This window comes from Gymnoscopelus braueri, assembly GCF_963280865.1.
Source record: "Gymnoscopelus braueri genome assembly, chromosome: 19".
NCBI lineage: Eukaryota > Metazoa > Chordata > Actinopteri > Myctophiformes > Myctophidae > Gymnoscopelus > Gymnoscopelus braueri.
Genome location: NC_137621.1, coordinates 28,212,608 through 28,284,696, shown reverse-complemented (window position 1 = coordinate 28,284,696; position 72,089 = coordinate 28,212,608). Strand labels below are relative to the sequence as shown.

The 72,089-nt window shown below is 41.2% G+C and overlaps 2 protein-coding genes and 3 gene segments (V, D, J or C); 1 reads left to right on the top strand and 4 right to left on the bottom strand.

Annotated features, from left to right (window-relative positions):
• Positions 1–23,542: 23,542 nt before the first annotated feature.
• Positions 23,543–27,129, bottom strand: LOC308075013 (Ig kappa-b4 chain C region-like). The segment is given in 2 exons: positions 27,100–27,129; positions 23,543–24,134 (listed from the first exon to the last, which is right to left on the bottom strand).
• A 3,819-nt stretch (positions 27,130–30,948) lies between these two features.
• Positions 30,949–33,028, bottom strand: LOC308074744 (Ig kappa-b4 chain C region-like). The segment is given in 3 exons: positions 33,018–33,028; positions 32,317–32,429; positions 30,949–31,549 (listed from the first exon to the last, which is right to left on the bottom strand).
• A 5,859-nt stretch (positions 33,029–38,887) lies between these two features.
• On the bottom strand, positions 38,888–40,191 carry LOC308075344 (Ig kappa-b4 chain C region-like). The segment is given in 2 exons: positions 40,133–40,191; positions 38,888–39,379 (listed from the first exon to the last, which is right to left on the bottom strand).
• A 7,604-nt stretch (positions 40,192–47,795) lies between these two features.
• On the top strand, positions 47,796–60,036 carry LOC308075340 (excitatory amino acid transporter 5-like; the record flags this gene model as incomplete). Its single annotated transcript, XM_080415169.1, has 12 exons — positions 47,796–47,960; positions 49,967–50,046; positions 50,657–50,872; positions 54,957–54,999; positions 55,692–55,905; positions 56,389–56,488; positions 57,770–58,003; positions 58,526–58,720; positions 58,868–59,002; positions 59,140–59,278; positions 59,632–59,712; positions 59,843–60,036. 12 exons carry the CDS (start codon positions 47,796–47,798, stop codon positions 59,987–59,989), a joined length of 1,749 nt encoding a protein of 582 aa, XP_080271295.1. The 3' UTR covers positions 59,990–60,036.
• A 3,600-nt stretch (positions 60,037–63,636) lies between these two features.
• Positions 63,637–72,056, bottom strand: elavl1a (ELAV like RNA binding protein 1a). 2 transcript variants are annotated; one of them, XM_080415172.1, is made up of 7 exons: positions 71,934–72,056; positions 70,151–70,210; positions 67,504–67,684; positions 66,753–66,856; positions 65,929–66,082; positions 65,280–65,505; positions 63,637–65,107 (listed from the first exon to the last, which is right to left on the bottom strand). In XM_080415172.1, the coding sequence occupies exons 2-7, from the start codon at positions 70,184–70,186 to the stop codon at positions 64,783–64,785; spliced, it is 1,026 nt and encodes a 341-aa protein (XP_080271298.1). In that variant the 5' UTR covers positions 70,187–70,210; positions 71,934–72,056; the 3' UTR covers positions 63,637–64,782. The 2 variants fall into 2 exon arrangements, with proteins under 2 accessions (XP_080271298.1, XP_080271297.1); XM_080415171.1 differs by having other exon boundaries at positions 65,899–66,082; positions 71,934–72,052.
• Positions 72,057–72,089: the final 33 nt, after the last annotated feature.

Below are 72,089 nucleotides of genomic sequence, written 5' to 3'. Positions count from 1 at the left end.
TAGGTGGAGAGTATGTTTTCGCTTCGTCCCGCCGTGTGTGAGCATGGCCCCTAGCCAAGCTAACACTGGTCAAGCTCCACGTGACACGTGTCAATATGTTGACACCAATGCCTTTGATTGGCTAGAGGGACGCATGACGAAATAAAATTCTATAAATAGGTGTGTCACTTCAAAAAGCCGTTTACATTTTTGAAGTGAGGTAAGACAGGATCAATCAGTCTTGATTGGAACAGTACCTTCCAGTCCAAATCACCCGTCCGTGCGTGTGTGTGTCCCTCTGAGAACACCTAACATTGGTCAAGCAAAGGCGCAGAAGGCCAAAGCTAAGAAAGCATACTCATCTACAACAGGGACATCAGGCAGTCTCCTCCACAGTTGCCCCTGTCAGCCTCACAGCTGAAGAGCTGGAGGAGGAACAGCAGAAGGTTCAAGAGCTGCAGAATCGTATCCAGAAGGCTTCCCGTCGTACGTCGCTCGTTCCTCTGGGCAGAGACAGAATCTACAAACAATACTGGCTTTTCCCTTCCACCTGTGCTCTGTTTGTGGAGGATGATTACTTTGGGCTGACGGAGGACATGCTGGAACCCCACCCTGCATCTCTACAGGATGAACAGATGGAGGATGAAGGACAGCAGGACACACAGATGGACACCATACATAGCCCCACCTGTATCCCTGCCAGTTGCCTGCCAGTCATACGCCCCAACCAATGGGCCTTCTACAGCTCGTGGAGGAGGTGGAGCAGCTGATGGAGGCATTGAACCCGCGAGGTCACAGAGAGAGCAGCCTCAAGGAGACGCTACACCAGGAGAAAGACAGAATCACACAGATACTGAACAACACTGCTGCTGTCAAATATAATTATAAAACCAAGGCCCCAGAATCCCTTGCTACAGCTGAGAGTTTCGTGGAGAGCCGACTCAGAGATATGCTGTTGGACATTGAGGAAAGAATCTACGAAGGAAATCTGGGAACGCTGAAGATAACGGAGAGAGAGACATGGAGATCAGCATTGGAGAGAGGACAATATGAACTGCTGGCTGCTGATGGCAGAAAGAACGGAGAGATGAATGGTGGAGAGGAGATGGAGGTGGATGACTCTCAGCCAGTGAACAGTACCGTCCACTGCCTTGCTCATGCCCTGTTTCAGATATAACAGGAAATCGAACGCAGGTTCCTCCAAGTTCCTCTGGGCGGCGAGGAGTCCAAGAAAGACAAGAAGAGCGGTAAAAACAGGAAGAAAAAATGACGACCGTCCAGTGACAGTGACAATGGCAGTGCCAGTGGTAAGATGGTTTTGGAACGTTGGAGAGAATCTCTGCAGTCCTGCTCCAGTCTTTCCCAAGTGTTTGTCCACCTGTCCACTTTGGAAAAGAGCATCATTTGGGCAAAGTCTCTCTTCAACGCTCGCTGCAAACTGTGCAGACGGAAAGGAGACGCAGAGACTATGTTACTGTGTGACGGATGTGACCGAGGACATCATTTGCAGTGTTTGAGACCCAGACTGAAGTCTGTCCCGGAAGGAGACTGGTTCTGTCCAAGCTGTCGTCCCAAGCAGCGCTCTGTCCGTCCCGTGTCTGTTTTCGCTTCGTCCCGCCGTGTGTGAGCATGGCCCCTAGCCAAGCTAACACTGGTCAAGCTCCACGTGACACGTGTCAATATGTTGACACCAATGCCTTTGATTGGCTAGAGGGACGCATGACGAAATAAAATTCTATAAATAGGTGTGTCACTTCAAAAAGCCGTTTACGTTTCTTGAAGTGAGGTAAGACAGGATCAATCAGTCTTGATTGGAACAGTACCTTCCAGTCCAAATCACCCGTCCGTGCGTGTGTGTGTCCCTCTGAGAACACCTAACATTGGTCAAGCAAAGGCGCAGAAGGCCAAAGCTAAGAAAGCATACTCATCTACAACAGGGACATCAGGCAGTCTCCTCCACAGTTGCCCCTGTCAGCCTCACAGCTGAAGAGCTGGAGGAGGAACAGCAGAAGGTTCAAGAGCTGCAGAATCGTATCCAGAAGGCTTCCCGTCGTACGTCGCTCGTTCCTCTGGGCAGAGACAGAATCTACAAACAATACTGGCTTTTCCCTTCCACCTGTGCTCTGTTTGTGGAGGATGATTACTTTGGGCTGACGGAGGACATGCTGGAACCCCACCCTGCATCTCTACAGGATGAACAGATGGAGGATGAAGGACAGCAGGACACACAGATGGACACCATACATAGCCCCACCTGTATCCCTGCCAGTTGCCTGCCAGTCATACGCCCCAACCAATGGGCCTTCTACAGCTCGTGGAGGAGGTGGAGCAGCTGATGGAGGCATTGAACCCGCGAGGTCACAGAGAGAGCAGCCTCAAGGAGACGCTACACCAGGAGAAAGACAGAATCACACAGATACTGAACAACACTGCTGCTGTCAAATATAATTATAAAACCAAGGCCCCAGAATCCCTTGCTACAGCTGAGAGTTTCGTGGAGAGCCGACTCAGAGATATGCTGTTGGACATTGAGGAAAGAATCTACGAAGGAAATCTGGGAACGCTGAAGATAACGGAGAGAGAGACATGGAGATCAGCATTGGAGAGAGGACAATATGAACTGCTGGCTGCTGATGGCAGAAAGAACGGAGAGATGAATGGTGGAGAGGAGATGGAGGTGGATGACTCTCAGCCAGTGAACAGTACCGTCCACTGCCTTGCTCATGCCCTGTTTCAGATATAACAGGAAATCGAACGCAGGTTCCTCCAAGTTCCTCTGGGCGGCGAGGAGTCCAAGAAAGACAAGAAGAGCGGTAAAAACAGGAAGAAAAAATGACGACCCGTCCAGTGACAGTGACAATGGCAGTGCCAGTGGTAAGATGGTTTTGGAACGTTGGAGAGAATCTCTGCAGTCCTGCTCCAGTCTTTCCCAAGTGTTTGTCCACCTGTCCACTTTGGAAAAGAGCATCATTTGGGCAAAGTCTCTCTTCAACGCTCGCTGCAAACTGTGCAGACGGAAAGGAGACGCAGAGACTATGTTACTGTGTGACGGATGTGACCGAGGACATCATTTGCAGTGTTTGAGACCCAGACTGAAGTCTGTCCCGGAAGGAGACTGGTTCTGTCCAAGCTGTCGTCCCAAGCAGCGCTCTGTCCGTCCCGTGTCTGTTTTCGCTTCGTCCCGCCGTGTGTGAGCATGGCCCCTAGCCAAGCTAACACTGGTCAAGCTCCACGTGACACGTGTCAATATGTTGACACCAATGCCTTTGATTGGCTAGAGGGACGCATGACGAAATAAAATTCTATAAATAGGTGTGTCACTTCAAAAAGCCGTTTACGTTTCTTGAAGTGAGGTAAGACAGGATCAATCAGTCTTGATTGGAACAGTACCTTCCAGTCCAAATCACCCGTCCGTGCGTGTGTGTGTCCCTCTGAGAACACCTAACATTGGTCAAGCAAAGGCGCAGAAGGCCAAAGCTAAGAAAGCATACTCATCTACAACAGGGACATCAGGCAGTCTCCTCCACAGTTGCCCCTGTCAGCCTCACAGCTGAAGAGCTGGAGGAGGAACAGCAGAAGGTTCAAGAGCTGCAGAATCGTATCCAGAAGGCTTCCCGTCGTACGTCGCTCGTTCCTCTGGGCAGAGACAGAATCTACAAACAATACTGGCTTTTCCCTTCCACCTGTGCTCTGTTTGTGGAGGATGATTACTTTGGGCTGACGGAGGACATGCTGGAACCCCACCCTGCATCTCTACAGGATGAACAGATGGAGGATGAAGGACAGCAGGACACACAGATGGACACCATACATAGCCCCACCTGTATCCCTGCCAGTTGCCTGCCAGTCATACGCCCCAACCAATGGGCCTTCTACAGCTCGGTGGAGGAGGTGGAGCAGCTGATGGAGGCATTGAACCCGCGAGGTCACAGAGAGAGCAGCCTCAAGGAGACGCTACACCAGGAGAAAGACAGAATCACACAGATACTGAACAACACTGCTGCTGTCAAATATAATTATAAAACCAAGGCCCCAGAATCCCTTGCTACAGCTGAGAGTTTCGTGGAGAGCCGACTCAGAGATATGCTGTTGGACATTGAGGAAAGAATCTACGAAGGAAATCTGGGAACGCTGAAGATAAGGGAGAGATAGACATGGAGATCAGCATTGGAGAGAGGACAATATGAACTGCTGGCTGCTGATGGCAGAAAGAACGGAGAGATGAATGGTGGAGAGGAGATGGAGGTGGATGACTCTCAGCCAGTGAACAGTACCGTCCACTGCCTTGCTCATGCCCTGTTTCAGATAGAACAGGAAATCGAACGCAGGTTCCTCCAAGTTCCTCTGGGCGGCGAGGAGTCCAAGAAAGACAAGAAGAACGGTAAAAACAGGAAGAAAAAATGACGATCCGTCCAGTGACAGTGACAATGGCAGTGCCAGTGGTAAGATGGTTTTGGAACGTTGGAGAGAATCTCTGCAGTCCTGCTCCAGTCTTTCCCAAGTGTTTGTCCACCTGTCCACTTTGGAAAAGAGCATCATTTGGGCAAAGTCTCTCCTCAACGCTCGCTGTAAACTGTGCAGACGGAAAGGAGACGCAGAGACTATGTTACTGTGTGACGGATGTCACACAGTAACATAGTCACTCCTCCTCTTCCTCCGATTCGTCCTCCTCCTCAGAGGAAGAATCGTCAGCTGAGGAAGAGGAGCCAGTGAGCAGCAGTGAGAGGTCTGTAGCAGCGAAGTTGCCCCCGTCCTCCAAGTTGGTCAAACGGGGACCTAAAGATCAACAGGTGCCATCCAGAAACAGCAGCTCTGCTGGAAAGAACTCTTCATTGGTCAGTTTTACGTGACATCACAATATGTAATATAAATATATAAATAGGAGGCTGAGATCACACAATGTAACTAACTCCCATTATGCAAACTAAAGAATCAGCAAATGAGCATCTGAAACCTGATGAAGACGCAAAGGCGCAGAAAGCCAAAGCTAAGAAACAGAGATAAGGAATGAAATTAAACAGAGCTAAGAAACATAGAGAAAGAATGAAATTAATCAGAGACAAAGAATCGCTAAATGATAAAAGACGAAGACTAGCCATGAATGCTGACAATATGACACAGCAAAGATTGCTACAATCTCTGGAAGAAAAAGTAGAAGAGTCTGTAGAGAACATCGAAAGGAAAAAAGGGAAGTGGTCAAAGTATTCAAGTAATGAAAGACAACATCAACAAGAACATAACACCAGTAAGAAGAGACGGTACAGATCACAAGAACTAGAAGTTGATGAAGCTGCTCTCGCATTCTTAAAGAAGATGTCAGAAAGTGGACCCAATTATGTCTGTGGTTCCTGTGAACGAATGCTCTACAGAGAATCAGTGGCAGAGTTTAAACCTGGAAAGTATACAGGAACGATAGATATTGTAAGTCTCCTAGACAAAGACCCAACTGCAATCAAGCAAAATAACACTTGGATGTGCCACACGTGTCATCGGTCCATTAAACTTGGGAAACTCCCTACACAGGCTTGGGCTAACAACTTATTACTCGACCCAATACCCCGAGAACTGCAGGACTTGCACCCGTTAGAAGAAAGGTTGATAAGTCAACGTATTGCCTTCATGAAACTTGTTGGCTTGCCAAGACAAAAGGCAATCCATGGTAATGCAGTCAATGGGCCATATAACCTAGACACTATTATCAAATTATTGCCACGACTTCCTGAAACTGCTGAGGTTGTTCCCTTGAAACTAAAACGAAAACTTGCCTACAAGGGACACTACATACATCAATATGTGCGGCCAAAAAAGGTGCTTGACGCCCTACGTTGGCTAAAGAAAAACAATCCTCTATACAACGACATTGACATCTGCAATGACTGGGAGGACCGCTGGATCCAAGAAAATAGTGAATTGTGGGAAGCCATGACGACCATACCACAACAACCTTACCCAAACAAGAATGAAACCACCTCTGCAACTTCATCTATAACCAATATAGAACATTTATACAAGAAATTAAAAGATTATGTTAAGTGCAATGAACTGACCATCTTTGATGTACCTAAAGATGGGAACTGTTTTTATCATGCTGTAGCAACCACCCTTGAGATAGCAGGTATACAAACTATCACAGGTGCTGACATGCGCACACAATTGGTTACCTTTCTAGAAAACCCAGTGATCCAGAAAGACTATATGCAATTTCTCACATTGCCCAATGCTGAAGAACATCCAATTGATTCACCTGAGTTCATATTCCAACAGCAGCAAGAAATGAAATTGATCATTGAAAAGATACGCAAAAACGATTGGGCCGACAACATTGCAATAAATGCTGTGGTAAACATGCTGAATATCAACATACTCATCTACAATAGTAACACAGAAAAGGACTATAGAGTTGAATTGACCCCAAAATAAGGCCGAAGTCCTAATACTGTAACAATTGGCCACCTTGATCAAATACATTATGTACTGTAGCACTAGAGAAAATTGACATAGATCAAACACACCAATCAACTGCTGAAACTATTCAAGACAATGAAGATGAAGAATACAGACAAGCATTTGAACAAACCAGTCAATTACGAGGACTCCCATATGACACATTGCTTCAAGAAGAACATTTTTTAGATGCAGACACTACATATTCAGTCGCCCCTGCAGAACACCAAAAACCACGCGCATTCTATCTAGACGACAAGTTTGAAGAATTGGCAAATCCATCAAAGTACCCTTATGGCCGTGGTGGTTTAAAAACAGAAAGAGAAAAAGACATCACACAGAGAAAATATTTTAACCAACGCCTTTTGCATTATGATGGCCGTTTTGCTAAAGACATAGACTATCTTCTGGCAGCTCAGTACATGGTGGAAGCACAACAAGTCAAAGATCAAATTCAGATATCCCTACGACAAAGCCGCGGTCAGACATTCCAAAATCAAAGGGTTAATGCTGGCATATTCAAATCACAACAAAATGTACAAACAATGTTGTTCACAGACATAGCCTTCAAATTCCTAAAAAACACAAGAGGTTCACCAGCCTATTGGCAAAATGTGCTTTTAGACTTACTAGCAATAGTCAGACAATTAGGAATACCAACCTTCTTCGTAACGCTGAGTGCCGCAGACATGGGATGGCCAGAAGTTATTCAAAATATTGCACGTCAGTATGGGAAGATCTTAACAGTAGATGATGTCAAAAGCATGGGCTATGAAGAAAAATGCAAATGGCTGCGCAACAACCCAGTAACGGCTGCACGTCAATTTCACTATCGTCTACAAGCATATTTCAAAGACTTCATTGGTGGCACGTCCAATCCACTTGGTGAGCTTGTAGATTTCTTCTTACGTATTGAATTTCAACAGAGGGGTTCGCCACATGCGCACGTATTATTGTGGATAAAGAATGCCCCAAAAGTTGGTGTGAGCACAAATGCTGAAGTTGTTGCCTTTATTGACAGACATATAACATGTGCAAACCCAGAAGACGATGGTGTACTCAAAGAATTAGTCCTATCAGTACAAAAACACAAACATTCTACAACATGCAGAAAAAAAGGCTTCTGCAGATTCAACTTTCCACACCTTCCAAGTACTGAAACCTTAATAGCCACAGAACCTGACGAAGAAGACCAAAACACTACAGAAAAACTCCTTGAAGCAAGCCACACGTTTCTGAACAAAGTGGTTAGCTCCATGTCTAACAAGGACAATCCTGATGATATCTCATTGAAAGATTTGCTGCAAGATGCATGTGTCAATGAACAGGATTACCAATGGGCCCTATCAGTCATGAAGTCTGGCAAAAAGATCATACTAAAACGTCAACCAGCAGAACGTTGGATAAATTATTACAATACAAGAATCCTGGAAACCTGGCAAGCAAACATGGACATTCAATTTGTACTGGACGCATACTCCTGTGTCATGTACATAACCAGCTACATGTTAAAATCTGAAAGAGCTATGAGTGAACTCTTGAAGAAAGTTGCTGATGAGAACAGAGGAGAGGATGTCACCACGCAACTAAAGAAGGTTGGCTCTGCATTCCTCAACAACAGAGAAGTAAGTGCACAAGAAGCAGCGTACAGATTGCTATCCCTACCATTGAAAAGGACAAGCAGAAAAGTGGTCTTTGTCAACACAGCACCCAGACACAAAAGAGTTTCGCTTGTTAAACCAGTGAGTATGTTGCAAGATATGGCTGACGATGACTGCACCTCACTTCTCGACAGATATGAAGCACGCCCAAACTCCCTAGAAAGTATGTGTCTGGCAGAGTTTGCTGCCACCTACGTCGCATTATACAAAGAAAAAACGTCTGATTCCATTGACCACATACCAAACACCTTTGACGAGGATGACGATCTGGAAAACAGAAACAATGACATCACCCTGAATAATCACCTTGGACAAATGCGAGCCCGCAAGCGTCACTGTGTCATTCGCTTCCACAAGGAAAGATCTGAGGGAGAAGAAAAATATAGAAACATTCTAATGTTGTACTTACCTTGGCGCATAGAGGACACAGACCTGCTAGCAAATCACCCAACTTTCAAAGAGCACTATCATCGTGTTCTGCAAACAATCCACCACAACGAAAAAAAGTTCAGTATAAATACAAACGAGTTTGACCAAGCAATAGAAGACCTTGAAGAAATGAGACCACCACAGCATGCATGGGATTTGCTTGCAGCCAACACTGAACATGAAATAGCCATACAGGAAAATGAAGGCAATATCATAGAGAGAGACATACAAGAGGATGCAGACAGATCGAATCTTGATATCCAGCCCAATCAGCCACATGTCCGATCAGAACTTCATGCACGTTTCACTGCGGAGCAAGACAAAGGTATGATGACGCGAGAAGATTACTTAAGCATGATGAGATCACTGACTCAGAAACAGAGGGAAATGGTGACCTTTCATAGAAAATGGTGCAAAAAAACAATCATTGCACTTAAAAATCATCAATCACATCCAAGCTACCAAATCTTTCTGAGCGGACCAGGAGGAGTTGATAAAAGTCACATCATTAAACTGATTCACTATGAAACCATGAACCTACTCCACCGACTGTCTCATTATTTTCAGCCAAACGAGCTTGTTGTACTTTTGACAGCATTCACCGGAACAGCGGCGTTTGCGATCGACGGCATTACACTTCATTCTGCCCTCAACTTAGCACCTATGAATAAATCAAAAGGATACCAACCTCCAAAACAGGACGCATTAAATACATTGCGCTCACGGCTGGGGAAGCTAAAACTGCTAATCATTGACGAAGTTTCCATGGTGGGTGCAGATCTTCTACATCACATTCACAAACGCCTTCAAGACATCACGGGCATACACAGCTCAGAGTCCCGTTTTGGCAATGTCAGTATCCTTGCAGTCGGTGACCTATACCAACTACCACCAGTCATGGCAAAACAAGTATTCGATACCCCTTCTGATGCCTATGTCAGACTACATGGTTCATTGTGGAAAGAAAACTTCCAACTATTTGAACTAACAGAAACGATGCGCCAGAAAGATGACCAACCCTTTGCAGAACTGCTTATGAGAGTTCGTACAAACACATGCTGTGCAGAAGACATTACACTGCTACACACTAGAATCATCTCTAAAACAGATCCCTCATACCCAAGTGACGCATTGCATGTCTTCAAAACAAATGCAGCCACAGATTCACACAATGGCGAAAAGCTAATAAAGTTGCCAACAACAATATCCAACATCACCGCAATTGATTCACAAAAAGATTGTAAGACAGAAATAGTTAATGTTACACTATCAAGCAACCCATCACATACAGGAGGATTACGGAAGGTCGTGTCTGTAGCAGTTGGGGCCAGAGTCATGTTGACAACCAACATCAGTGTATCTGACGGACTGTCCAATGGAGTATGCGGGACAGTTGTTCACATCCATCAAATAAACACAACAGTCGAAACCATCCTGGTCAACTTTGATAGTGATCGTGTAGGAAAAGCAGCCAAAACAGCCAGTCAGTACAAAGAACACTTTCCTGAAGCAGTACCCATACAAAGGCACACTGCACAATTCTACACAGGTACCAAAAACACTGTAGAAGCAATACGAGTACAATTCCCACTTACTCTGGCATGGGCATGCACAATTCATAAAGTCCAAGGAAGAACATTGGACAAGATCGTAGTCACCGTAGAGGAAAAGGGCATCTTTAACCCGGGTCAGGTCTATGTTGCACTCAGCAGAGTAACATCACTACAAGGCCTGTACCTCCTCAACTTTCATGACAAACAAATCAAAACTCACCCTGCTGTACTCGAAGAAATGACTTGACTACGCAAGACACAACTACAAGTATCCCAACAGATCCCACTTGCTCCAAATGACTCCACCCTAACTATCGCCATGCTGAATATCAGATCATACTTGCAACATTTACCTGACCTCAAAAATTACCCAACACTGACAGAATTTCATGTGTTATGTTTCGTGGAAACATTTCTGAAATCACAGCACAGCTTAGATCCAGATGACCTCATCCTACCAAACTCCACGTGCTTCAGAACTGACAGAGAAACAGAAAAAGGAGGCGGGATCGTGACAATAGTATCAAATCACCTTTTTCCAACACGATTAAATAAGTCACTTAACAACGTGGAACACATAGCACTAACACTCTCCAAATGTGCAACTAGAATCAACCTGATTACACTATATAAACCACCGAAATTCAAGTCCTCAAGATTCATTGAGAATATTTGTGCATTCCTAGAATCACTGGAAAATAACACCTTGACAGTAATTGTAGGTGACTTCAACTACAACCTCATCACTGACCCACAACACGAAATTCTACACATCATGCTAAAGTATGGCTTTTTGTCACTACAGCAACTACAGATGATGGCTCACTCCTAGACCATGTTTATGTTAACAGACGCCAGAAGGTCTCCACACATGTTCTAGACACCTATTATTCAGACCATGATTTAATAAATATAACATTGGATTTATCCTAACTAGATTTAGTCCACCACAACTCACTGCTACACCATGTGTGTGTGAACAAATACGATATACATAGTCGATACAGTTTTAAGAAAAATGGATTCGAATTGTTCCGCTGCACATACTGCACATACTGCACACACGCTGGACACACTGCACACACGCTGCACATACGTCAAGAGAAGTTCAACCATTCAGATTACGCTCGGACACTGGCATGAATAAATAGGCATAGGAGACTATTCATGACATCACCATTATGTCATGAATACAAAGACGAATGCTATATATATTGTAAAACACAGAGCTTATAATTATATGAATGACCAGAAGTATTGATTGATTCTATTTTATTATTCATTTTGATTAACATAGATTGCAAGCAATTATAGCTAGTAACTACATTGAGTTTCCCTTAGGGTAGTTAAAAACTTCTTAAAAACTTGAAAGTTATCAAAGACGATGGACCTGTTTCACCTACAAGTTCCCATAATCGAACGAAGTTTAATGAATATCAAGAAAGATCCCATGAATACCAAGAAAAGGAAAATGAAAGATGAAATTACATCGTTTAATGAAGTTAAAGTCAAAGACGAATTCTCTGAGACAAAAGACGAAGATATCCAACTTCCGACTTTACCGGTGAGCCCCAAATTATCTCACAAAGAAGACATCGAAGACATCGTCCAATTGAGAAATTCCTACAAAAAGAAATTGGATGACCATGCCCTTCAAATACGACTGCTAACCGAAGAACTGACCGCTTCTAAGGATGAGAACGCCATCAGTAAATCTCAAATCCAGATGTTAAGATGCCAAATAAACTCGCCAGGCTCTAAGAGTGCAAGAATAAATGCAAGAGTAAATAGTCCATTACAATTAACTGAGACCGAAATATGCGAGAGTACAAATACAAAGATACCAGACAAATGCTCAATAATTCCTATTGCGAAACTGAGATTGTCAATGACCTGGGAGATTCAAGGGATTGTACTAGATACATCTGAACTTCGAACATATAACAGTGGACAGGGCCAATTGTTTAGTTTTAATTTTAGCGATGAAAGCGGAACAATTCGAATCATAGCATTTGGCAGAGAGGCAGAGGACTTCTTCTTAAAAGTGAAGGAACATAATGTATATCGTATTTCCAATGCAACGCTAAGGATTGCTAACTCGAAGTATCACACAGTGAATAAAGATTATGAAATTACAAAAAAAAACTTGCGAACATTGAAAGAAATGAAATTTCCACAAGAAGAGAATATAAAATGGAGTAATTATTACAGCGTGGTGAGTACAATTCTTGACATTCAATCAGATGGCTGTTTTTATAAATCGTGTCCGAATTGTAAAACAAAAATAACTGAAAGAACGCAGGATTTTTATTGTAAGAAATGCAAAGAGGTTAAAAACTATATTTACCGATTTGTATTGAAGGTCTTAATTACTGATTATACAGACAAGCAGTGGGTCACCTGTTTCAATGACACAGCTGAAATACTATTAGGTTACGACGCGGATTCTATGGTACAAAGAAGAGGCAAAGATCTGTCTGCGTTCAAAGACATATTTCAGAACTTAACGTCTACAACACACATTTATTATAATAAAGTCGGACTAAACACTTACAATGATGAAACAACATTACAGACGACTGTTATTAAGATATTACCAGAAAACCGTTCAGAAGATGCGTCATGGTACATATAAATTTTGGTAATACAGTAATAAATTTCTGACAATGAATATCATTGTCTGTTCTATTTTAAGGAATATGTAAATATTACGTAGATATATGAATCTTTTTTTAAATCTCGTTTTTTCATCTTATTTTATTTTCAACATTGGAAGACAAAATATGGTTTTTAGAACATTTTATTGAGAATAAGTATTTCTTTAACATTCACCTTTTAAGAAATAACTTTTTGTTTAACTAAAAGATATATATTTTACCCTACTGTATCTCATTAGTTATTGCTATGATAATATAATTGCTATATATCAGATGCGTCATAGTATATACATTTTTGTAATACAGTAATACATTTCTGACAATTAATATTACTATCTGTTCATTTTTAAGAAACACATAAATAACCTTCTATATATGAAACTTTTTTTGGATCTCTTTCTTTCATCCTATCTTTTTTTGAACATTGGAAAACAAAATATGATTTTTAAAACATTTTTTTGAGAATACATATTTCTTTAACATTCACCTTTTAAGAAAGAACTTTTTGTTTAACTAAAAGATATATCTTTTACCCTATTGTATCTCATTAGTTATTGCTATGATAATATAATTGCTATATATCAGATGCGTCATAGTATATAAACATTTTTGTAATACAGTAATACATTTATGAAAATTAGTATTATTGTCTGTTCACCTGCCGGAGGTTGTATCTCATTACTTATTGTATCTCATTACTTATTGTTATGATAATATAATTGCTATGATATAGTAACATGTTCTATTTTACGTAAAAATTAGAACATTCCTAAAGAACTATGGTTAGAGTTAAGGTAGGTGATTTCATTTGATTAAAATAGCACGGGTCCGCTGGCGGAGACTTGTGCTCCGAGGAAAATACAAATTTTTCATTCAAATAAATTCTCTGATTGGGGTTTTAAACACTTACGACAGTTCTACCAGTAGAGAGCAGCAAATCGACACATTGATCGCCTCGTTGACTCGCTCGCCCCCTCCCAAACAGGCTTACGTCACATCCGGTCATTAACCGGATGTGGCTTTTTCGACAATCGCTGATCGGGCTAAATTACGATGTGATACACGACTACGATGACTGTTAGTCACCCAGACCAAAGAGAATAGAAGTAGACCTCTCCGTTCGTTTTTTATACCGTGTGAAAAACCGTGACTTTCCCTATTCTGGACAAAAATGACCGCGGGAAAAAAATTAGAACCGGAAACGGAATCTGCGTCATGAAACCGGATGAGTCTGAAGGAATCAGAAAGCGAAAGTGATCATGAAAAGTAAACAAAATAGCGCGACCACAGTAAAAAGTAAAAACTCTGGATTTTTCGTTGTGGCAGGGAGGGTATTCAGAGAAAACTCGGGATAACTCGGGGCTTGGCACTGAGAGAGTTAAGCAGAATATATTCACTTTTTTCTCGACAACCTCCGTAGCTGTTCCTTCGCTCGAATCTTCACTCCTCTCCTCAGCTCCACTTGCTTCCATTCCGGGACGCCATGGTTCTCTTCCAAAGATTATGCTCGGAATATTCGTCATAAAGACATTTATTTTGCCGCACAAATTGAAGAACCATTTCTTTCAGTTTCGTTTTTTCAGTTTTTTTCAGGTTTGCCAGTTCCCACCTGAAACAGAAAAAAAAGTGGCAATATGACAATATGAATGTCAATGTTATTGCTCTTTCTTCTTATATTGTCTCTTCCCTTCCTCCCTCATATCAACTCAGTGTTACCTCATTCTGTTCATTCGCTCGTACCATGGGACGCCATGGGACGCCATGGTTCTCTCCATGGTTCTCTCTCTCCGTTTTTTCCCCCTGGAATATTCGTAAAAAAGACTATAATCTTGCCGCACAAATTGAAGAACCATTTCTTTCAGTTTCGGTATTTCCGTTTTTTTCAGTTTTGCCAGTTCCCACCTGATGTTGAGTGGGAGTTCTGACTGATCCAGATTGTACTGAATAACTGTTAGCTTGCATAATGTCTTCAGACTAGGCCTCAAATCTAACATGAACAGTTTATCAGTGTGAACTGGCGCTGCGTTATAACCATAGGATCTGAAGAAGTATCGCTTGAATCCATCAAAGATGATCATACGATCTCCCACCATGCAACATAACATTCTATACATTGATAACGGGCCTTTTCCTTTGGGTTCCACCTTCTTCCAGGAGAAGGTCTCTGGATTGAATTTCCACAGATCGTTCAAGTCCTCGTTATAGTGTTGGCCACCAAATATGTACAGCTCTCCATTGTAGGCAAAGGCTGAATGATCATTGCGTCCTTGTGGGACGCTGAAAGAGCGACGCTGAAAGAGCGCAGGAGTGCTCAGCCAGCAGTTGGTCTCTGTGTCAAACACACTAATGCCGTTAAGCCTGTCTTCCCCAACCTGTCTGCCCCCAAATACAAACATCTTTGTCCCAATGATGGTGGCAGAGGAACCCTCGGAAGCAGTTGGTGGAGTGCCTCTGGTGTTATTTAAAGACCAGACCATTGTGGTTGTGTCCAACTTGTAGATGACATTAGTGCATCGAGCCCTCATTGCGTATATGGCCCTCCCCAAGACACAGGCTGAGTAGTCGTAGTGCCCCTGCTCTGGAACATTCCCACAATCCCTGGGCTTGAACCATCTGTGGGTGTCGACATCAAATGCATAAAGACGTCCGAGCACCAGAATGTAGATGGTATGTTCAATCAGCATAGCTGGCTGCAGGCCACATATGTAGGGAACCTCAAGGTGACGTTCTCCTCTTCCAGCTATCACAGGGGGTAACATCATCCAGCACAGAGACACTGTGTTGAAGACATGCACTTCAGTCTGATTCGACTTGTCTCCTTCAAAGCAGTAGACCTCGTGTCCAACTACCACAGCACCATGGAACTTGAAGTAATTATTTTCTGTTCGATTCCGATGTACCACCCACTGAAACATTTCACTCACCAGCACGAATCAGTGCTGATAACCAATTTACAAGAGGAAGTTGTAAGAAAGCAGGTTGATTTCTTGGTAAATCACGTTTGTACCTAGGACAAGTCATTTTAAAGGACAGTTACATGGTTGTGATGATGTCATGATGTCATTGCGTGATGATGTCATCAAAATAAGTAAATAATACATTATTACACAAACCAGTGATTTTTAAATTAGCAGCTGATAATTTTATTCCAATATTACACACACACACACACACACACACACACACACACACACACACACACACACACACACACACACACACACACACACACACAGGTACTTAGCCTACACATACTTTATGCAGGCTGTTGCATATTATGCAAAGGACACATGCACATACATGATCTACACAAACAAATGGACACCCACAAACGCATGCTACACACGTGAGGAGCTTATCTTTCGAGTATATGGGTGCATTAATTTACTGTAAAGCTGAGAGTGTAAAAACGGACCCAAATTGATTATGTGTTGATTTGGGTCCATTTTATCCTCTCATATTTATATTAACACTGACGATTTTATTGAAACATAGTGATATATTCCAGTAAAACATCTTTACTATTATGCAGCAGGAAAATTGCCAAATGATTGGATATAACTAAATCAAATTGGTAAGGTCTAAATCTTATACTGTATAAATCAAGCCTATGATGATCTTATGTATTCTTCATTTCATCTTTGAAAACTTTGACAGGTTAATACTTTCTGTAAAAAGGACAGTGATCTTCTTTCTAGTGTAGGTAGGGTAGAGCATGCATACACGCTGAGGAAGGCTTGACGCCGAAACGCGTCTGTGTATGCTGTTGTCCGTGCATATGAATGAAAAGTACCAGAAGGACTTTGGAGTGCTGGCTATTGCTTTATTTACTGTGAAAGAGCATGCATGTTATGGACTGTCTCTAAAGCTATTTAAAAAGTGAATTAGCTGTGAAAAATGATCTGTAATTGTTCATAACATAATTAATTCATTGTTATATATTTTTTATAAACAAACGATATTCTACACTGAAGCTCCCATTATTTATTTGTTCTTACATTTTTATCCCACGATTTTGTAACCCAATTTTTTACACCCAGTGTCAATTGTCTATGTAATCCTGGGCACTACCTTCCCTCTGCCAACCTAGGGAGCCCAGAGCCGAGCTCATGCCTCCTTCAATGCATGAGAGCCAGCTAACCTTCTTATCACCAGACAGGGGAGAGTTTCCCTGGTTGGACGTAGCGCGTGGAAGGAACACGTTATTCCAACCAGTTCCTTTCCCCTCCATCAGGCGCCCCGGCTGGCCAGGGGGAGGCAGTATAGTGACCAGGATTACTGCATGTTTTTGTGAGGGTACCTACCCTAGGAGACACGTTGAGAACATGCAAACTCCACACAGAAAGGCCCTTTCGCCAACCCCACCTAGGGTATGGGCACTGATGACGCGGAGGAGAGAACACGCCCCCCAGCGCCCACAGAAGCTCCCATTATGGTTAGTTACACACAGGTTGACTTACAGATGTAGTAGTACTCGTGTCCGGGCCTGAACTCAAAGCCCAGGGAGAAAGGAGTGAAGAGCTGGAACTTCTCTGAGAAGCGCAGGGGCCCGTCGGGGCCCGTCGGACGGTTGCACTCCCAACGCTTGAAGCCGCGCATCCTGTGCTGGCAGGAGGTGTAGCCCTCATGGTTCACCATGAAGAGAATGTATCGCTCCATGCGTCCGTGGGACGGGGGACCCTCGTAGAAGGGACAGTAGATGTCCAGGTAGTCATTGATGCTCACCGCCACCCTGTACTCTCCGTGCCAGAAACTGAAAGACAAAAACAAGCCACATGATTCACTTTTATATTGTTTCCATGTTTGCTGCTTAAGAGAGGTCCTGACATATCTCTGGCATTTTGAGTAATTGGTGTGTCCCCAGTGTTGTTTCCTGCTCATCTTTGCCAGACAGATGTGATGTAAAACAAGAGCCTGTATAGTCCGCTTTGCCGAGCATTTGCCCCGAGAGCCAAAACCCAGCTTATCTGGTTTGGTGCAAGATGGCTGCACCCTCCTCTGTACTAATCACAGTGTCTAGGTTTTATTTTTAACTTGCGCCGTCAAAGGCATGCCCTCTTTCGGGGTGCTTGGTTTTGAAGCCACATACTGAGATTACACTACAATAGCACTGATTGTATTACCTCCTTAAACTGCCAACAGGTCAATTTTACCATCCATATTTTATTGCATTGATCTCTAGACTAAAAATAATCCTAACAATCACAACAGTGCTGGATTCGTTTCAGGCAGGCACCCCAGGAAGAATCTGTACATACCTCAGATGACATAAAAACTATTCATCAGCTAAATGATTGCATATTAGCACAGTGTGTAGAATATGTAAATGACACTGCCCTAAAATAAATCCAATAATTCATAGCAACATAGTTTCAATTCTCTTATCGCTCATTTAGAGAATTGGAGACAAAACATTTTCTCTATAATGACAAATAATGGATAAACAATAAACAATGCCGGTTGTAGGGCAATCTCAGCATCTCGTATACCTCACCACTTGGGGTTTGGGTTGGAGCTTTTTTAAAGCCATTCATCATTTCCACCCCCTCACCTTGGCAGTAATTGATTGCCGGCGATAAAGACATTTTGGTCTAAGCACTTTTGGTTAGTGGGGTATTTAGCTTCAGGACGAATTATCCCTTTAGCGCTGCAGGCCCTATCTCTCTCCCAGAGGGTGAATCAGGAAGTGAGTTAGATGTGAAATGAGCGTCTTCATGCTCCGGTGCCCTCTCAGAGCTAGTTTCGCGCGTTCTAACGGGATCCTCGAACAGATCATTTAGAGGCATTGATCCACCTGGGAGCTCCTCTCCGGCTCCGACAGTTTTCCACTACCCTGATAAATCATTCATCATTCACTGGATAACAATACATTTATACTCTTCTATGATATTTTAATTTGCAACAATAACAATTTTTACATTATTACTATTAACATGAGTTCTACACCACAATTTCTTTTAAATTATTATTATTATTCGAAAATGGCTGTTTGCATCACTTTGCAAACGGCACGGCAGCCATATCGACATGAAATTGGGCCAATTCTTACTTCCTTCTTACAGTGCTTCCTTCACTGGTTATAATAATTATACTAATTAAGATTGTGTTCCATTGCGGTCAAACAGAGTCAGGGTGCTGATATTGTGCATGTTGGCCCACCATTGGCAACACCTGTGAACGGGAAGTAAGAAGAGAAATCTGAGGCAAAGAATAATGACCAGAACATTCCACTCTCTGAACCACGTGGGGACAGTTCGCCATCGTCAGGCAATGGATACAATACAGATGCCAAATCAGGCCGTCCCTCCAATTTGTGCACCTGGGCAAGGAGCAAACTAGTAAGCACAGCATTATTCAGAAAATAATAATGATATGTATTCTTTTCTTTTTTCGTTAGGGGAGCCGAGATGAAATCTAGCGGTGCTCAAGGATAAGGGTCAAACAACACCCTGTCCAGTCTTTGCGTAAATCCTCCCATTAGGGGTGGCGCTTTGTGAGCTTGTAGATCTGCTATTTTTGTTGTACGACCAAGTATAAATCAGACTTTAGAATTCTTTCACCTACTCCCTCTGCCCCCTCCTTTCACTCAACTATCTCATTGAATGTTTAATATAACCCCCCCCCCTCTCTCTCTCTCTCTCTCAAACCGAATGGACCCTTACGGGTCCATTCGGTTACATTTGAGTACGCTCTCTGGAGTTAAATTAACACAGGATTTCAATGTGTGTGTGTGTGTGTGTGTGTGTGGGGCAAAGCAAACACGTCGCCCACAGAGGCCCCTGCAGACACTGGTGCCATGTGCGTCTGCGCTAACGCGATTAGCACAGAAAATGCATTGAAACAAAGAAGGTGTTTAAAAAGTGTAGATGATGTGTGGTAAATGTAACACCATGAGTCAACTAAACATGCACTGTCAGTGTCTGCAACGTCCTGGGTGTTTATTTAAGCCTGAGAGCTCAATAAAATACTCAGGATATCTCACCGTGTGGAAGCAACCCCTAAACACACCCAAACAGACCACAAATATGTACGCGCAATGCACACTATCTACATTTATTAACTTTAAACATAAATTAATAAAATAATTATAATGAAGTCCTGTCACAAACATGAGATATAAACACGTGTGTGTGTGTGTACGCGTGCGTTTGTGTGTGACACACTCACACGCTTAAGCTGTGTTGTTTTGACGAGTGGCGGATCTGTCAGTCTGAATAATGTCGCCCATAGATCATGGAGGTGACATTCAGCTCTTCTAACTGCTTATTATGTATTCCATCCAGACGGGCTACACGGCCCCCCGCGGATTATCTACTGCCAATGCCAATTCAACCAACATGAGTGTACTGTACACTGTACACACAGCCAGGCATGCTTGTACACATGGTTGTGTGTATACATACTAGCAAGCAAATACTTTACACACACACGCACGCACGCACACACGCACGCACACACGCAAACAGTGAAAAAGAATTGTGAACATTTTCTGAAGATCATCTTATTGCCAGCTAAGACAAACTCAAAAACAAAAAAAATATTACACACACACACACACACACACACACACACACACACACACACACACACACACACACACACACACACACACACACACACACACTATTGCAGTGCACCAAATTAAGAACAAATGATTGCCTTTTGTTTAAGTTTATCAAGGAATTAATGCGAGAAAACTTGCCTGCCCTCCTTAATTACAACCGATGTAAGAGCTTACTGTATATCACCTTTAGGCTAATGCCTGACTGACAGACTGATTAACCATTTAAATGCCTGCCTGAATGACTTACTGAAAACCTGGCTGGTTGAGTGCTAGACAGAAAGATTGATCGTCTAAAATTGTGACAGAAAGGCTGAGTGATGGATGGCCTAACTCAGTGACTGACGGGCTGTTTTGCTGACCAACTGGCTGACTGACTGCCGACTGATGCGACAGTGGTTTGACAAAATGAACAAGTGCCCAGTGCCTACCTTACTGACTGCCTGACTGACTCACTGACCAAGTATGCAACTAAATAACTGATTGTCTTACTGAACGACCAACTGACTCACTGACAATCTCACCAACCAAGTAGCAATCTAACGAAATAATGGGCTAAATGAGTGGCTTCTCCTTCCACTTCGACATCTCCCAACTCCCTCCCTCTCTCTCCCCCCCGCATCATTGTCTCCGCCAGACCCAAGGCGTGGCCCAGACTTTTGCCCCCCGTCCGTCCGTCCGTCCGTCCGTCCGTCCGTCCGTCCGTCCGTCCGCGTGTCCATCCGTCTGTCTGTGTACTAGACTCTGGCACCGTTGGACTGATTGGCATGAAACTGTGCACTCACACTCCCTGGAGGCTGGAGGCCAAGGAAAAACCTCTGCCTTGCCTTTTTGCACATCTGCCTTAAATAGCGCCACCAGGAGGCAGATTTTGGCAAAAAAAAAAAAAATTATATTACTCCTACAGATTTAGTCCAAACATCACGCAAATCGGTACACATTATCTCTATAGTCATGTGATCAAGACCGATTTTTCATATTCCATCCTGATTGGCTGAGATTGGCATCAAAAGTTTGCAGGAGTGGCTCGTTTTGAACAGAATTTCTCAAATCATGAATGCAGTGTCTGATTGCCGTGAAACTTTGCACGCACATTCCCACTTGACCCTTTTCACATTGACCTATTATAGCGCCACCAGCACGCCGATCTTTTTTTTTACATTACTCTGACGGATTTTGTCCAAACATCACACACATAATCTCCATAGTCATGTGATCAAGACAGACCTGTCCGGTTTTTTATATTTCATCCTGATCCAAGATTGACTTCTACTACCTGGCCTGGTGGAGACCTGTGCTTCGAGGAGCACATTTTTCTAGTTTAATGCTGTTGTCTGATTTCGCTATTTGTTTAATGAATAGTAAACCTTAGTCATACATAGATACATAATTATTGTCTTTTCTTGAAATCCACAATCTAAGAGAACAACTCAAGCAGTTTCACAAAATCTGTTTTGTCATGAAAATGCAGCTAATCCAATATTGTCATTAGTTTGATCAAATATGTTAATTGATATTATTAAATCAAAGAAATTTTATTTGTTTAATGAATAGGATATTTTAGTAATAGATAGAACATTGACATTATACTAATTATTATATTTTATTTCCTAAATCAAAATCTTAAGATTCAAAACCAATTGAGATAAAGTATAAAGTAAAGTTGTAAAGTTTCAATGAAAATCGGCTTTTTCATGCACACCACACAATAAACTAACCTGGGTCCGCCAGATCAGAATCAGAATCAGAATCAGACTCAGGTTTATTGTCACATCACAGGTTTACAAGGTAAAAAAGTGGGTGAAATTCGTTTTTGTACATCATTTTTGTACATCATTCGTTTTTGTACATCGTTTTTGTACATCATTCCCATCAAGAAGCTTGCTTCACACACACATTTAACAATAAACCCCAGTAATAAAAACTTGATTTGTTAACATTTCAAATTTTGCTCAAGTATTTTTATTCCAGTAAATGTGTCTTACTACAGTATTTCCCATCCATTCATTGTGTTCCTCATAATGTTCAGTGTGTTGAGAGCAGATAGATCATTTCCATAGAGAGGAGACTTTGCATTGTCAGCTGATTCTGAGAAGGTTTATATTCCTCAGAGCTGTCACTCAACACAACAGAAACCAGAGCAACCATTATGACTCTTATCACCATCCTCATCTGGATGCTGGTCTGCTGCTGTTTCATAGGTCAGTATGCGTAAACAGAATGTGTTTTTCACTATTTATTATTAATATTTAATTCTGAGATTTAATCAATATTTTGTTTCTGTCTGCAGGATCCAGCAGTCAGGTGACTGTAACTCAGCCTCCATTCATGACAGTTTCTCCGGGATCTGCTGTTACTCTGACCTGCAAAACTGACACAGCTGTTTTTAGATATATTAATAACGAGTATCTGCACTGGTATCAACAGAAAACTGGAGAGCCACCTAAGCTTCTAATAAAACTTGTATATCAACGTGAATCACAAACACCAGCTCGGTTTACTGGCAGTGGAAGCAGCACTGACTTCACTTTGACCATCAGTGGAGTTCAGAATGAAGACCTTGCAGCAGTTTACTACTGTCAGAGTTATCATAGAGGCGGTGTGTTCACACAGTGATTTAGAGTCGTACAAAAACAAAAACCTCCCTCAGTCAGAATGCATAGACACTGACCTGTTAAAGCAAGAACCTACTGCAGCTGTTGAAGAGGAAGAGACTCTGACACAGACCACTGAACACAAAACTATGGTTTCAAAGCACAAATCCCCCACATAATCAATCGGTCACAATCCGTTTCCACTTAAAGTCAACGTACAGTTGTTAATCTATGTTCTACCGCCACAAATCAAGTTTTATAATTTATCCCATCACTGCTGACAGGTATATACCACAAAAAGATGCTACATCTGAAAATATCACACTTGATCAGCAATTCATCCAAGCAAAGAAACAGACACAAGCTGTAAACCAGGTAATTCAATTGCATGATATGGGTTTAGTATTTTAGATATCTGAACCAGACCAATGAACACAAAACTATGGTTTCAAAGCACAAATTCCCCAAATAATCAATCGGTCACAATCCTTTTCCACTAAAAGTCAATGTACAATTGTAAAGCTCTGATTTGACCAAACATACCATAGTACAGTAGAGAGAGTTACTGTCACTCCAAGATTAGCCAACTCTGTCCCCAGATGTTCAACCTCCACCAGTCAATGTTTATAATTTACCCCTTCACTGCTGACAGGCATGCCATGTACCACAAAAAGATGCCACATCTGAAGTACTTGCACAAAACATAGATTTTTCTTAAAATATCACACTTTATTAGCAAATGTATTTTGAAATTCATCCAAGCAAAGAAACAGAAACAAACCAGGCAGTTGAATTGCATGATATGGGTATAGTATTTTAGATCAATTATATAGCTGAAACTATATCAGGTTGGTAAATAGAAAGAAAAACAGATTTATATCAAGTTGTTTGTACCAAAAACAGCAACTTCCTAATATCACTTCTGTCTTTTCTCTACTCAGAACACTGTCCAGGGTCCAGGGTTTGAGTGACAGGTGTCTGGCCACTCAGACTGGCCTCACAGCTCACTGAGCCCGCCTTCCTCCACTCATCTGCAGTGAGGGTCAGGGTATTGCTCCAGATGAAGTGGCCGTCCCTCCCCAGGACCTCCTGGCTGCCTGACACCCCAGAGGACCTGCTGCTGCCCCCCACCTTCCAGCCCAGAGTCCAGGTGGAGGGGAAGCCCCTGTTGGCCAGACACACCAGTGTGGCACTGCCCTGCTCCATCTCCACTCTGGAGGGAGGGAGGACGGTCAGGGTGGGCCGCACCAAACCCACTGGAGGAGAGAGAGAAAGAGAAGAGGATTGGAGAGGATTAGGGAAAACAGAGTTGTGGAACAATATAAGAGAGGACATGACTCATTGTCTCCGCCGTAGGTGGAGAATATTTTTTCGCTTCGTCCCGCCGTGTGTGAGCAAACATTGTTAGCCAAGCTAACATTGGTCAAGCTCCACGTGACACGTGTCAATATGTTGACACCAATGCCTTTGATTGGCTAGAGGGACTCATGACGAAATAAAATTCTATAAATAGGTGTGTCACTTCAAAAAGCCTTTACTTTTTGAAGTGAGGTAAGACAGGATCAATCAAGCCTCACAGCTGAAGAGCTGGAGGAGGAACAGCAGAAGGTTCAAGAAGAAGAAGAATCGTATCCAAAAGGCTTTCCGTCGTACGTCGCTCGTTCCTCTGGGCAGAGACAGAATCTACCTGTGCTCTGTTTGTGGAGGATGATTACTTTGGGCTGACGGAGGACATGCTGGAACCCCACCCTGCATCTCTACAGGATGAACAGATGGAGGATGAAGGACAGCAGAACACACAGATGGACACCATACATAGCCCCACCTGTATCCCTGCCAGTTGCCTGCCAGTCATACGCCCCAACCAATGGGCCTTCTACAGCTCGGTGGAGGAGGTGGAGCAGCTGATGGAGGCATTGAACCCGCGAGGTCACAGAGAGAGCAGCCTCAAGGAGACGCTACACCAGGAGAAAGACAGAATCACACAGATACTGAACAACACTGCTGCTGTCAAATATAATTATAAAACCAAGGCCCAGAATCCCTTGCTACAGCTGAGAGTTTCGTGGAGAGCCGACTCAGAGATATGCTGTTGGACATTGAGGAAAGAATCTACGAAGGAAATCTGGAAACGCTGAAGATAACGGAGAGAGAGACATGGAGATCAGCATTGGAGAGAGGACAATATGAACTGCTGGCTGCTGATGGCAGAAAGAACGGAGAGATGAATGGTGGAGAGGAGATGGAGGTGGATGACTCTCAGCCAGTGAACAGTACCGTCCACTGCCTTGCTCATGCCCTGTTTCAGATAGAACAGGAAATCGAACGCAGGTTCCTCCAAGTTCCTCTGGGCGGCGAGGAGTCCAAGAAAGACAAGAAGAACGGTAAAAACAGGAAGAAAAAATGACGACCCGTCCAGTGACAGTGACAATGGCAGTGCCAGTGGTAAGATGGTTTTGGAACGTTGGAGAGAATCTCTGCAGTCCTGCTCCAGTCTTTCCCAAGTGTTTGTCCATCTGTCCACTTTGGAAAAGAGCATCATTTGGGCAAAGTCTCTCCTCAACGCTCGCTGTAAACTGTGCAGACGGAAAGGAGACGCAGAGACTATGTTACTGTGTGACGGATGTGACCGAGGACATCATTTGCAGTGTTTGAGACCCAGACTGAAGTCTGTCCCGGAAGGAGACTGGTTCTGTCCAAGCTGTCGTCCCAAGCAGCGCTCTGTCCGTCCCGTGTCTGTTTTCGCTTCGTCCCGCCGTGTGTGAGCATGGCCCCTAGCCAAGCTAACACTGGTCAAGCTCCACGTGACACGTGTCAATATGTTGACACCAATGCCTTTGATTGGCTAGAGGGACGCATGACGAAATACAATTCTATAAATATGTGTGTCACTTCAAAAAGCCGTTTACGTTTCTTGAAGTGAGGTAAGACAGGATCAATCAGTCTTGATTGGAACGGTACCTTCCAGTCCAAATCACCCGTCCGTGCGTGTGTGTGTCCCTCTGAGAACACCTAACATTGGTCAAGCAAAGGCGCAGAAGGCCAAAGCTAAGAAAGCATACTCATCTACATCTACAGTAACACAGAAGAGGACTATAGAGTTGAATTGATCCCACAACAAGGCTGAAGTCTTAATACTATAACAATTGGCCACCTTGATCAAATACATTATGTAGCACTAGAGAAAACTGACATAGATCAAACACACCAATCAACTGCTGAAACTGTTCAAGACAATGAAGATGAAGAAGACAGACAAGTATTTGAACAAACCAGTCAATTACGACGACTCCCATATGACACATTGCTTCAAGAAGAACATTCTTTAGATGCAAACACTGTGAGGTAAGACACTGTGAGGTAAGACAGGATCAATCAGTCTTGATTGGAACAGTACCTTCCAGTCCAAATTACGTAAAAATTAGAACATTCCTAAAGAACTATGGTTAAAGATAGGGTAGGTGATTTCATTTCATTAAAATAGCACGGGTCTGCTGGCGGAGACTTGTGCTCCGAGGAGCACATTTTCTAGTTGTAAATGTTTCTGAATAAGAGCATAAACAACATTATTTCAAATGTAAGATTAGTTCATAGTAATAAAGAATGAGTTCCATGTTTCTGCTTTACAGTGTTTGACCAATATAGAACATCTCAGAGGTGACTGAAGGTTGACAAAGGTGTCATTGTGGAAGACTTCAGTTAAAACATTCATCTCTGTCTCTTTCACTTCCCTTTCAGTATATCCAAACTATTGAACCATGAAAACACAGTACACTCTGTTTTGGTTTAATTGTAAAATCTATATGATGAAATTATCAAATTAAATCTGAAAATCCATATATTAATATTGTGTGCATGCATCTTTAGAAATCTTAATCAACTGTAACAAACAGGATTTGAGCTTATGCAACTAAACAATCAATCTATTGCCACACAATTTGACAAAAATGGTGAGAAAGTTAGATCCTTGTCTGAGTAGCTGGTGTTATCTCACACATACACACCAAAAATAAATATACTTGAGAGCGAATGATGCTGTGGTGTGAACATAAATATCTACAGTGTTGATGAAAGGGCTCAGATTAAGATTTTTGTTCTAAATGAAAGGAAATAAAACAGAAATAGTATATAGATGAAAATGTTTTACTTTTAACATACAGACAAACAATTTACTAAAAGCTAGGATTGGTTTGTAATAAGTAAATAATCAGTTGTACTTACAGTCAAAGGTGAGTTTGGTGCCTCCACCAAAAGTCCACCACAGTGATACAGATTCATTGAGCGGCCGTACAAAAACCTCCTGCACTTAAAACACACCTCTTTACAACTCAAGCTACAGTTTCACAACATTTGTTTTGTCATAAAAATGCAGATAATCCAATATTGTGATTAGTTTGATCAAATATGTTAATTGATATTATTTAATCAAATACAACTGATATATTTAATTTTGTTTTCTGATGTCCCTATTTGTTTAATGAATAGGAAACCTTAGTCATAGAAACATACAAAATGATTGTCTTTTCTTGATAGCTGCCATCTAAAATAAATCAGTTTTGACATGAAAATGCAGCTAATCCAACATTGTCATTTGTTTGATCATGTTAATTGATATTATTAAATCGAATAAAATGTATGTATTTAATTTGTTTAATGAATAGGAAACTTTAGTTATAGATAGATATATATTGCAATAGTTATCATGTTTTATTTACTGGATCATAATCTTAAGATTCAAAACTAATTAAGATAAAGTATAAAGTAAAGTTGTAAAGTTTCAATGAAAATCCTTGTTGTCAACTGACAGAAGTTTAAAAGGCTTTTTCTTGCAAAGCAAACAATAAACCCCTGTAATCCAAACTTGATATTTTAACAATTCTAATTCTGCTAAAGTATTTTTATTCCAGTAAATGTGTCTTACTACAGTATTTCCCATCCATTCATTGTGTTCCTCATAATGTTCAGTGTGTTGAGAGCATATAGATCATTTCCATAGAGAGGAGGCTTTGCATTGTCAGCTGATTCTGAGAAGGTTTATATTCCTCAGAGCTGTCACTCAACACAACAGAAACCACAGCAACCATGACTCTTATCACCATCCTTATCTGGACACTGGTCTGCTGCTGTTTCATAGGTCAGTATGTGTATACAGAATGTATTTTTCACTATTTATTATTAATATTTAATTCTGAGATTTAATCAATATTTTGTTTCTTTCTGCAGGATCCAGCAGTCAGGTGACTGTAACTCAGCCTCCATTCATGACAGTTACTCCGGGATCTGCTGTTACTCTGACCTGCAAAACTGACACAGCTGTTTATAGATATTCTAATAAAGATTATCTGCACTGGTATCAACAGAAAACTGGAGAGCCACCTAAGCTTCTAATAAAACTTGTAAATCAGCGTGAATCACAAACACCAGCTCGGTTTACTGGCAGTGGAGGCAGCACTGACTTCTCTTTGACCATCAGTGGAGTTCAGAATGAAGACCTTGCAGCAGTTTACTACTGTCAGAGTTTTCATTACATAAACAGTGTCAATATGTTCACACAGTGATTTAGAGTCGTACAAAAACCTCCCTCAGTCAGACTGCATAGACACTGACCTGTTACAGCAAGAACCTACTGCAGCTGTTGAAGAGAAAGAGACTCTGACACAGAACACTGAACACAAAACTATGGTTTCAAAGCACAAATCCCCCATATAATCAATCGGTCACAATCCGTTTCCACTTAAAGTCAACGTACAGTTGTTAATCTATGTTCTACCGCCACAACTCTTAAGTTTTATAATTTATCCCATCACTGCTGACAGGTATATACCAGAAAAGATGCTACATCTGAAAATATCACACTTGATCAGCGAATATGTTTTGCTATTCATCCAAGCAAAGAAACAGACACAAGCTGTAAACTAGGTAATTGAATTAATCCAAGCTTGATTTGTTAACATTTCTAATTTTGCTCAAGTATTTTTATTCCAGTAAATGTGTCTTACTACAGTATTTCCCATCCATTCATTGTGTTCCTCATAATGTTCAGTGTGTTGAGAGCAGATAGATCATTTCCATAGAGAGGAGACTTTGCATTGTCAGCTGATTCTGAGAAGGTTTATATTCCTCAGAGCTGTCACTCAACACAACAGAAACCACAGCAACCATGACTCTCATCACCATCCTCATCTGGACACTGGTCTGCTGCTGTTTCATAGGTCAGTTTGTGTAAATAGAATGTCTTTTTCAGTATTTATTATTAGTATTTAATTCTGAGATTTAATTCATGTTTGGTTTCTTTCTGCAGGATCCAGCAGTCAGGTGACTGTAACTCAGCCTCCATTCATGACAGTTACGACAGGATCTGCTGTTACTCTGACCTGTAAAACTAACAAAGCTGTTCATACAGATTCTACTTATGGAGATCGTATGTATTGGTATCAACAGAAATCTGGAGAGCCACCTAAGCTTCTAATAAAACTTGTAAATCAGCGTGAATCCCAAACACCAGTTCGGTTTACTGGCAGTGGAAGCAGCACTGACTTCTCTTTGACCATCAGTGGAGTTCAGAATGAAGATAGTGCAGCAGTTTATTACTGTCAGAGTTATCATAGTGGCGGTGTGTTCACACAGTGATTTAGAGTCGTACAAAAACCTCCCTCAGTCAGACTGCATAGACACTGATCTGTTACAGCAGGAACCTACTGCAGCTGTTGAAGGGGAAGAGACTCTGACACAGAACACTGAACACAAAACTATGGTTTCAAAGCACAAATCCCCCCACATAATCAATCGGTCACAATCCGTTTCCACTTAAAGCCAACGTACAGTTGTTAATCTATGTTCTACCGCCACCACTCAAGTTTTATAATTTATCCCATCACTGCTGACAGGTATATACCACAAAAAGATGCTACATCTGAAAATATCACACTTGATCAGCAAATATGATTTGCAATTCATCCAAGCAAAGATACAGACACAAGCTCTAAACTAGGTAATTGAATTGCATGATATGGGTTTAGTATTTTAGATATCTGAACCAGACCAATGAACACAAAACTATGGTTTCAAAGCACAAATTCCCCAAATAAAAACCGGTCACAATCCTTTTGCACTAAAAGTCAATGTACTATTGTAGCTTTGATTTGAACAAATATACTGTAGTACAGTATAGAGAGTAAGAGCGTCCGGGTCGGGCGGGTCCCGGGTGCGCACTCCAGACCACATGGCAGATGTTGTGGTAGTGTGAACGTAGCGAACCGTTCCCCGTAACGCATCACCGTACCGTACTCGAAACCACCTGGGGAGGTAGTCTCGGGTCCGATTGCTGCGGAGTCGGGAACGGAACGAGGCAGTGTGAATCCATCCGTACCAAGAGAAGGAAGTGGACAGACTGGACTGCTAATCATATATCATTTATATATTTGTTATAATGACGCATTATTTTAGCTGGGTTATACCTTCTCATTGTTCTACTTGAATGTTGACAAGAAATAATAATCCCGCTAGTGTTTGAGTAGCGCGAGCCGTGAAAAATAATAAACAAAAAACACATGTGTGGCGAACGTATTTATAAGGATAAATACACCAAGGGTTAGTCCGTGACGTCATACCAAGGATGCGTCCGTGACGCCAATATCATATTAACAGACGACGTTACATTTCGAGGTTTCAAAGACCAGTGCACACACTGCTTTGGTTGTGTATTGTTGATCTGTTGTTATTATAACTTAAGACAACGTCAGGAACACAGTCAAACGTTATTATTCACTCTAGAGTGACTTTTCTTCTGTCAATGACATTCTCTCTTCCAAAGCCCCATAGTCAACAGCGCCCCCATGAGGCACATATTTACCATTACTGCTAAATTAAATGGTCGAGTACGAAAGGATTTTGGCCAGTGTGAATGCTGACCAGCTGGGAGAAGCCAAGCGTACTCGGGAACGCTTCGATTCAAACGGATCCAGTCTGAAACCGCCCTTACTGTCACTCCAAGATTAGCACATCTCTGTCCCCAGATGTTCAACCTCCACCAGTCAATGTGTATAATTTACCCCTTCACTGCTGACAGGCATGTACCACAACAATATGCTACATCTGAAGTACTTGCACAAAACATGTATTTTTCTTAAAATATCACACTTTATTAGCAAATGTATTTTGCAATTCATCCAAGCAAAGAAACAGAAACAAGCAAAACCCAGGTAGTTGAATTGCATGATGTGGGTATAGTATTTTTTATCAATTCTAACTGAAACCATTTCAGGTTGGTAAATAGAAAGAAGAACAGATTTATGTCAAGGTGTTTGTACCAAAAACAGCAACTCCATAATACCACTTCTGCCTTTTTTCTACTCAGAACACTGTCCACGGTCCAGGGTTTGAGTGACAGGGGTCTGGCCACTCAGACTGGCCTCACAGTTCACTGAGCCCGCCTTCCTCCACTCATCTGCAGTGAGGGTCAGGGTATTGCTCCAGATGAAGTGGCCGTCCCTCCCCAGGACCTCCTGGCTGCCTGACACCCCAGAGGACCTGCTACTGCCCCCCACCTTCCAGCCCAGAGTCCAGGTGGAGGGGAAGCCCCTGTTGGCCAGACACACCAGTGTGGCACTGCCCTGCTCCATCTCCACTCTGGAGGGAGGGAGGACGGTCAGGGTGGGCCGCACCAAACCCACTGGAGGAGAGAGAGGAAGAGAAGGAGTAGGGAGAATAGAGATGTGGAACAATATAAGAGAGGACATAACTCATTGCAAATGTTTCTGAATAAGAGCATAAACAACATTATTTTCAAATGTAAGATTAGTTCATAGTAATAAAGAATGAGTTCCATGTTTCTGCTTTACAGTGTTTGACCAATATAGAACATCTCAGAGGTGACTGAAGGTTGACAAAGGTGTCATTGTGGAAGACTTCAGTTAGTACATTCATCTCTGTCTCTTTCACTTCCCTTTCAGTATATCCAAACTATTGAACCATGAAAACACATTACACACTGTTTTGGTTTAATTGTAAAATCTATATAATGAAATTATCAAATTAAATCTGAAAGTCTATATATTAATATTGTGTGTGCATGCATCTTTAGAAATCTGAATCAAATGTAACAAATGGGATTTGAGCTTATGCAACTAAACAATCAATCTATTGCCACAAAATTTGACAAAAATGGGGGGAAAATTAGATCCTTGTCTGAGTAGCTGGTATTATCTCACACATACACACAAAAAATAAATATACTTGAGAGTGAATGATGCTGTGGTGTAAACATAACTATCTACAGTGTTGATGAAAGGGCACAGATTAAGAATTGGTTCTAAATGAAAGGAAATAAAACAGAAATATATGGTATATAGATGAAAATGTTTGCTTTTAACACAAAGACAAACAATTTAATAAAAGCTAGGGTTTGTTTTTAATAAATAAATAATCAGTTGTACTTACAGTCAACGGTGAGTTTGGTGCCTCCACCAAATGTCCACCACAGTGATACAGACTCATTGAGCGGCCGTACAAAAACCTCCTGCACTAAAAAACACACCTCTTTACAACTCAAGCTACAGTTTCACAAAATCTGTTGTGTCATAAAAATGCAGATTATCCAATATTGTGATTAGTTTGATCAAATATGTTAATCGATATTATTTCATCAAATACAATTGATTTATTTAATAGTGTTTTCTGACTTTGCTATTTGTTTAATGAATAGGAAACCTTAGTCATAGATAGATACAAAATTATTTTCTTTTCTTGATTGCTACAATTGAAAATAAATCAGTTTTGATATGACATTGCAGCTATTCCAATATTGTCAACATTATTTGATAATTGATGTATTCAAATACAAAAATGGTATTTATTTAATTTGTTTAATGAATAGGAAACTTTAGTTATAGATAGATATATATTATAGTATTATCAGGTTTTATTTCCTGAATCATAATCTTAAGATTCCAAAAGAATTAAGAAGTATAAAGTAAAGTTGTAAAGTTTCAATGAAAATCCTTGTTGTCAACTGACAGAAGTTTAAAAGGCCTTTTCATGCAAATCACAAAATAAACCCCTGTAATCCCAACTTGATTTGTTACATTTCTAATTCTGCTAAATTATTTTTATTCCAGTAAATGTATTACTACTGTATTTACCATTCATTCATTGTGTTCCTCATAATGTTCAGTGTGTTGAGAGCAGATAGATCATTTCCATAGAGAGGAGACTTTGCATTGTCAGCTGATTCTGAGAAGGTTTATATTACACAGAGTTGTCAATCAACACAACCTAAACCACAGCAACCATGACTCTCATCACCATCCTCATCTGTACACTGGTCTGCTGCTGTTTCATAGGTCAGTATGTGTAAACAGAATGTCTTTTTCACCATTTATTATTAATATTTAATTCTGAGATTTATGTTGTCAATATTTTGTTTCTGTCTCCAGGATCCAGCAGTCAGGTGACTGTGACTCAGCCTCCATTCATAGTCAGGTTCACTATGTTAAAAAATGTTATTTCGTTAAAATTTTTTGGAGATTTGGAAAACTATACATTTTTGGAATCTTCAGAGCATGGGGAATCCAAAAATCTATGTTGCCATTTGCACAGACACCTGCAAAGCCGCCATTCCGGACATTAAAAATGGCCGACATATAATACACAATTTGTGCTATCTTGGCTTCTAGACAACCTAGAAACTTAATTAAACATGCTAATCCTATGTGTTTTGGGTCAATGAATCCAATAAAGACCTCAACATTGTTCTCAGGATTAAATAAAATCAACAAACAAAGGTAAATGAAAACCATAGTCTTTATATTGGTGATATTGGTGACATACAGTAACTGTATCACATAAAATACATTCAACTGAAGTTAAGGGTATATCAGATTGAGTTACCAGATTTAACTATACACAGGATCTACTACATCTGTATCATCCAGGAATATTCTTTCAGCTCTTCATCACTGTCCAGAGAGTCATTTTCAGTATTACAGTCTGTGTCGTTTTTGCAGTCACTTCCACACAAACAAAGTTCTGTGCAAGCCAAGTTGTGTGTCTCCTGCATGAACATTTCTGGGATGTGCAGTGGGTTTTGCACTGACATCTGACCAACTCTACAATGGCCTGTGGTGCAGGTGGAACCTTTGTGGTGGTAGGTAGTATGTCACCATGGCTATTTTGATTATAGCCATGTTTGAGTGGGTCGAAAGGTCGCTGCCACATCACAGTGGTTTGGCACCACACCCTACTTTGAACACGGACACGTTCAATGTGATCCTCAAGGGCACCAACTGTAGGAGGCAACTTGCTGCTTCTCGTATAAGGCCATGTCGAAGGTTTTCACTGTTGGGTGTTCTTCACCAACGACCAAACTCCTCAACTGGGATGCTTGCAAAATCATCGTCAGCATTGTAGACAACTCATGTGCAACTTCTGGCAATAGCGGTAGTGCACCAACTTGGGTCAAGGATTGGCCAGATGATACAAGTGATTTGAATCCAGCCCAACCAGGAATTTTGCTCTGTTCTCTGTGTTTTTCACTTGACAGGGCAGACTCTATGATACAGCCTAGGGTGGTTAGCTGATAAGACTCAGCAACCCCTGTGGTGTTGACCTCAAATTGTTGTGCTCTCTTGACCAATCCCGGTTTTGGTTTGCTACATGGCTTGATAGGTACATGATATGGGTTAACTGATAGATTATTTGCCTCTTTAAGTTCCAGACTGGGTGCGATGACTTCCCCTGGAGCATTGGCCTTCTGATATACTGCTGTGATTGTCCCATGTGTGGTTCCTTTCCCATCAGCTGTGTCCTCGACAAAGTCAGTATTGTCAACAGCAAAGAACACAAAGGTTCCTTTTTTGAGGACATCAAACTGTCTTGTGTTTTCCACAACAGCGTTAGCTATAGCTGTTTCCAAAAGCAGTGACCTACCGTATGGTACACAATAGTTATGTGAATGAAGGAGGTCTATAAGTTTCTTGTTCCTGGTGTCGTGATGTGAATGAAGGAGGTCTATAAGTTTCTTGTTCCTGGTGTCGTGATGAATGTTAAGTGCCAAATCCAGAACTTGGATTTTCTCGGGCATGTTGTATCCGGAATGTGTCTTGTCACCTGCATGGGTTGGTGTTGCACCTGCCTTTTGGTTTTGAAAGCATATATGATGTTCTGGTTTAAGGTGAGTGCAGATTGATCCATTGTCCTGGACCTCATCTCTGTTTGCAACTCCTCTTCGGGTCCTACCAAAATCCAACGTATAAGGCTGTACAACTCTGGTGGAACATCTTCTGCCGTGCTCAGTATGTTAACCATGTCTGACTGTTTCCTTTTGTGTGCGTATTAGCTTAGCTGTCTTGAATAACATCTTCATGCTGTCCAATTCACTTGCATGGTCTTGTAGCATAGACATGTGGACCATATGTTCTTCACAGGCTTCAGGGCAATACAGTTTTGTTCTGTCTTTCTGCCTCACAGACTTCACACTTGGTAACTCTTGAATAATATTACTCTACAGCCATTGTCTTGTCAGCGTTGGTGCGTGCTTCTGTGCCGCCTCGCTACCCCAAGCATGGAGATGTATGTTCTCTCCACATCACTCATGGGTAGATATGCTTTGTTTTGAGTTTGTATGTCAATGAGATTGATCAACTCGATCAAGCATGACACCTGCATGGGTAGGTCTGCTGTTGTGGATTTGGCTTTGTCACTGGTATGATCCCTGATGACATGAAACACATGTTTTGTCCAGCACTGCTTGTGATACATAACATCTATTGCATGGGCATCACTTGGTGATATTGCCGTGCTTAATCTCGTCATCAACACTGGATCTTGGGAAATGTCTACTGCTTGCCTGAGTGCCTTCCCACAGTTCTCGGTCCGAACTGTGAAGAGAGCTTGACCATTGATTGACCATGATTGACAGAAGAAGCACTGGTCTTTTGACAAAGGGTTTGTCGCAGATCTTGTGAATGGCATTGATGTTCCTGGTGTATCAGCTTCCATTTCTGTGCTTGATCTTCTATAGCCAGGTTTCTTAATGGCAAACTGTCCTGAGGACATTGAATGCTTGAAGCGGTCTCTGGCTCGCTGCAACTTTGTCGGGTGTGTGGCAGAAGAATAGCAGCTTCGATGCCATGTTTTCTTCTCAAGCAGCATTTCTTTGGTTGACTACCTTGGAGACGCATTTGAATTGAAACAAATTGTCCATCATGTAGTCTGGCTCGTTCAGTCACCACATCAAGTACTTTCTGGTAAGATTCGGTCTTGGGATTCAGAACGTATTCCCCTTTGCTACTGTCAGACTTCTGACAGAAGATGCATAGTTTCCAGTCAACAGGCTCCCCTGGGTTCTTGTCATGACTTTCATCCATCATGAGTTATGCCCTGAAAGTTCAGAACACCTAATATATATGTGTATATATATATATATATATATATATATATATATATATATATATATTTATAATATTTACAATATTTATATTTCACATTAACTACCAAGAAAAATATATACATTATTATTTAAATGAATAGTATGATATATCAGAAACTTGGAGCATATTATTATCATTATTTCACAGGCCACCAAATGGGGGCGCCACTGTAAGATCTTGAGCACAATTTATTTGGTATTTGATTCCTTGACACAGAAAACATAGGATTAGCATGTTTAATTAAGTTTCTAGGTTGTTTAGAAGCCAAGATAGCACAAATTATGTATTTTATGTCGGCCATTTTGAACGTCCGGAATGGTGGCTTTGCAGGTGTCTGTGCAAATGGCAACATAGATTTTTGGATTCCCCATGCTCTGAAGATTCCAAAAATGTATAGTTTTACTAATCTCCTCACAACTTCTCACTCACCTATCTAATTACAATCTGTTCGAAAAATTTCAATCCGGTTTTAGAACACTCCACAGTACTGAGACAGCCTTGGTCAGGGTCACCAATGACCTTCTAATGACACTAGATTCTGGGGACGCTGCAATACTGGTCCTCCTTGACCTTAGTGCGGCGTTCGACACAGTTGACCACGCCATTCTGCTGAGCCGACTGGAGTCATGGGTGGGTCTAGGGGGTAGTGCTCTCCAGATGATGAGTTCCTATCTTACAAGAAGGACTGTCTCAGTGGAGATAGGAAATGCCACCTCTTCCTCCGCCCCCCTCATTCATGGTGTCCCGCAAGGATCAATTCTTGGTCCACTACTCTTCTCTATTTATATGCTTCCTCTAGGTCAAATAATCAGAAAACATAACATTCATTTCCACTGTTATGCCGACGACACCCAACTATACCTGCCACTCAACACCTCAAATCCCAACTGTCTAGCTTCCCTTAAAACCTGCCTGGCCGACCTCCAAAAATGGATGTCTGCAAATTTTTTACAACTCAACTCTAACAAATCAGAAATTCTCCTGTTTGGCCCCATCACCTCTAGATCCCAACTTCACAACTGTCTTGACTCCATGTCAGCAAATGTCACACCAATAGCCAAGAATCTGGGCGTACTACTGGACTCTGAACTCCGTCTTGAGGCTCAGGTAAAAACGGTGGTTCGTACCTGCTTTTTTCACATTAGGAACATACATAGAATCAGACCAATACTCTCCACCCCTAACCTTCACAAAGTTGTAAATGCTCTTATTTCATCCCGCCTAGATTATTGCAATGCCCTATACTCCACTCTCAATAAAGGTTCCATACACCGTCTACAATTAGTACAGAATGCCGCCGCCAGACTCATTACCGGAACTAGGAAATCTGAGCACATAACCCCGGTACTGGCGGCACTGCACTGGCTGCCTGTAACTTTTAGAATAGATTTTAAGATTTTATTGTTAACTTTTAAAGCTCTTAATGGCCTGGCACCACATTATCTCACTGACCTGCTCGTTCCCCATGTGCCTGTCCGCCGCCTAAGATCCTCTGACGCCGCCCTATTAGATGTCCCTATATCTAGGCTGGTGACCAAGGGCGATCGGGCCTTTGCCGTCAGGGCCCCTACCCTCTGGAACAGCCTCCCATTGGACATTAGGGTTGCAAGTTCCATTGCCATTTTTAAAACCAAATTAAAGACCCATTTTTATAGAAAGGCCTTTTTAACCTCTTAACAGCAGAATCTCGGTGCTTCTCATTTACTCACTGATACTGTTGTATGTTGTTTTTATTGTTGTAAAATTGTATTTCATTGTTCACTGTCTGATTTTAAGTTGTTAAGCACTTTGTAACATTGTTTAAAAAGGTGCTATATAAATAAAGTTTATTATTATTATTATTATAATCTCCAAACATTTTGAACAAAAATACATAGTGAACCTGACTATTATGACAGTTACTCCTGGATCTGCTGTTACTCTAACCTGCAAAACTGACACAGCTGTTGTTAGGGATTCTAATGGAGATTATCTGCACTGGTATCAACAGAAAACTGGAGAGCCACCTAAGCTTCTAATAAAACTTGTAAATCAGCGTGAATCCCAAACACCAGCTCGGTTTACTGGCAGTGGAAGCAGCACTGACTTCACTTTGACCATCAGTGGAGTTCAGAATGAAGACCGTGCAGCAGTTTACTACTGTCAGAGTTTACATCAAATAAACAGTGTCTATGTGTTCACACAGTGATTTAGAGTCGTACAAAAACCTCCCTCAGTCAGACTGCATAGACACTGATCTGTTACAGCAGGAACCTACTGCAGCTGTTGAAGGGGGAGTAACTCTGACACAGACCACTGAACACAAAACTATGGTTTCAAAGCAAAAATTCCCCAAATAATCAATCGGTCCCAATCCTTTTCCATTAAAAGTGTACAATTATAAACCTCTGATTTGACCAAACATGTTTTACAATAGAGAATTCCTGCTACTGTTACTACTCGTAGATTAGCACATATCTGTCCCCAGATGCTGAACCTCCACCATGTTTAGAATTTACCCCTTCACTACTGACAGGCATGTACCAGAAAGTAATTACACAAAACATAGATTTTTCTTAAAATATCACACTTTATTAGCTAATTTATCATACAATTCATCCAAGCAAAGAAACACAAACAAGCAAAACCCAGTTAGTTATGGGTATATAGCATTTGACCATTTCAGGTTGGTAAATAGAAGGAAGAACAGATTTATATCAGGTGTAAAAACAGCAACAACAACAACTCCATAATATCACTTCTGTCTTTTCTCTACTCAGAACACTGTCCAGGGTCCAGGGTTTGAGTGACAGGTGTCTGGCCACTCAGACTGGCCTCACAGCTCACTGAGCCCGCCTTCCTCCACTCATCTGCAGTGAGGGTCAGGGTATTGCTCCAGATGAAGTGGCCGTCCCTCCCCAGGACCTCCTGGCTGCCTGACACCCCAGAGGACCTGCTACTGCCCCCCACCTTCCAGCCCAGAGTCCAGGTGGAGGGGAAGCCCCTGTTGGCCAGACACACCAGTGTGGCACTGCCCTGCTCCATCTCCACTCTGGAGGGAGGGAGGACGGTCAGGGTGGGCCGCACCAAACCCACTGGAGGAGAGAGAGGAAGAGAAGGAGTAGGGAGAATAGAGATGTGGAACAATATAAGAGAGGACACGACTCATTGTAAATGTTTCTGAATATGAGTATAAACAACATTATTTTCAAATGTAATATTAGTTCATAGTAATAAATAATGAGTTCCATGTTTCTGCTTTACAGTGTTTGACCAATATAAAACATCTCAGAGGTGACTGAAGAGTCATAGTGGAAGACTTCAGTTAAAACATTCATCTCTGTCTCTTTCACTTCCCTTTCAGTATATCCAAACTATTGAACCATGAAAACACATTACACACTGTTTTGGTTTAATTGTAAAATTGATTTAATTAAATTATTAAATTAAATCAGAAAGTCCATATATTAATATTCTGTGTGCATGCATCTTTAGAAATCTGAATCAAATGTAACAAATGGGATTTGAGCTTATGCAACTGAACAATCAATCTATTGCCACACAATTTGACAAAAATGGGGGGAAATTAGATCCTTGTCTGAGTAGCTGGTATTATCTCACACATACACACAAATAAATATATACTTGAGAGTGAATGATGCTGTGGTGTAAACATAACTATCTGCACTGTTGATGAAAAGGCTCAGATTAAGAATTTTGTTCTAAATGAAAGGAAATAAAACAGAAATATATGGTATATAGATATTCTTTTTTACTTTTAACACAAACACACAATTTAATAAAAGCAATGGTTTGTTTGTAAATATTAAATAATCAGTTGTACTTACAGTCAACGGTGAGTTTGGTGCCTCCACCAAAAGTCCACCACAGTGATACAGACTCATTGAGCGGCCGTACAAAAACCTCCTGCACTTAAAACACACCTCTTTACAACTCAAGCTACAGTTTCACAAAATCTGTTTTGTCATAAAAATGCAGCTAATCCAATATTGTGATATTTGTTTGATCAAATATGTTAATCGATATTATTTAATCAAATACAATTTATTTATTTAATGCTGTTTTCTGATTTTGCTGTTTGTTTAATGAATAGGAAACCTTAGTCATAGAAAGGTACACAATGATTGTCTTTTCTTGATAGCTGCAATCTAAAATAAATCAGTTTTGACATGAAAATGCAGCTAATCCAACATTGTCATTAGTTTGATCAAATCTGTTATTTGATATTATGAAATCAAATCAAATGTATTATTTAATTTGTTTAATGAATAGGAAACGTTAGTTATATATAGATATATATTGCAATAATTATCATGTTTTATTTACTGGATCATAATCTTAAGATTCAAAACTAATTAAGATAAAGTATAAAGTAAAGTTGTAAAGTTTCAATGAAAATCCTTGTTGTCAACTGACAGAAGTTTAAAAGGCTTATTCATGCAAAGCAAACAATAAACCCCTGTAATCCAAACTTGATATTTTAACAATTCTAATTTTGCTGAAGTATTTTTATTCCAGTAAATGTATCTTACTACAGTATTTCACATCCATTCATTGTGTTCCTCATAATGTTCAGTGTGTTGAGAGTAGATAGATCATTTCCATAGAGAGGAGGCTTTGCATTGTCAGCTGATTCTGAGAAGGTTTATATTCCTCAGAGCTGTCACTCAACACAACAGAAACCAGAGCAACCATTATGACTCTCATCACCATCCTCATCTGGACACTGGTCTGCTGCTGTTTCATAGGTCAGTATGTGTATACAGAATGTATTTTTCACTATTTATTATTAATATTTAATTCTGAGATTTAATCAATATTTTGTTTTTTTCTGCAGGATCCAGCAGTCAGGTGACTGTAACTCAGCCTCCATTCATGACAGTTACTACAGGATCTGCTGTTACTCTGACCTGTAAAACTGACAAAGCTGTTCATCGAAATTCTAACGGAGATTATCTGCACTGGTATCAACAGATATCTGGAGAGCCACCTAAGCTTCTAATAAAACTTGTAAATCAGCGTGAATCACAAACACCAGCTCGGTTTACTGGCAGTGGAGGCAGCACTGACTTCACTTTGACCATCAGTGGAGTTCAGAATGAAGATAGTGCAGCAGTTTACTACTGTCAGAGTTATCATTACATAAACATGTTCACACAGTGAGTCGTACAAAAACCTCCCTCAGTCAGACTGCATAGACACTGACCTGTTACAGCAGGAACCTACTGCAGCTGTTGAAGGGGAAGAGACTCTGACACAGACCACTGAACACAGTTTCTAAAAGTTTCAGTTTGATTCAGTGTTGGACATGAGTGGTAATATAACTCAGTTTTGCATGGTTACAGTCATTACACTCTTCTCAGAAGAAACAATGGATCCTTGTGCTGATTAAATTACTCCTCAGGCATACTTATCTGTACAAGTGTAGTTCTTAGCATGCAGCAGATTAACTGACTTCCGATTATAAGACTTCAATAGAATATTTAAAAAGCAAATAATGAAATACCTCAGAATATCATATGTGTAGGATGCCAAGCAGTCTGCAGGAATGCCATTTGTGTTGACTGTAAAGTTGAATTTATGTTCTCAGTATGTGTACTTGAATGCACTCAATTCTCTTTTTCTTAAAATGGTGATTTATTTGGACCATACATTTAAATGTAGATTATTTTCTTTTCTTTATGTTTTATTTTTCAAATGTATGTTTTTAAATATATGTTTTGTTTCATATGTGGACCCCAGTGCTTTAGAGCACAGCTAACATCCATGCACTTCATACTCAAGAGTGGGGTTCAGATGGCACAGTGAAAGCATTAGCTGGTTCCTGGTGTCAGTGTGATCTGCGTCGTGATCTGTGTAGGGGAATCCGCATCCCCTAAAGTTTGATTTGGAAAAATTTGAAAACCTGGCAGTGGCAGTGAATGACTTCTGTTGAAGCGGAAGTATATTGTCACATGTTCAGCACAGTAAGTTTGTGTGTGTGTGTGTGTGTGTGTGTGTGTGTGTGTGTGTGTGTGTGTGTGTGTGTGTGTGTGTGTGTGTGTGTGTGTGTGTGTGTGTGTGTGTGTGTGCGTGCGTGCGTGCGTGCGTGCGTGCGTGCGTGCGTACAGTACGTGCGTGTGTGTGTGTGTGTGTGTGTGCGTAAGTACATGTATGTAGGTATGCATGTAGCTGTATTGAATGACACTGGGTGTCCCAGAAGCACTCTCTAACCATTGTCCAAGATAGGGATTAAAGGTTATTGGATTGGCTATGGGATTGGCTATGGGTGATGTACACAACCATTGTCTGGCAGGACAGTGAGGTTTATTGGACCTTTACCCTGCCTGACATGGATGCTTTGATGTCAGCAAACACACATAAGCTACAGAATTTACCTGGCTGATAGCAACACTGGTAAATGGTTGTACAGATTCTGCAGCTAAGCCTTACCATGATTCCCATGAGCACCTTCAAAGTCCAATTCACAGTCCAGTGTTAATTTAACTCTGAAAGTGTAAAAGGTCTGAGTTAAATCTAACAATAAAATACGCAAATATCTCTGTGTGTGTGTTGGTGTGTGTGTGTGTGTGTGTGTGTGTGTGTGTGTGTGTGTGTGTGTGTGTGTGTGTGTGTGTGTGTTGGTGTGTTGGTGTGTGTGTGTGTGTGTGTGTGTGTGTGTGTGTGTGTGTGTGTGTGTGTGTGTGTGTGTGTGTGTGTGTGTGTGTGTGTGTGTGTGTGTGTGTGTGTGTGTGTTTGTGCATGTGTGTGTCTAACATGGGTATAAGGGTACAATGGATATTGCTTTCCCAATTTGATGGATTTTAACAAACATGATTAAATCTAAGATTTATGATGATACTACAACTAAAATAGTAGTGAAATCCTTTGTAAGAATGATCAGTTTGAAGGGTCCAGGTAGCTTCACCAGGCAGTGCATCGACTACGACTGCAACAATAGTAGGGGGTACTAACCACCAAAAATGGCCAAATCGTTACGCGGCGGATAAAAGCATGAAATTTGATACAGATGTCCCTTGGGTCATCCTAAAACATCCTAGAAGGGGTGCCCAAAGGGGTGCCTGGCATTTTGTCCAGAAGCCTGAAAGCTATGCAATCTCTACCATCTCCTGACAAATATGGATGGATTAATGTCGCTGATTCGTGGACACCTTTATGGACACTCTTGCCAGATAGTGAGGATGGGTAAGACCCGATTTTTGAAAAATGTGGACACGGCTCACAAAAGCGCCAATTTTTTTCTACATGCTCTCCATCACCATAGGTTTCATTTTGGAAGGGTAGCCACGTCATCAAGATGGCAGAAGGCGGCCATCTTGGATTGCAAAGATGGCCACCATGTAATATCTATAAGTGCCAATATCTCGGCTTCCAAGCCACTTAGAATGTCAATCTTGGTGTCTAAATATACATTTTCTGGGACAAGGAATGCAATAAAACTATAGGGAATATCAATAAGTGACTAATTCTGCCAATATTAGATAATTTGGTTGATTCTGGCCATATCTGAACACAATTGTATTAAAATGTATGTGTCTGCCTAGTTACTTGGCCTGTCTCTCCTCCCTGTGATTATTAGTTATCTCCACCTGTGTCCTGTTAGTCCCCTAGGGTGTGGGTGTGTCTGGATCTGGTCCCTGCCAGTGTGACCACTTGCATTCACTCACCTGCAATCATGCCTACAGTACGAATATGCCAGTTGTGTCTTTGTTCCCCACATCATGAAACACCTGGAGATCTCCAAAAGAGTTGATGTGGTCTGGGATACGTACATCACCAGCAGCATAAAAGAGTCAACAAGGGAGAAGCGAGGCAAAGGGATACGACGGAAGGTGGCTGGTCAGAACAAGCTGCCGGGGAATTGGTCAGATTTCCTGCGTGATCCTACAAACAAGCAGGAACTCTTTGCCTTTCTCTCTGGGAAGATTGCATCCACTGCCTGGCCAGAGGGCAAGCTGGTCTTCATCACATATGGCATCACAGTGGTCGGCACAGACACCAGCCACTCGATGCTGCCATGTAACCATGAAGAGGCCGACACCAGGATAGTGATTCACCTGCTTGATGCCCTGGAACATGGCTGTTCTACCTGCTTGATACGCACTGTGGATACGGATGTTGTCGTTATCCTCATCGGCAAGTTCCATGCCCTGCTCGCCAAGTATCCAGCTGCAGACATCTGGGTTGCTTTTGGCACTGGCAAGAACTACACCTATGTTCATATAAACACGATCTGCCATGCTCTGGGCAAAGACAAGTCCACAGCACTTCCCGTCTTCCACTGTTACACAGGCTGTGACACAACATCAGCATTCAGCGGGAAAGGGAAGAAGTCAGCATGGGTGGCGTGGAAGTCCTACCCTGAGGTCACCCAGGCCTTCAACTACATGGCAGAAAATCCATACACTTCTGTGACCATAGATGCCCAACACTTTCAGCTTCTTGAGCGTTTCACAGTCATCATGTATAATAAGACAAGTGATATGGAATCTGTCAATGAAGCACGACGAGAGTTGTTCTGCCAGAAGAACAAAACGATGGAACACATTCCACCAACGCAAGATTCACTGCTGCAGCACGTGAAGCGAGTTGCCTACCAGTCTGGGATCTGGTCCACGTCTGAACTGGCCCAGCAGCCGACACCCAGTCCAGAAGGATGGGGATGGACATTGGATGACAACAACCAGGTCTGGCTTCCTGTGTGGAGCATTCTACCGATGGCGTCAAAAGCCTGCAATGAACTGGTCAAGTGCGGTTGTAAAAGACCTTGTGGTGCAAGGTGCTCATGCAAGAAGGCACACTGGAATTGCACAGATCTTTGCAGTTGTCAATGTGACAAATAATTTGCATGTTGTTATCCTGGAAAGTGAAGCTAATAATCTTCAATTCTCTTCATGCTCCATTTTTCAATGTGTCTGAAAATTATGTACATACATTGGCAGAATCAACCAAATTATCTAATCTTGGCAGAATTAGTCACTTATTGATATTCCCTATAGTTTTATTGCATTCCTTGTCCCAGAAAATGTATATTTTGACACCAAGATTGACCTTCTATGTGGCTTGGAAGCCGAGATATTGGCAATTATAGATATTACATGGTGGCCATCTTTGCAATCCAAGATGTCCGCCTTCTGCCATCTTGATGACGTGGCTACCCTTCCAAAATGAAACCTATGGTGATGGAGAGCTTGTAGAAAAAAATTGGCGCTTTTGTGAGCCGTGTCCACATTTTTTTGTTAACAGCCCTCACTAAGAGGCTGCTTAAGTTTGTAGAGAACTCAAGTGTGGCTGCAAAGCTGAGCCCTTCTGTTCGAGAAAGTGTAGATGCCGGGATGCTGGGTTACCTTGCAGAGCATTATGCCAATGTGCTGGTAATTGCGAAATGGCACACATGAATACATGTAGTTACTAAACACTTATCACAAAAAAACAGTAATGATCAAGAAGAAAATACATGAGAAAATAGAGTGTAAAACAAGCAAGAAGATGTAGAGTGCAAAATAAATAAGATGCAGAGAGTAAAATAAGAATATGCAGAGTAAGATAAGATGCAGAGTAAAATAAATAAGAATATGCAGAGAGTTAGATAAATAAAGAAGATTCAAAGAGTACAATAAAAAAATAATGCAGAAAGTAAAATAAATAAGTGATGTAGAAATGAAAACAGAAGGTAGACTACAAAATACGGCAGGTTATGCACTGCATAACCTGTTGTATTGAGTCTGCATAATATGCAGACTGCCATGGTCAACTGTTTAAACAGCCATTTAGAATTTCTTCAACATGGTCCCTTCCTAAAAAGTTTAATAAACAAGCAAACAAACAAATAAATAACCCCTTCTATGTCCCTTTATGTTTTCTTTTGTGTCAACTGCTTTAGGCGGTTACTTGCTGTTTAAAACCTTTGTGGGCACCCCATGTAGGATGCGTTCAGATCACCCAAGGAACATTTGTACCACATTTCATGCTTTTATGAGATTCTTTAGGTATCTTGCATCATCTTTCAACACTGTAGGCGGCCATTTTCAATTTAGTCAATAACTCACTTCCTGTTTCAGATTATTTTGGGCACCCCTTCTAGGATGTGTTAGGATGACCCAAGGGACATATGTGCCAAATTGTATGCTTTTTGGAGATTCTATAGGCTTTTTGAGTCAATCGCCAACACTGTAGGCGGCCATTTTCAATTTAGTCAATAACTCACTTCCTGTTGAAGACTTTTTTGGGCACCCCTTCTAGGATGTCTTAGGATGACCCAAGGGACATGTGTGCCACATTTTATGCTTTTTGGAGATTCTTTAGTTGTCTTTTGAGTCAATCGACAACACTAGGCGGCCATTTTGGATTTTGTCCATAACTCACTTCCTGTTTAAGATTTTTTTGGGCACCCCTTCTAGGATGTTTTAGGATGACCCAAGGGACATCTGTATCACATTTCATGCTTTTATCCGCCGCGTAACGATTTTTCACTTAGTGCCCCCTACTACAATGGGTTTAATTCCTGCCTCAGAAGGACCTTTGCTTTCCTGTGCCTCTCCCCTGTCCTGTCCAAAAGAAAATCAAAAGCCTGACAAGAATATTTAACAACAAAAAGACAATTTAACAGGCTCAGTAGTAGGGAAGAGACCACTGATGGACTTTGGACCAAATATCTCTTATTCTCTGTGATTGCATAACTGCTTGCCATGCCACCAACATAAACCTCTGGTAGATATCACACAGAGATAAAATGGCACAGTGAAGAGCAAATAATGAACAAAATCCCACATGAAATTAAATTTGCCCAGTCTTTGAACAGTTTTAAAAAGCTGTTGAAGAATTGGCTGATGGGCAAGTTAGAATAAAGTCAGGGGCCCCTTGTTGGTCTGCATTGAACCTGGTTGGTATGGCTGGTATTGGGTGTTTTAAAATGTATTGTTTTATTTATTGTTTTATTTGTCTCTTGTTCACTGGTTTTATGAATATGTTGTTGAATGCTATTACTACAGTGATTTGGATTTAGTTATAATAGCATAACACATATGTTATCATTTAGAAACTATACCTACAGTATGTTGCAATTATTTATTTTGGAACCGCAATGGAATTAAGTCTTTTGACTTTTTGTGCTATTCGGATAACTCTACTGTACTATTCACCTCGGTGAATTGTATCATGAATTTTTCAAATAAATCAAATCAAAAATGAAGTCAACTAATCAGTGCTGAAGTCTTCCCCGTAAAACCCTTTAAGCTTGCGTGGTTGAAGCTCTGAATATTCCCAGAGAAGCTAATCCTGTTAGGGACTGATGTACAGGGGAACCTTTAGTCATCACTTTCTCACCATCAGACTAGATGAGCTCTTCGTTGTGAGAACTTTTACCTGTTCAGACAATAACAACCTGTCTTCCGCTGGGAATACGCACACATCCACCTCATTTCACAGAAAGACCACACTGCCACTGGTCACCCAGAGTGTCGCTGGAGTACTGACTGGAACGGGATCACAATGGGGATGTTAAAGACAGCATTTAGGAGTGTTGTGTCACTAAAAGTCCAGGAGTATGTGAAGGACTTCTGCAAGAGGAACGGCCTGCTGACGCTCTCAGTCTTAGCCGTGATTACGGGCTGTGTGCTTGGATTTGGACTTAGGACAATGAACCTGTCCACTCAGGTATGGATGGATGGAATGATGCATGGAATGATGGATTAATGGTCAAAATTATCATCAGAATGATAGGCTATGGATCGTTATGAGGCTTGTACAGTGCAAAGAGAAAAGCTTTTAGAGTCCCATGTGATGTATACATTTTGTACAAAACAGACAAACAGGATTTTGTGCTGTGGAGTTATTAATGGTAAAGTGGCAAGGATTTAATTTGAGAGATTCTGTAACAGTTCAGTAAGATAACTCACGAATAGACTGAAAACATTTTATCTATGAAATGTAAATACAAGTGTCAATATTATATCTGATCTTGGCATTCAGGCTCTATTATTCCCTGCTTAGGGAATCATATATAATGGTAATAATGGTAATAATGGTAATTCCCCTACCATTAGAAGACAATCATTTAAGAGCATGGAGATAATATACATAACAACACCCCCCAGGGGAAAACAGAACCCTTAGGGAAAGCAGAGGTCACTGGTGGTGCTGGGGTGGTAGTGGGAGGAAACAAACACATACCAAACTTCAGTGACACTGACAGCAAGAGCAACAACAGTGAATGAGGGGTGCTTAAATAGACCGCCAGATTGGTCAACTCCTTGACACATCAGTGTTGTAGACACATTATATATACATCATAAACCTCTCGAGTGTGTTTGCCTGAACTAGCTCACAAGCTATATGCATCATTATTGGCAAATATATTATTGGCTTCTCTTCTGTGCCCAAATAGACAAAAGGTAAAGATAATCAGCTTATAGTTTGCAAAGAGTTGGACAGGTTAGCGTATAGTATACCTATCCATGGATATCAAAGGGACTTTGCACACAACTGATTTATGCTTTAGTCACTATGAGTGGCAGTTGGGGCAAACGCTCTCCCCACAACATGATTTACGATTCTGTGCCTATCGGTACATAACTCGGACGGGGCTGAGTAGGCTCAAGTGAACTTCGCAACGTTCGGCACGGCAACTCGCGCGCTTTAGCGCGCTCGTGGTGCCTCTCGTGGCTCAAGTTAGTTTTCGACTGCGGCCCTCCGTCGCAGTCCAAAACTATACTTTATCGGTGAAAAAAACTAGTGTCGAAAGTGGCCCCTACGGGACGAGGCTTCCCATCTCCTGTATACTTCCATGTGTCGCTTTGGAGCATAGAAGCGTGACAACAGACTACAGACCCACGCCCGTGGCCACTCATGCGCAGTAACGGCAAAAACCATGGCCGTAGAGTTAGATAGTCTTTCCAAAGAAGGCTAAATAGCTTGAATTTGGGAAAAGGGAAAAACAGGCTTCCTCACGGTCTGCATAACGCTAATGGTCAATACCTTTGTGCAAGTTCAGATCAATTGCTCAAGCCAGTGAGGAGAAAAATACGGAACAGAGAGTATGACTGACTTTCCTTAATGATATGTAGGATAGGATAAGGTTTGGTTGTGTTCCATTCAGGTCAAACAGAGTCAGGGTGCTAGACCATACTACTATTGTGCATGTTGGCTCACTGGAAAGGCTCTGCCAAACTATCAGAGCTTTAATTAGTAGGCTACACACACACACACACACACACACACACACACACACACACACACACACACACACACACACACACACACACACACACACACACACACACACACTTCCATCTTACTAGCAGTTCCTTCGTGAAAGCCCCCCCCCCATACCACAACCCATCTTCCGAGCAGTGTAAACCCCCCACAGCGGAACAGACCAAACTTTCCACATGTCACAAATATTAATTGAAATACAAATTCAATTGAGCCAAAAGTATTCATATAGATGTATTGTGTAATAATAATAATCATCTTAACTAAGTAATCACTTCCACTGCATTTGAACTGATGTTCAACTTAAAAGGTGTGTTCAAGGAAGCAGTAATGGCTTATGTTGGTCTTTATGTTGGTCTAACTGGTAAAAATACAGTCTGTTTCCATTAGTTTAACAAGACCTACACCGTATTTATATGCTTTCCTATGCTCATACACTTCTCCCAAAGGCCAAGATCTACTTCTCTTTCCCTGGAGAGCTGCTGATGAGGATGCTTAAGATGTTGATTCTACCTCTCATCACCTCTAGGTAAAACACTAGACTATTAGCAATGCTAGGCTACAACGTTAATGCTAGGCTAATGTTAGAAGATACCTGAATCATTTGGCCAGTGGTTCTCAACCTTTTTTTCTGGATCAGGGCCTATTTGAAAATCTCAAAAGTGTTAGCGGTGGAACATAGTATACTTTAAGTTCCTATTTATCGGTATCATAATGAAACCTCATTTTGCTCAAGGTCTTAAATAAAAATACCATGGCATTTTCTTTTTCTGATTTGTTTTATATTGATGTTATTTTATCATCAAAATCATAGTTATTTTTGCCAATTATTTGGAGGCCACCGGTGGGCCCCAACCCACAGCTTGAGATCCACGGTTCTCCATGTGTGGTCCAGGGGGAACCCCTGTAGATACGTAACTACCTACTTCCATTCGTGCCATCAATAATGGAAGCAGGAGGAGGTAGCTATTATTATCTGGATCTTGTGATCATGTCTCTATGTCTATGTTTATGTCTTGTGTATGTTTACTGTGTTTTGGAGTTTCTTATTAGTGTCTGCTGTAACATAAAGTGCCCAGTCTGGGACATGATAAACTTGAACTTGAACTTGTCCTAACTAACCTGTCCTATTTGCCCAGTCTCATGTCCGGTCTGTCAGCCATGGACACGAAGGCTAGCGGTCGGCTAGGGATCCTGACCATCACCTACTACCTGTGGACCACATTCATAGCTGTCATTGTGGGTATAGTGCTGGTGCTAATCATTCACCCAGGCACGGGAACCGAGAAGGAAGGTCACCATGGAGGATCAGGGCCTGTCATGACCTCTGCCGATGCTCTTTTAGATCTAATCAGGTACAGATTGTCTCTCTCTCTCTCTCTCTCTCTCTCTCTCTCTCTCTCTCTCTCTCTCTCTCTCTCTCTCTCTCATACACACACACACACACACACACACACACACACACACACACACACACACACACACACACACACACACGCACACACACACTTGCCTGCTTGCAAATACACAAATACAGTGAAATCCTCAGTTTCTCAAATTACATGTTTCTTACACGTGTCAACATAATTGTTCAATCTTTCAAAATAAAATGGTAAGATATTTTAATAGATGACAAACTGTCACAAACATGGTCTTGACGTCATGTAGATGTCTCTTCCGTCAGCATTGCAATGCAGCCTGAAATTGCAATTAAGCTTAATTAATTGGCTTCTTTTTTTTAATTGGCAGACACCACTTGTGAGTGAATTACAAATAAAATACTTAACCGAATAAGACTTTCCAGGGCCTCAAATTACTGATCTTAATGAATATTTTAAACAATCTGTATGGCAGAGACAATTTATACAATACAGATAATACAGATATCAAACTTAGGCATTGTAGCTTTAAGCTAAATACAGTAACTACCTTAGCCCAAACTTAGGCATTGCAGCTTTAAGCTAAATACAGTAACTACCTTAGCCCAAACTTAGGCATTGCAGCTTTAAGCTAAATACAGTAACTACCTTAGCCCAAACTTAGGCATTGCAGCTCTAAGCTAAATACAGTAACTACCTTAGCACCCTAAGGTAGTCTCCTCTATTTTTTAAGAAAGAATTTTTTAAAGAAAACCATGTATTTCATTTCTGATAGATCTGGCAGATCACAAGATCATTCAGTAGTCTGCTGTGGTTTTGCAGCTTATCGTTTTTTTAAGGCATGAGGATTTGCTATGTAACACCCTATAATTCCTTGTAAAACCATTCCAGACCTATTAAAGCCAGTACAGTTCCAACAAAAACCCAGTGTCCTCCCTAGATTACTCTTTCCAGGAAGCTGAGCTCCTTAATCACAAACTCTTAAGTGACTTTAGTGCTGAGCCACGCAGGAATAAATGTATAGAACGGACATTTTCATTCACTGGTTCAATGTTACCCAGTAGCTTATTTTTTGTTTCTAGATTTTAGTTAACATTTTATATAAAAAAGGAACATTTGGGGCCCTGTGTGTGGAGATCACTGGGCCCTTGCATTAATCTGCATATGACAGGGTCATATGCCCTCTGTAGATTCACACAACTAAGCTTTGGCCAGTGGTCTAAGCATTTCATGTTGAAGGAGGAAAAGGTGATGTTCAATAGTTCCAGCGGCACTCCTGCATCAGCGACTGGCCTAAGAATAGACAGCCGTTATATCATGATCTGTTAATCTCCTGCTTTCACAGAAGTTCTGCGAAAGCAGGAGATTAACAGAAGGACCCTGTGTGCTGTTCACTTCACTGCACGCCTGCGACGTGGTAGACGTACACAGGCTTACACGTGTACATCCATGTCAGAGATTGGCCCCGGTCATTAGGGAGGTTAAGAGGGACTTGGAATGGTGGCATGACCTCCCATTATCATTCCTGGGACGGACAGGTTTAATAAAAATGAATACTCTTCCCCGCCTTTTATACCCTTTACAGATGCTTCCCTTATGGGTATCAAAAAAAGATGTCAGAGATCTGGAGAAGGCTTTCTCTAAGTTTATCTGGCATGGAAAAAGACCTAGGCAAAAGTTTAAAATCTTGCAGTTACCAACGAGCAGAGCTGGCCTGGCCATGCCAAATATACTTTTCTTTAACTGGGCCTGTCATGCTCGTTTCATTTGGGAATGGCTCCAAGCCTATTTACACAATAAGAACTGTGTGGACTCGTGGGGCTGCTCACCAAATTCACTATGGGCCCTTGTAACTGATAATAAAGATAAAATTCATAGAGAGATACGAGGAAACCCAATTATCTATACTTCTATCAGAATATGGCGACAGATTAGCACCTATGTAGGTAGAGGAGACCTAAGGTCACTGCTAACACCCATTTCTAGTAAGATGAATTTGGCCCAGGATTTAGCTCGGCAATCTTCAAGACCTGGCATTCTCGAGGGCTTAGAATACTGGGTGATTTATTCAAAGATGGTGTTTTGATGTCGTTTCAGCAGTTACAGACGCAATTCAATCTCCCAAGGGAACATTTTTTTGTTTTTTTGCAAATACGTCACTATATTAAAGAGGAGGAGTTCACCCAAAAAATTACTTATTTTCTATCAATTGCACACCCTATGAAGCCTTGAATCCATGGATTCTTTTTTGTTTTTGTCGCATTCTTAAGCTAATAATTTGATTCCCGTCTCCTACCGACTAACATATCCGGTAGGAGACACAAAGTAGATTATTTGTGTCTCCTACCGGAAATACACACGGTCATCAAATTATTGTCTTAGGAATGCCACAAAAACAAAAATAAATCCATGAAATCAAGGCTTCATGGGGTGTGTAATTGATAGAAAATAAGTATTTTTTTGGGTGAACTCCTCCTTTAATACATTACGTTTGCCCCCACAACCTGGATCCCTATATAGCAAAGTGGAGGACCTCCTATGCAAACGTAGTGATGTATCACATTTCATCTCATCCTTCTATTCCTTGTTGTACTCGCTGGACTCCCTGGAGGTACAATCCATCCGCAAGTGGGAGAGCGATTTTAACAATGAATATATCGAGGACGACTGGCAAGAGGCCATTGATTCTGTTAAAAATGTGTTCACCTGTAATAGACTAAGAGAAACGCAATATAAAATCTTTCACAGACTGCACATCACACCTGTGTTACTAAACAAAATGGACCGTTCAAGATCTCCTCTGTGCACTAAATGTCACACAGATCTTGGAACCTACTACCACTACTTTTGGGAATGTAAGTGGATATCTAGGTTTTGGGGCACAGGAGTTAAGCGATATCTTTAAGGTTAAAATAAAGAAGGATCCGGGAGCTTTCATTCTGGGACTCCCTTCCAAAGAGATTAATCTGACACCCTCACAATTTAAGTTATTTGACAAATTCTTATTATTAGCTCGTAAATGCATTTTAATCAATTGGATTAAGGATAAGCCCCCCACCATACAACTTTGGTATAAAGAGATTTTTGGTGTACTCCCCCACGAAAGACTGTGTGCAGTACACAGAGGCAATGAAGCCTCGTTTCTGAAGTTGTGGGCCCCACTAATAGACTACTTCCCCGCCGAAATCTCTCGGATCCTTCTAAAAGGTCAATGCACTGTGGGCCTGAACCCTCCCCTTAGATAGGACTTTGATGATTATGCCGATGCATCAATGTGACCATGAGCTATATGGAGTGTGGTGACCTGTCTTAAGTGCCTGGCTATGCTTTTAGGGCTATGCACATGTGTCATGTTTCACTAGCCAATCACAGTCCTGAATAGACTGTGATTGGCCAATCACGGTGCAGGGTTAGGGGGGTACACTGGTGGCCAATCACAGCGCAGGATTGGGGGGTGCAAATATCCAAACCTCACATATAGGGGCGGTTTCACCGCCCAAAAAGTAGAGATTCAATAAAGCCTTCTTAGCTTAGATTATATTTAGAGCTGTGTGGTCAGAGCTCGGTGGGCCAGTGGCTCTTGGTCAAAAGCCAGGTATGTGTGTGTGACCTCTTACACGTTTGATGAGCTTAGTGTCAGAGGTCAGTGCTCCATAAATCTTCCTTACTAACCACATATGAACCTTAGCGTCCCGATTCTGGGGTGAACATTCTGTGGTGTGGTGCCGCGTTGTGACTTGTGAGCTTGTAGCTCTGTTTTCGGCGTATATATTTGGTGTAGAAGGAAAAAAAGAGGGATCCAACATGTGAACCCTGGGGGACCCTGGTCAACTACGTATATTGTATTTATGCCAAAACATTTATGAAAAAAAAAAAAAATGTGGAGATACGGGCAGGTTTTCTGCCCGACAAGTGACTACTGTATGCAAGTAGAAAACCTCCCAAGCATAAACTCTCCTGTGACTTCACACCGATCAAGCTATGGCTTTTTGATGAATGAGATGTTATACAAGAATACAAATATTATAATCATAAGATAAATATCTCTTAACCTTTACAGGAATATGATCCCTTCCAATCTGATTGAAGCCACTTTCCAACAGGTGAGTGGATGAGGACACTAAAATGTATTAAAGTTCTCCTTACGAGACATGCAACTGACATGCATGTTGTTGCTGTTGGGTGGAAAAACTGTAAAAAGAAATGTTCCTGTTGTTGTTCAACACTCTTGTACGATGAAGAAGGGCATTCATTTACTAAAAAACATACATAATTTAAATATGGAATACGAGGGTTCTTCCCGACAGCAACGATGTCTGACCTCCTCTCTACCTTTTCCTTTAGCTGGATTTAAACTCAGTGAGAGTATGTGTTACTTTCTATGAATTGAGTACAAAGGACCCCAATGGAAACAAGTCATAGACTTTCTTGGGTTTACAATCCTCTTAACAGACCTTGTATTGAACTTGTACTTCCCTGTGCTTGTCTCTGCAAACTGTTAATAAAGTATTCAGTCAATCAATACTGTGCATGTATGTAATGCGTGTATTAACCACTTAAGGATATTGGAAACGGCTGATCTACAAGCTCGCAACTTGTGTTTTTGTGATGTGTTGTGAGCTTGTATACCTGCTATTTGAAAAAAAGAAAAGAAATATTTTGAAAATACTTTGAAAAACTATTTTTAAAAACATTTTTTCTTATAATGTCCAAAATAGGGACGCCAGGTTTAAAGTAGTTAACTGGTTGAGCCCTAAGTTGAGCCCTGTTTGCTGTTCTCTCTTCAACACCACAGTACAAAACAGAACTGGTGCCCATCGTGCAGAGTTCCAGCGTGAAAGAGTCTCAGGCCAACTTTGTGTACGTGATGCCCGACTACCACAACCCTCAGCTGGGGCACCCCGTGTTTCTGGAGATCACACCTGCTCCTGACATCAAGTACAAGATCAAACCGGGTAGCAGCAAGGGCATGAACGTGCTGGGCATTGTCATCTTCTCCACCACCATGGGTAAGGTGCACAGATGTACTGTATATCGTTGTTGAATATTGTCAATCAAACAAACTGTGTTCAAATCGGATCCTCACAAGCTCTTGTTAGTACTTTTCATTGGTTAGGGTTACCAATGAACATTCAAAATATTTCCAAAATAGCAAAAAATAGCTGTTTTACATGCTCTCAACGAGCTTATAGATCGGCTATTTTTGCTATTTTTGTTTGACAATCTTGTACAATGCAGTAGGACATTCATTTACAAAAAACATAAAGTTGAAATATCTTGAGACAGGGAGAACGCTATTGAACACACATTCTGTAGCAATGATTACTATCTGAATAGAGCTTTAAATAATATCACTTACACTACCCTAAATGTTCAATTCAAATTTACGCTCTGGATTTTAATGCACACACATGCGCATGCGCTCACGCACGCACGCAAGCACACAACAAACAATCTGAACATTTTACATTGTTTTATATTGTTCTATGCAGGCCTGCTGCTGGGGAAGATGGGGGAGCGCGGTGCGCCACTGGTCAATGTGTGCCAGTGCATCAATGAGTGTGTCATGAAGATTATCAACGCAGCCATGTGGTACGACCCTAGATCTCTGTTTCTGAAGAACATCCCTCTGTCTTGTGTACAAACGGAAACACTTGTGTCCGATTACAGAGTAGATGAGATTATGTCTAAAAATAAGCATTAACAGGAACCTGACAGAGACACGGCTTAAGGTCTTCTGAACAGTCCTTAATATTCCGTCAATTTCCGTGGCAACAGATGATAGTGACCAGTGGCTTGCTTCAAAATCAATCCCCTGAATTGAATTAGAAGAACAAAGGTATACAATGGTCTAAAGAAAAACAAATTACTTCTTGACCTTGCAGGTGAGAGAAGGAAAAAAAAACTCACCTTGAAGAAAACGAAAGAGACTAAGAACAAAGATGAGAGGTAAAGGTTAAACAGGCAGTGCGCAGTCGTACAACAATATCAACAGAATAAATGACTAGTGAGGAAATGTCCTACCTTATAAATTCATGCAATTTAATTCATGGTGATTTAGGGAGAGAAAGAGGAAAGAAAGAGAGAAAACAGAAAAAAAAGAAAGGGGAGTGGGTCTACTCTTCCTGTGAGAAAGTAAACATCACATCATTTAATCACAGTAGGCTACATGATGTGACACCCAAGCGAATGAAGGGTGAGTACTTCCTAAAGCAGCTTTAGGTCTTAGGGTCAACATGTAAACATGCAAACACTGAGCCAGAATGCGTAAGACAACTGCTGTCGTGTGGGTCACACTTACACGACAGCGGGTATGCACATTAATGAAAACATGACAACTTAATGCTGCGCGCACAATTAGGCCACGTGTAGGCTACTTTGGTCCTGGACCTGATGAGACGAAGGAGGAGCCCGGCCAGGAGGCCACCCACAGAGCCTAGTCCCTCCACATGCCAGAGTCCCAGTCTACCTAGAGTAGTTCCGGAGAAGCGGATTGAGTGGCCCTGTCTTTCCCTAATAGGACTGACCGTGGGTAGCTACTGGGACGTAAGTCAGGGCTTGATCAACCCCGGCTGGGTCACCTGGGCGAGGGTGTATGTTGTTGCGAGACCCGAAACACCCGATGACCCCAGGCTACAACACTGATGATACGTCCCAGGTGCATCCATGTGATGTTTTCTTTATAGGTAGCCCCCCAGCTGTCATTATAAATGTTCCTTTCACGTTGAACTGCATTTCGACTTATTGTGCTGTAATGTATTGCATTTCATTCTAATCTAGTTAATTGAATTATTAGCTAGTGTCCAAAGGACACTTAAATAACATCCTTCGTCTTTCTCTCTTTCTTTCTCCTCCTCCCGATTTTCTGTGCAGGTATTTTCCATTTGGCATCGTGTTCCTGGTGGCAGGGAAGATTCTGGACATGCAAGACCCAGCCCACCTAGGAGAGAAACTGGGCATGTACTTCATCACAGTGCTTGCAGGCCTGTTTGTCCACGGCCTCATTCTCCTCCCTCTCTTCTTCTTCGTGCTGACACATAAAAATCCCTTCACCTACATCAGAGGCCTGCTGCAGGCCCTGGTCATCGCACTTGCCACCTCATCCAGGTAACAGGCAACAGGTCTTGTGTTGTTATCTTTATTCAGTTATTTTATGTGTATTTTCTCCACCTTTTCTGTTACAGATTAATCACATTTTACAGTAGATCCGTGCTGAGTGCATCTCAATCAACCCATGCCTGTCCATCTACTGTACATGTGACACACATGTTATTGGCACATGTTTTCTTGTCTGCAACCATAAATTCATTAAACACTTTCAACCTGCCGTCCCAAATTTGTGCATGTCATTATAAAGCGAACATTTTCTAAAAGTTTATATCATTTTTTTTTTTTTACAACGTCTAATTCCTTCTTGGAGAATCTAGCAGGTGTGAGGGGCACCCCAAAGATAGCTATCAAGGGACAAGTTTCTAAGTTGATATTAAGGGCATGTCAAAAAAAAACTTGCTTGGCACAAGCTGGTATAATATGACTGTGTCATTCTTATTTTTTTAATAGGGCTTAAATGGTTCCTTTTCAAAATCAGGATAACTTACTTCCTTATTCCCATTCTTAATGTCTCTGCAGCTCAGCCACTCTGCCTATCACCATGAAGTGTCTTTTGGAGAACTGTGGGGTTGACAGGCAGATTGCTCGCTTTGTTCTGCCAGTGGGGGCTACTATCAACATGGATGGAACGGCCCTGTATGAAGCCGTGGCGGCCATCTTCATTGCTCAGGTCAACGATTATGAGCTGGACTTTGGCCAGTTGGTCACTATCAGGTGAGGATGGACAAACCTCTGCTAACTTTTGTCACTTTTTCTCCCCGCCTTTCTGTCTCACCCTCTGTCTCTCTCCCCTGAACATGACTTTGTTGTGTGATATATCACAAACATCACATCCCTAACATCCTGATCCTTTCTCATCAGTATCACGGCAACCGCGGCCAGCATAGGGGCAGCTGGAATTCCTCAAGCCGGCCTGGTTACCATGGTGATTGTCCTGACCTCAGTAGGGTTACCACCTGACGACATCACACTGATTGTGGCCATCGATTGGGTCCTGTGAGTATCACTAACAATTAACATGCCATAATAGCCATTAATCGGGGGGATATATTTAATAGCATCTTTTGCGAGGCAGCTTTGGAGGTTAGTGCTGAACTTAGAGAACAGAACTGATTTTCTTCTGACTGGTTCAGCGATCGCTTCCGTACGATGATCAATGTTCTTGGGGATGGCTTGGCTGCTGGGATAATGGCCCATCTATGCAAGGAAGACTTTGAGAGGGCAGCTGAGAGGGCCACTCCTACCCCCAGCAATGCCGGACGAACTGTTCGGGTAAGGAGAAGGAATGATGAGTGACAGTGGGAATGTGAAGGAGATATGTCAGCCAACCTGACATATCCAGCAACAGCATCAGCTAATATCTCTAAGTGTCCCAGCTAAGCATATTGTTTATGGCCTCTTTCCCCACAGAGAGACACAGTAATCTCCTTGGGCAATGAGAGCATCGCTTTGTCTGAAGCTCCCCTGATGCATGGCGGACGAACTGTTCGGGTAAGGAGAAGGAACGATCAGTGACAGTGGGAATGTGAAGGAGATGGCCCATAAGCCAACCTGACATATCCAGCAACAGCATCAGCTAATTTATCTAAGTGTCCCAGCTAAGCATATTGTTTATTTCCCCACAGAGAGACACAGTAATCTCCTTGGGCAATCAGAGCATCGCTTTGTCTGAAGCTCCCCTGATGCATGGCGGACGAACTGGACGGGTAAGGAAAAGGAATGATCAGTGACAGTGGGAATGTGAGATAGCCCAAAAGCCAACCTGACATATCCAGCAACAGCATCAGCTAATTTATCTAAGTGTCCCAGCTAAGCATATTGTTTATTTCCCCACAGAGAGACACAGTAATCTCCTTGGGCAATCAGAGCATCGCTTTGTCTGAAGCTCCCCTGCTGGCACATCGCTGTGATTATGTGTACGAGGTGGAGGGGGACAACGTAACAGAAAAACCTGTGACTTGCTACAACCTCTGCCATATCTGAGGCAACACACAACTCACGATCACCTCCCAGGACAACTAAGGAACCACCAACATCAGAGTTCAACTTTAGACTTCAGTTGGAGAGCACAGCAGACAAAAATCTAAACGTTATGACCTCAATTCAGGTCATTCTACTTTTCAGGGTTTTTTTGTTAGAGGGGGGTTGGCAATGTCCACTGTGGCAATGTTACCGTGCCTAAATTTGTGTTATATTGTGATGTTCCAGGAAGAATGTTATTAATCACATCTGTGCCATGAAGGAAGAAAAACTTTCTTCTAGTTATTGTTTTTTTGATAACTTTATAGTAAGGCTGCTTTAACACATTTGGGAATTTTGTACACATACTCTTTTTACTGTACATATTCTATATGAAATCATGTGGAATGGTGCACTGATTGTTTGATATTTAACAACATGTATCTGATATATTATATATGAATTCATGTTAACCAGTCACTGGAAACAATGTAGACATTGACAGGGTTGAATAATATGCAATTCTATTCTACGTTTATAGATTTAACTTTGAATCCGTTTTTTGAGTTGCCTGAGGCTATGGCACAGCACGGAACCATAGCTACCTTAACATATTCCCTGTATTATGACACTTTATGAGAATCTCACAATCTCAGAATACATAGGACTTTTATGTTGACAAAGAAAGAAATGACTTCTGATGATGTCATTTCTGGGTGACATTTTATCAAGCAGAACCATGACACGTTATATGTGTCTTAGACATTATGACACGTTTTATACAAATGTTTTACATTTGATTGGTGTGCAATGTTGCTCATGGATTTTTCTATTAAAAATCTGTTTTTGAGAGTTTTTGTGGGTTTTCAAACTAAAACATATTCAAACAAACTACATTACATCGAAGCTCAGTGAAAATACATGGTTATGTCTCCCCCATCTGGCCGAGACAGTTACTGGAACCTAGAACGTCATCGGTAAATTCACATAGTTATCCAATTCACAGAATACAGCCTCAAGTAACTATAGAATAGATGCTACACATTCCACAGAATACAGCCTCAAGTAGCTATAGAACAGATTCCACAAATTCCATCTGTATATAGGAGGCAGTACTGCTCAATACCACCATCAAATTCAATATACTGTACAGGAGAATGCACAAACCCAACAGGAAAGCACATGGCCATGGTATACAAATCCTATATACCAAGTTCAAGGCAATACAAATGTACAAGACAACTGGGCCCCAGAGGTCACCTAAAGTTCCTAACCAATATTCTTTCATTTACTCTTTAGAGAAGAGTACAATCCACTCCAACAATTATTGCTTTCAGTTTTTTTTTATTGATTTTTTTGTTTGTTTGTCAGGTTACAGGGGACAAGGATTTTTACCATTTGTTATAAAAACATGTAATTTAGTTCATCATGGATATGATCAATAAATGCCTCATGTAGGCTAGTTAAGGAAAGCTTTAATTTCAGACTTTAAAATGTTTCTCTCTCCCGTCCAAAATGTTTTGAACTCACCAGCCACCAGTAAACTGAAATGAACAGGTATTAAATACAAAATAAAATTAGTACATTTAAATATAAATTAAAAGGATAGCACAATAACAGCACACATAACATCAAATACAATTAAGGTGACTGAATGGACACCATATTTCGGTATGTAGAATTAAATAGTCCCATTTTTGGCATGTAGAAATTTAGTTAAGCATTATGAAAACTAATAAATAAACGTGATTTAAATCTCAACAAAGATCATAGAATATGGGGCATTTAGAAGTGCTTGTGTGCACCTTTGGGCTGTCCATCTTGTTTTGTACAGTGTTCCTTCCAACAAAACTACACTGAATAAAACATTGTTTTCCTCAACTCTGAAATACATTTCAAACACACATTTTTAAATTATGTTGAAAGACAGTTGCCTTGAGGTGTCAGAAGTTAAAAATCAATAACCCATACAAAAACTTGCAGAGGAAAGAACACTCAAATAGAACAAGCATCAAGGTAAAATAAATTATGCTATGCTTGCTGCTGTTAAGTACTCAAAACCTTTCCAACATTAAGGCAAAATAAAAAATAAACTGAAATGTACCTTGAATACCAAGACCCCACCTGGCCATAAAACAAAACACCACAAAACATTACCTTCTTTTGTGCTACTAGTCTGAGAAAATCCTAACCATCACATTAAGAACTGAACTTAAAAAAAATGTAATGGCCAAGACAAACCGATTTGTACAGATTTCTTAGTACCTTACCTGCTCTGAGCAAGCTCACCGAGTACTGCACAAAGATATGATATGAAAATGACATATCGATTATATTCAAACTATAATACCGGTAGTAATTTTAAGGCCTCAGCTTTAAGCTTACATTATGAAGACTAAACTACCAGGGGCCACAGATTTTAAATTGGCAATCATCACAGCAGAGGGGCAAGAACATTAATTACTATAAGACAGATATTTAAATACCATTAATCTTAACTTGCGTAGGGTTTTGTCCACATATGACCACATATCTCCTCACTATTTTACTGATAACATGCTTAAAACAAAGACATAAATAAAAGTGCTGATAGTATTCATAGAAATCAGGAACAGGCAGCAACGTGAATAGCCTAGTTCCAACTGATGAACTGCTGTAAGGGTCAACAATAAAGGAAACAAATGAGGCTGTGTAAACACTAGCTAGATAAATGAAGTTTCAATACCTTGCAATTTAACACAGCCATTTGGAGAAATGACATGACAGAAAAATGTTTTACTACTGTGACTAGTTGAAGCTTATTTTTTGCATTGATCTACTGACCTTATGCTTACCTCAACTCTCCAAAGCATTTTCAATCTCCCTCTCTAGTATAGTATTTCAACATACACTTATTCAGATTTCAGGACAGCTAAAAGTCACTTTGCAGGCTTGGCTGTTGGTTGGAATGGTTATCAACAGCAACTATTATCCATACTGAAATACAAATGCTTCCTTCTGCTCATTTATGTACAGTTTATTACTCACTGGCCTTACCACAAAGGGATGTAGATACTCTCACCATCTTAACTACAGGGAGGACATCCCCATCCCTCCCTACATCCTAAAGTTTCCTAGCCCCCATTCAGTGTTGACAGCATACAACTTTTCTTTGACCTAGGATGGCTGATTTGAAGAGAGAAAAGGGGCAGGTAGCTAGGTAACATATTTAGAGGACACCAAACACCGACTGAATCCAAATCATTGAGTCAAAGACCCACCTCGGCAAAGACAGCATGATGGGTATAGTGTCCATAAAAATGCAGAATGCATCAGTCACTACGGTTAAACAAAAATGCAAATGAACTCGATAAGTAAATTTAAAAAAAACAAACAAACCAAACAAAACTTTCGGCAAAACAAAATAAAATTTAATGGTTGTATTTTCAAAGTGAAACAATCAAAACAAAACAAAGAAGAAAATAAAGCAAACCTAACAGATTTTTTTTTTTTTTAAGTGTTAAAGGCCATTAATTCTCCTTGAACTTGAGATGAGCACTCCGTTTTTAACTTGAATGATTAGAATTCTAAAACTCCAGAAAAGTTTGAAAAACCAATAAAAAAAAGTTTCAAACTAAAATAAATGGGTTCGAAAAAGAAAGCAGGAAAGAAAGAAAAGAGCCAGACAGTCCTCATGTTCTTAGCGGTAAATTTTAGTACCTGTTAAAAAAGAAATATAGAAGAAATCTCAAAAAGGGGTAAATTTTGCTTCTCAAAATGTTCAAAATGACACATCCAGGGCAGAAAATCCAATTTTTCCATGTCTTTGGTCCATCTTCCGTAATGTTTAACTTGGGGTGTGCTTTGTCACAGGACTATTTTTTTAGATAAGGTTTATATATACTGTATATTTGAAAAAAGACCCCTCCACATTGATTATGAAACAATTAACAAAAACACATTTTCCCCTCATAAGCAGGCCGTGTTTAAAACTCTGCCCCACCAGGCGAGGGAAGCAATAACATAAGATAACATTGAAAAAGACTGATATTCTTAATAGCCTAAAACAGATTGGTTAAAAGTGCTTTTGCTCCTCAGATTGACTAGAGCAATTGTGAGCAGGGTGGTGGGTGTTTCTGATAAATTAAGGCATCTATTTCTACATAGGGTCCAGAGTCCAGGACACAGCACTGTTATCTCAAATTAAAAAACTAAAACAAAAGGAAATATTGACCAATGCCCAAGCAAAACACTCTTCTCGTGATATTCTTTTCAGTAAACAGACGCATCACAAAGCAACTATTGAAATGTCTGACAAATGGGAAGGTGTGTGCAACGCTTTCCCCTCTAGTAACTTATTGTCCACTTCCAGCACACTGGCGAAAGCCTATCTCAGGGCACGTAAAGGCCTTCATCCCACATCTGGTCCCTATAATGACTATTTCAATTGCAGCACATAAGGACAATATTCTACAGCTTTACAGGAAAATTAATTCTCAAAGTATGAAATTGGTCACCCCCCCACCCCATAATTACAACTATATTCAGAGCATTCCCAAGTGTGAGTATAAAGAAAAAGAAAAGACAAGAAAATAAATGAAAATGAGAAGGAAAAAAAAACTGCGCATACAAACGCACTTTTCTTTTAGACAAGTACAAAGATGCAAAGAGTTAATTCCGCTTTGAGTGAGAATACACTAAAAACCAATTTGCTATGCCAAACTTTGCCAACTTATACCTCTATTGTCTGCAATGAAAGTCGGGCGCATGGTTGTCATTGTGTCCATCTCTCTCCTGCTCATCCAAAGTTGTCCAGCTCTCTATCACTCTCTCTCTCTCTATTTGTGACCCTTGGTGGTCTTGAAGGACACTTGCAGGATCTTGTCTCCAAGTCGGTAGCCGTTGAGGCTGGCGATGGCCATGGCCGCCTCTTCGTAGTTCGTCATGGTAACGAAGCCAAAGCCCTTGCACTTGTTGGTGTTGAAGTCTCGAATCACCTTGACATTCGTGACGGCACCAAAGGGCCCAAACATCTGCCAGAGTATGCCCTCGTCAGCATCCTGGCCCAGGTTGTAGATGAAGATGCACCAGCCTGAGGTGGAGTTTCCTGGCACACTCACCCCACCCATGCCACCCATGTGATCAACGCTCATGGGGGAAAACCTGGGAATAAGGAGACATGGGCAAGATTGTAGATACAGCATCTGAAGATTAAACAAAGTCCCTATGTGTGGAATACAATTAGGCTCTAGTGCAGAAAGGCTGTCTGATGCCAGATGATGGCATCTTCTAATGCTCTATGCGGTCTTTGAGCATCTGTCATAATTTCCCTTACCGGAACCTCTGTTGCTGGTGGTGCAGAGGTCCTCCGAAGCGGCGAGACTGGTTGTGGTACAGTTGGGAGATGATCTGGGTGCTCTTTGCCTGGTTTGGGTTAGCTGCAAATTTAACTGTAATCGGCTCAGATGCTCCAGGAGGCTTCTGGCCATTCAGGTCTTTGATGGCGTCTTCTGCTTCGGCTCGCTTGTCGAACCGGATAAATGCCACCCCACGGGATAGACCTGAGTGAGAGGAGGCAATGGGTGATTGAAGGGATGCTGCCTATTCAACTACAAGCTCTTTAATATGTTTTAGCCTTAAAAAAGTTTTGATATGCATAGTGATGACAAAAAAAATGTAAAAAACATCATCTTTTTACATTATGGACTAATATTGATAACAGTAATAGTAGCACACAAAGTTTGACTCAACAAATTGCACAGGGAAATAGATTTTCTAAATCATGTGAAATGATCAAATATAAGTTCCTAAACATTCCACAAATAGTCAAACCAGGCCGGCAGACTAAAGTAAGACAGAAGAGACATTTGATAGTCGAGCTGGTATCCGAGTGGAACCCTTTTTTCTAAATTGAGAAATGATCTGACAGTACGGTGCATATAAGACAGCAATACCTTCTTCATTCTCCGGCCCTGCTGTCTTACCCGAAGCCTGGTCGACAAGCACGCGGGAGTTTATTATACGTCCGTAGCGGGCAAACATGTCTTCGACATCTTTCTGGGTCATGGACTTAGGCAGGCCACTGATATACAGGTTGGCGTCCTTTATTGTGTCTGAGCTGGGCCGTGCATAGGACACCTGGTAGCAGGAAGCAACAAAAGCCTCATTACACCACTTAATTACACTCACAATAAACAAGTAACAAAGAAAACAGCTTATTGTTATGACTAACATTTATCACAAGCCCCGAAATCACGTAACTAAATTGGTTAATTTTGTATTTAATTTTGAACGTTTATAAAAGGGGCAACTAGTCTAAATGTTTGTTGTTGCTTAGCATTTAAGTTACCATCATCCAGTGGATAGTATTTGTTAACAGCAAGCCTTGTTCATATATTAAAGCCTACACAAATGTAAGGATGGAAAAAAAATTGAGATAAAACAAAAAACAAAAAAGGCAGATCTGTCTGTGAATCCCTGATTGAGCTGGTCTAGATGCCAGGGCATGGGTCTGTGCAAAATGAGTATGCTCAAAAGTACATAGGAAAATCATAGCAACCAAATTCATAATGAATAAAATGAATTCTGAAAGAATGAAACAAAGCATCAAAACAAAATTGAAATAAAATTAAAGTAAGATTCAGTAGACTTTGTTATTGTTAAATAAGGCAGTAGGCGAGCTATCAAAGCAGTACCATTTCCTTGGGTTGACATGTACTAGCTAGGTAGTGCACGGCACAGGAGCCACAGGAGAGTTACATGACATGACATCGTTGGGTTGACAATAGAACACCTTATTGCACGTTACCTTGATAGTTTTGGACTGTAGCCTTAGTCCATTCAGTGTATTGATAGCTCTGTCTGCATCACTAGGGTTAAGATAGTTAACAAATCCGTACCCTAAACTGTGGCCTAGAGAAAAAAAAAAGGAAAACAATAAAATAACAAAAAAAACGTTGTATAGTTAAAAAAAATAAAAAATAAACAAAAACAAAAAACTGCATACTGCATACTGAATAAATAAATGTTTTAAACAAAACAAATCTACACATTTCATGCTAGTCGGAACAAACAAAACAAAGAAGGACTTCAATTAAACAAGATCGTATTTGTTGGATAAATACAACAGCAGCCTGCAGGGGTGGTGAATGGGATTTGACAAACAAATAAGCCAAGAATGAAAATAAATTTGGCATTTCCAATGAAGTCACTAAGGCTGCAGGAGCCAGAAAGAGGGCAGGCCTGTACATATCATGCCAATTTGAGCCAACATTGAGCCTGTGTAGCCAAAACAATTAGGAAAATGACAACTGATGATGCCAAACGCAACGCGTCAATATTATTAGGTAACAAACAGTGGGCCGGATACGAAGTCCACAAGTAACAGAACAGAGGTTTTCAGAGGTTGGGCCCCCCAACTGTGTTGTAGCCATGGTGTCTGATCTCAAGTCCCTTGACATTCAAAACCTACTGTGATAATGAACCCTGTCTGAGTATGTCTGAGTTCTAAGCTTGAACTGTGCATCAAAGCACACCATGGGATGTTGAGTAAGCCATACCTGCAACTTTGTCCCGAATGAGCTTGGCCGATTCCACCTCACCAATGCTACTGAAGAGACTCCGCAGCTCATCCTGTGTCATGCTCTGAGGCAAGTAGTTCACTATCAAGTTGGTCTTGGCATCTTTGCCCTCGTCCCCTCCCATGTGGTCTTCGTAACCGTTAGACATGTCATACACCTCCTGCACATGGACAAGTGGGAGTGGGAGCATAGAGTTAGTGGTAGTCATTTCAACTGTTCACTGGTTACAGGTGCAGAATTTGCTCACAGTGTTCTCATTATGATAGTCATCCCAGAAAGTGGCCTAGATTACACACATTTACTAGCATCAACGATACTAATAATCACTGCAAACTTAACACACTCAAGAAATGGCTGGACTCAAAATCAACTCAGTTTAATACATTACTTGCCAACACTCTCACCCAGCCCAAATTTTTATTGCAGCAGTCTACACTATGATCATCCAGAGGTCTTCAACAGGGGGTCCGCGGAGGTACTGCAGGGGGTCCGCGAAATAGTTGTTTGATTAAACAATATTTTTGTTTGATTTTTTTTTTTTTTTCAATACAATATATGTGGTAGCCCCCCCCTTACCCTACGAGGTAGGGGGTCCCTGCTCCATCTCCCCATCAGTTTGGGGGTCCCTGGCCTGAAAAGGTTGAAGACCCCTGACTAGACCAAGTCAAGAAGAACACCTTGGTTCACTTCATAGCCTGTCTGACAACTACACACGTTGCTGAGCTCCCTTGTCCCAGTCACCTCAGCTAACCCTTTGACACTACTTTAAAGGACAGCACTGAATATGGAAACCAAAGCATAGGTGCATTAACATAGCAGGTATGTCCCTGTGGGCTAACATGACCTACATACAGAATGTTTTCTTCATTCCACCAATAGTACAAAGTAACATACTTTGCTATTCTCTGAGCAGTGAGCACATCAATGTAAAAATGAGAATTCCCAAGTTATAAGTAATACTATGCATACTATGGGAGTTGGGAGTACAAGTGAGAACCTGATTTGCAAATTGAAACATACAGTAGTTGACTATTTTTAAGCTGGACTTCCATGTAGTGATTTGCATAAAGCCAATCTGATAAGCAAAGTATGTCAATAGTATGTCACATAATTGTCAATAGAGCACAGCAGTTTCCGAATAGCAACACTGAATTAAATATAATCTAGGTCATATTTCATTTTTTTATATGCTTATGCACACTAATCTGAAAGGGCCTCGGATTTATCGCTTAGTCTTATGATAGCTTTTTCTTGATTGTTTCCTCTGTCTGTTCAGTGTTCATGTGTTCTAGTGGACATAGTTGCCGGTGGCTGAAATGGGATCAGGACTGAATGGGGAACTAGTCGTGTGGTGAACCTGACAGAACTCCATTCATGCAATGGAATGGCTGTGATTGGGTATTCTGGTGGGGTAAGACAGATGGGCCTAAGAGGATGAATGAGTCCTGTATTAAAAACAAGTAAACATGGGCAATGTTGGTGGGAGCAAGTCTGTGGGAGGGGATTTCTGATCACTGCCTTCCTTTGGAGAAAATAACAAATATAAAATTAATTCAGAAAACTCATTAATCACTCAGATACATTCGTCTGTACCCTGAAAATCGATGATTTATTTTGAATAGTCAGCCGAAGACCCCTCAGTCGACAGAGATTGTTTGATCTGTTGTTTGATACTCAAACATTAAAAGACCAAGTTAGGACATGGGAGACTAGTTTATAGGCTGATGCTAAGTTAGAATAGGGATAAATAATGTGATTTATCCGAGTCGGATATAACATCTGGCGACAACATGCATTCCCCTGCTACGGTACCCAGGCAGGTACCTGTTCAGACTTGGCATTTAATATGCATCCTGGAAGATCCGATCACAAGTTAACAACTCTTAACACATCCAGTACATCCTCAAAATGTTTTAGGATCCAATCCCTCAGGCAATACATTTGGCGGTGGCCAGGGGAACATGTCCAAATATATAGTGTAGTGTGAAAGCAACATATCCAAGTCCAGTTAAAGATTTAGCAACTATATTTACCAAATCATAATTTAGTCCTCTTGAGTAGTTTTGGGGGCATTTGTCACTGTGCATTTGCATGTACATTAAATTCGTCTTCTGCATTTTACCCATCCTAAGTTTTAAGTACTGAGAAGGTGCCATTAATATAGCACCTTAGGGGTTAAGTGTGTTGCTCAGGGATACTTCAACACAGGCTGGGCAATTTGGGAGCGGACCAGCTACCTTCTGAATACCAGATTATTCTACCCACACAGTTATGGTCACCCTTGATAAACAATAATTAAATATTTAGATTGTGTATAAATATTAAAGCCTCCTGCAGGTGGTCAAAGTAATTATGTCTCATTTAGGTGTAGTCTACTCTGGAAACCTACTCATGTTGTGATCACTTTCACAACTGCATTTCCTGATTTGCTTTAGTTTTGTTTTGCATTTAGAAATTTGCGTTGTTTCTCTCAATGTTATTTGCTTAATTGTTTATGCTTTTGAAGTGCAATCACAGAACTAAACCTGGATCTAATCTATACAGTAATCAATCTGGATACAAGACACGACATCTTAAAAAGGCCATAATGTAACTCTGTTCATTGCAACAGGGATCAGATACTCACTTTCAAGTACCTAATGTGTCCTCTCCGAACTGCCATGAAGACACTTCACTGCTCCTGAGGCTAAAGGGCGATAAGCACAATTAAATAAATACAAATGGGGGCACTTGTGAACAAATGAGCAAGGTTGCTTCTTCAAAGGATTAACATTAGACAATTTGACGAGCATTTGACAGACCACTAATGCCATGAATTTTGATTCATAATGTAATGAGAAGGAAAAAAAACAGTAATCAAAATGGGGTCATTCAATTAATGGGTTGAAAAAAAAGGTAATTCTTCTGAATGTAACAGAGCAGAAATCTTCTGAGGGTGGCAAAACATGTACATGGAAATGTAATGAAGACAAATTACACAAGGAGCTATATTTCAGTGTTCAGACTTAATTTCAATTTACTGGAGAGATGTGCGTGTCCTGCCCAACATCTATATTATTGGTTCCAATGTGCCATTCACGTTCTCTCTTGAGAGAGGCGTGTTTTCCTAAATATCTCCTGGGGGGGGGGCGTTGACTTCCTAATTTTGTCATTTGTAACTCAGAATGAACACAAAATAATGTAACCAAATGGACGCTTATTAGGTTACATAAACCAAATTAACGAACGCTCCTGATTGCCATGTAGCCTACACTGTAGTGTGGTAGCTGGCCATCACTGACTTGCAGAGATATGGGGCCTACAACACTACTAGCATTAGTGTAAATTAGCTGGCAAGCCAACTGCACGATTATTCGACTGCAAACCGTTGCACACTACGACATAGAACAAAACTTAAGGCTAACAAAGCAATACCCGAAATCTAAAGTTTAAACAAGAGAGTGTCTCGGCGCCGTCCAGTCATTCACTGAATGCAACGTAATTGCTTATTTTCGTCTTTTGACGCAAAGCAGTGAACGCACCACGGCCCCATTTTAGAGAGCGGCTGTTCCAGTGCAGTGCAGTTCCTCCCACGCACGCACCCTAACCACGGTTACACTCAAACTGGTGACCTTATCAACCCAAGACAAGAGTGCTCGGAGCCACTGTCGAAATGTCCACATCGCCTGGAGCGTGACGGTCATTTTCACAACTTTCAATAGCCACCAGGGAAAAAACAGCAATTACATTGGTTTGATGTCTGACATCCTTTTAAAATCAGTGGTCCGGGGACCACCAGTGGTCCTTGAGGGGGTTCCGGTCCCCAGCTAAATGATGGAGAGTTGGTAACCAAATGGACCCTTAAGTTTTTAACTCTTGAGTGTAAAATGAAACCAAATGGACCCGTAAGTTTCATTTAACGCTCTCAATAGTTACATTATTGTTAAACATGTGCATTACATGATTGTTATTTTGATGGAAGTTTGCCTGTTGTCTCTCCTATAGTACCAACATCAATACAGCATGGAATTGTGGACAAAAGTCGTATCCAACAATAACAACATATTCTAAGTTTTGGGTCTGAGAGGCTAAATCTCATCAAATGGTGGTCCGTGGCTCAAATGCCGAATAAATTATGATCCTCGATAACCACCGTATTAAATTTACAAGGCGGCATACACAGGTGGAACAGCAGTCTTTTTTGGTAGTCGGTCACAGGATTCGACGTGCCACACATTTCTTTGTAACGCGACGACGGTCCTGGCCGCGAAGGCCTCGGCGGCTAACGTTAGCCAGTTAGCCTGCCTATCCCAAACCAAGGCCTCAAAAAGCAGCATGGCACAAATGTGGCTCCTTCGAACGCGAGTGATATAAACAAAAATGACTCGTGACGCTAATATATGACGTTTGTTTTACGTTACAATGCTTACCAGCTTTGAACGTTGGCGTTTCTTCTCGTCTCGTATGTTCTTCTTCTTGGCGGCAGCTACGACGTTCGGCGGTACGTTTCTCGTGATCCAAAAAAAAAAAAAAAAACGTAGGCTAGAGCTGGTGAAAGACGCCACGCCTACTTCTGTTCTGCACTG

Bases quoted from the DNA above. Each gene is read 5' to 3' on its own strand.
- elavl1a (XM_080415171.1), bottom strand. From the start codon at position 70,186: ATGGCAGTTCGGAGAGGACACATTAGGTACTTGAAA. The intron at 66,083-66,752 runs GTAACGTGCAAT...TCCTGCTACCAG, and splicing joins TACAGTCCAAAACTATCAAG to GTGTCCTATGCACGGCCCAG. The intron at 65,108-65,279 runs GTAAGGGAAATT...CCTTATTCCCAG, and splicing joins CACCAGCAACAGAGGTTCCG to GTTTTCCCCCATGAGCGTTG.